The sequence below is a fragment of the Martes martes genome (genome assembly GCF_963455335.1).
Source record: "Martes martes genome assembly, chromosome: 2".
NCBI classification, from domain to species: Eukaryota; Metazoa; Chordata; class Mammalia; order Carnivora; family Mustelidae; genus Martes; species Martes martes.
In genome coordinates this window covers 59775210-59834668 of record NC_137889.1, presented here as the reverse complement: position 1 = coordinate 59834668, position 59459 = coordinate 59775210, and the positions used below count along the sequence as shown (strand labels likewise).

At 45.9% G+C, this 59459-nt stretch overlaps 1 protein-coding gene across 1 annotated transcript; it reads right to left on the bottom strand.

The window, feature by feature from the left end:
- Positions 1-19099: 19099 nt before the first annotated feature.
- On the bottom strand, positions 19100-43617 carry TRIM35 (tripartite motif containing 35). The gene is made up of 6 exons (XM_080796651.1): positions 43110-43617; positions 30673-30768; positions 26876-27106; positions 23862-23884; positions 22933-23051; positions 19100-21616 (listed from the first exon to the last, which is right to left on the bottom strand). Exons 1-6 carry the CDS (start codon positions 43542-43544, stop codon positions 21039-21041), a joined length of 1482 nt encoding a protein of 493 aa, XP_080652777.1. The 5' UTR covers positions 43545-43617; the 3' UTR covers positions 19100-21038.
- Between the last annotated feature and the right edge of the window lie 15842 nt (positions 43618-59459).

The window sequence follows — 59459 nt, the reverse complement described above, 5'->3', positions numbered from 1 at the left end:
GCATGTGGGTTGAGGGGGTGTGAGGAGAAGGGTCTTCTGAGGATGCCTCAGTCATGATAATAAGTTGGGTCTTCTCTGGGCCTTGCAGGTGTTCAGAGCTGACTTTTTCCCTTGGAGCATTCTGGAGGGTTCCTCAAAGAGCCCCCACCCCCACTTCTGTCCTTTCTTGTTTGCATTGTTCTAGCAGCCCCCAGGCAGGGAGGTACACACATGCTTCTCTGTGTTAGGGCCCCCGTCCACTCAAGGCCGCCCCCTTGGGTAGAATCTAAGATAACTCCAGCAAGCTCGTCACACAGGCCACAACAGGAGCTCAGACTTTCTCGCCTGCCCTTTGTTCTGACAATCCTATGGGTTCAGGCTGTCCCTGATGCAGCGGCCTTTCTCCTCTGCCCTCAGAGGCACCCACCAGGTGCTGACCGTCCCAGTCTGACTCTGCAACCATTACTGAGACACCAGCCCACCGTTAGAAATATTCTAGGTGGTCCCCGAGAAGTTCCTTTCCTTGGCCTTGGGATAAGAGAAAGGCATATCTGTCATTGTCCGTGGTGGTGGAAGCATGTGGGGAAGGAGAGCTGGAGGGGTTGGAAGGCAGGATGGAAGCCACAGCATCCCAACAACACTCCTCAAAGAAATCCTCTAACACTGTGCCATCCTTTGGTTTCCCAACTTCTCCTACAGGTTGAAAGAGGGTGGCGAGCGGAGGATGGCAAAACAACTTTCATTTGGGTCCACCCCTTCACCTGAGAATGCCAGAGTGTTTGGCCCTATTTTCTTGGGATCCCAGCCTGAAACAATACCAGTGACATTGCTATGTACTGATTCCCTACATGGGTCGGATATACTGCCAGGTTCTTGACGAAGGTTATCACATTTAATTTTCAGAATAAATCTATAGGGCAGGAATGGCTATTATTATTTTACAGATAAAGAAATGGAATCTTGGGGTGCCTGGGTGGCTCAGTGGGTTAAAGCCTCTCCTTCAGCTCAGGTCATGATCCCAGGGTCCTGGGATCGAGCCCCGCATCGGGCTCTCTGCTCAGCGGGGAGCCTGCTTCTTCCTCTCTCTCTGTCTGCCTCTCTGCCTACTTGTGATCTCTGTCTGTCAAATAAATAAAATCTTAAAAAAAAAAAAAAGAAAAGAAAAGAAATGGAATCTCAAGGAGGGTAACGAACTTAGCCAAGATCACATTGCTACATACAGGAGCCAGATGAGGAGCCAATGTTTTCTGGTTACAACACTCTGTGCTGCACCGAATGTTTTGTGTAGGTTGATATTATGGAAATGAAATCCACAAATCCAAAAGGCTTCAAGTAGCTTACAATCCAGATAGTGCAGGTAAGGACCCCATTCTTCTTCCAGGCCACCCTCTCCTGCTCATCCTTCCTGCCCCCTTAAGACCCCCACCCCTACCTCCCCCATCCTCCCTACTCCTCTCTATCCTCCAGCAGAATGTTGACACTAAATGTTCACAATGTGTTTTCCTTCCCTGTCTCTGCATTAGACTGTGAGCTTCTTGAGGGCAAGGACTGACGAACATGTTATCCTCGGTGGGTCTCACTGCCTGCCAGGGTCTCAAAAGCTACAGGATTAAGGAAGGCATGGATAAATGGTGAACAAATGACAAGGGCTGTCCTCAGAATCCTGATCTTTGCCCAAGAACTTGGCCCCAGCACTTGATGTAAGGGGTTTGTAGGTTTCTCTGGGAGGGAGAAAGGAAGTGGAGATTCAAGCTCCCAGCCTGTAAGATGACAGGGATGAGCTGGGTCACATCTAAGGCTCCTTCCCAGGGTTATTGCTGTGGCTTTTTTTTTTTTAATATTTTGTTTATTTATTTGAATGAGCGGGGGAAGGAGGAGCAGAGGGAGAGCAACAAGCAGACTCCATGCTGAGTACAGAGCCCTATGCGGGGCTCCGTCCCAAGACCCTGAGATCATGACCTGAGTTGAAATCAAGAATCGGTCACTGAACCCACTGAGCCACCCAGGCGCCTCTCATTCTTAAGGAGTCCAGAGAGAAGAAAGAAGGAAGACGGTACACGGGGTCTGCTCCCTTCTTTCTTTTGACTGGGTGGTACATTCCAACAAAACACAGGTACAGGTATTGGGGATCAATCTAGCAGGCTGAGAGCCCAGGATATACCAGGAACATCCCAGGAAGAGGGAAGCAGAGAAGGAGGAAGCTTTTGGGGACAGAGGCAGTAGATAGATTCATTCTAAGGCAACAGAAGCAAACTTTCACTATGTTAATGGGTTACGTGTTTCAAGTTCTGAACAACCATCCTCCAGATGGACTGTTGGATCTGTCAGAATTTAAGACCTGCCTTCATGGATTGTAAGGAAGACTACAGAGGAGTACACAGGGGAGTCCGACAGATGAAAGGGAATAGGACCCATTTCAGAGGTCTTGCACAGAAGGACTCATCACCATCGTGTCACTTCTCCATTTTCCGAAGAGAGCTAATCTAGAAATGGAGAGATCAGAAGCCACAGATAACACCATGTTTAATGTTCAAAAAACATCACAAGCCACGTCTGGGTATTTTCCTCACTGAATCTCAGCTCACCATCTTGGGCCTTCTTTAGCCCATGGGCATGCACTGTCCACCTGCGGAGAGGCTTACTTGTAAGGGACACAGTGAATGCTGTCCCTGGAGGAAGGAGGACTCAAGTCACAGAAAGCATGACATCATCCTGGCTGCTGAGAGTCTGAGGACTCCAGTGATGCCCTCAGCTCCCCAGGGATGACTCCAAGGCCCATGAGGGGCTGTAATTCTTTAAGTAATGAGGATCACAGCTGTGGAAGTCAAGCCATTATTATCATTCTGTCCTCATACAGAGAATAACCTCACGGGGCTAGCGGCTGGGGGAAGAGAAAAGGGGAAACCTGCTCTTGAGTGTACCTTGTCCCTCCTTTAAAACCTTCAATAGCTCCCAAACACTACGGGACAAAGTCCAAACCTCTTCACGTGTCCCCAAGGCTTTCTATGCACACCACTCTCACCTCCTGCCTCTCACCCTTGACACACGTGTGCACGTGCACACACACACACACACACACACACCCTACACACTGACCTCCTTTCAAGCTGCAACAAAGTACAACTGGCTCCCCAAAGGTGCCACACAATTTCCAGCCACTCGCCTTTGAATACACTGTCCTTCCTCGTGGCTGGGGTGACTTCTCACCATCTCTCTGTCTGGTTAGCTCCTATCTGTCTTTTAAATCCCAGCACACTCGTCGTCCCTTCTGGGAGGCTTTCTCTGACTCAGGGAACAGTTGTTCTCACCTCTGTGCTTCCCAAAGCACCTGATAGAGACAACAATTTAGAATAGCTAACAGGAGAGCTGAATAGGAATCTAGATTTTTTAAAGGGGTACCCACGGGGAGAGTGGAATTCTTCAATGATAGAAAGCACATGGTACAATTTCAGAAACGGAAGTATGAACGTAGACGAGACATTGTGAGTGCAGGTGATGTGGTACTGTCGTCCTCATTTTACATCATTGTACAGGCCACCCTGCTGCTCTGCACTTTTTTATTCTAAGGCTCAGAATTTTGTTTTCTAATTTTAAAAATAATACATGTTCATTATAGCATTTTTTTAAAAAATGGATTTACAAAATTAAAATCATTTATAATTCTTTTTTTTTAAGATTTTATTCATTTATTTGTCAGAGAGAGAGAGCATAAGCAGAGGGAGCAACAGGCAGAGGGAGAATCAGGTTCCCCAATGAGCAGGGAGCCCAATGTGGGGCTTGATCCCAGAATCCTGGGATCATGACCAGAGCCAGAGGCAGACACTTAACCTACTGAGCCACCCAGGCATCCCTAGTCATGTATAATTCTTGCTCCCAGTTACCTTAGTAGAGCAGAGAGCAGTGCACCACCCTAGAGACTGGTAAGCTGCCACACTTGTTCTTGCTGGGCCAGTTGCACAAAACGCCGAGCAACAACACTTTAGAGCCGAAGCAAAATTCCCAGTTGTGACAGATGAGGGTTCTGGTTCCCTCCTAACCATCTCACCCCAGGTTTTTGGTTCTCTGCACTGGGAAAGAATACATATGGCAAATAAAATTATTTCTTTTTTCCTCCCATTTTGGCCTGGGTTTTAGACAGAGAACTATACTAAAGCCCATCTTTACTTATTCATATATTCTGAATGCAAGCCCGTTGTTGGATTATATGTTTTACAAATATCTTCTCTTACTCTGTGGCTTGAATGATTACTTTCTTAATGACTTCTTTTGATGAACAGAATTTCTTAATGTAGTCAATTTCATCAACCTCTTAATTATAGTTAAATATTTCTGTGTGCCTTATTTCCCTACACCAAGGCCTTAAAAATATTTACTTATTAGATCTTTCACATTTGAAAGCATTACTTGCTTTTTGCATTTGACTCTACAATCTACCCAATGTATTTCCATAAATCATGTGGAATTTTGACTGGGGTTTTGTTGCTTCTTTAGAACAATTGGCAGAGAACTGACATCCTAGCAATATTGATTGAATATTACAATCCATGAACATGGTATATTTGTTGTTTATTTAAATCTTCTTCAATTTTTTCAAAATGCTTTTTTTCTAATCATAAGGATTTATTTATTTTTTCAAGTCTCAAAATGTTTTATCATTTTCTGTGTGGAGTCTTCAGCGTACTTTGTTTTATTTATTTCAAAATATTATTTCTAAATACTTAATTTTTCAATATGACTGGAAAAATCTTTGAAAATGTCATTTGCTAAATTTCATATTCTAGTTTCTTGTTAGACTCAATTATTTATTAATAATTTATGTGTAAATTGTTTTGATTTACCTACACAAATAACTGTACCATCTACAAATACTAAATTGTATTTTTTTCTTTTCAATCCTCATGCCTTTTATTTCTTTACCCTGCCTTGTCCCACTGCCTAGGGCCTCCAAAAATTGCTGAATAGAAGTGCCTGGGAGGCGCCTGGGTGGCTCAGTCAGTTAAGCATCAGCCTTCAGCTCAGGTCATGATCCTGGAGTCCAGGATTGGGCCCCAAATAGGGCTCCCTGCTCAGGAGAGAATCTGCTTCTCCCTCTCCCTCTGCCACTCTCCTGCTCGTGCTCTCTCACTCTCCCTCTCTCTCTCTCAACTAAATAAATAAAATCTTTACCCAAAAAAGTGGTGATTGTGGACATCTTTGTCTCATTCTTGACTTCAAGAAAAAAGCTTTTAACATTTCTTCATTAAGTATGTGTTTCCTCTAAGTTTTTGCATATACCCATTACTAGAGTGAGAATTTTTTTTCTATTTTTTTTCTGCTTTTTTCTGTTCCCAGTTTTCAAAGAATTTTTAAATAACTAAGCTCTTGAATTTTATCAGATGATTATTCCACATCTACTGAGATGATCATACACTTTTTTTTCCCTTGTTAATGTGATGAAATGATTGATTCTGAAACTATAACAGTAAGGAATGAAATAAATTACTGAAATAAACATAACTCAGTTGTGTATACTATATATATATATATACATATATATATATATGTACACACATACACACTGTTTTTAGATGAGATTTGGTTCTCTATTTGTTTAGAAATTTTGTTTGGTCCTCCTCTCTCTCTCTCTGCCTACTTGTGATCTCTCTCTGTGAAATAAATAAATGAAATCTTAAAAAAAAAAAAAAAAGACGGGGTGTGTTAAGCCTCTGCCTTTGGCTCAGGTCATGATCTCAGGGTCCTGGGATCGAGTCCCACATCGGGCTCTCTGCTCGGTGGGGAGCCTGCCTCCTCCTCTCTCTCTCTCTCTCTGCCTACTTGTGATCTCTCTCTGTCAAATAAACAAATAAAATCTTTTAAAAAAAAGAAATTTTGTTTGGGATCTTTGGTTATAAATGAATTTGGTCTATAATGTCCCTTTCAGGTGTTGATCTCTAACGCTAATTGCATAAAATGAGCAGGGAGTGTTAGTTATGTTTTCTAATAGAACTGAAGATAGCAGGACATCTGCCTATTTCAGTGGGTGGAGAGTGTGACTCTTGATCTTGGGATTGTAAGCTCAAGCCCCACTGGATGTAGAGATTATTTAAATAAATAAAATAAATCTTAAAAAAAAAAAGAGCTGAAGAGAGCTACTAAAACCACAAATAACATGAGCACTTACCAAATTCCTAGACAAAAAAAAAAAAAAAAGCAAAGAAAATATACTGTACACAGCAAAATAGGGGAAGAAAATAAAACAAGTGTAAAACACATAAGACAGAGTGACAATAAAAATAAATTTTAGATTTTTCTATTAAAAACAACATCTAGAAAAATAAGTCTCATCTTACTATTTTACCACAGATATATCTTTAAAAAATGACACAGAAAGTTAAAACTGAAAGAATGAACCAATGTATACTAGACAAATGTACACAAAAATAAAATGAGAGCATCAATATTATGTCAGATAAAATAGAATTCAATGGGACACATGAATAGAGTGCACTAGTTACCTATTGTGAAAAATATTACTTCAAAACTTAAAATGACAAACATTTGTTATCTGACACAGTTTCCAAGAGTCAGTAACCCAGGAGTGGCTTAGTGGGATGGTTCTAGCTCTAGGTCTCTTGAGGGGCTGCAGGTAAGGTGTGAGCCAGGGCTGCGGGCATCTGAAGGTTTGACCTGGTCTGGGGATCTACTTGTATGAATGTCCTGGAGACACAACAGAGCAAGTGACCCAACAGGGGGAGAGTGACAGTCACAGTGCCTTTATATGATTTATCTTTTAAAGTTGCACACCATTATTTCTGCTTCAGAATTGAGTTACTGAGTCTGGGATACACCTAAGGATGGGAGAATTAGGTCCTTTCTTTCAAAGGAGGAGCATCAGAGAATTTATGAAACATTTTTAAAATCACTACGTGGAGCACAGAATATTTTTACAAATGGTTATACACAAAACTACAAAGAAAGCATCAACAATGACAAACAGAAATTTTACAGGCCCCATTTTCTTTAACTCAAAGAAAAAAAACAGCTTAGGGGCCCCTGGGTGGCTCAGTGGGTTAAGCCTCTGCCTTCGGCTCAGGTCATGATCCCAGGGTCCTGGGATCCAGCCCAGTGTCGGGCTCTCTGCTCAGCAGGGAGTCTGCTTCTCTCTCTCTCTGCCTGCTTCTCTGCCTGCTTATGATCTCTGTCTGTCAAATAAATAAATAAAATTTATAAAATCTTAAAAAAAAAAAGAATAAAAACAGCTTAAATGGGGCGCCTGGGTGGCTCAGTGGGTTAAGCCTCTGCCTTCGGCTCAGGTCATGACATCAGGGTCCTGGGATCGAGCCCCACATCAGGCTCTCTGCTCAGCGGGGAGCCTGCTTCCCCCTCTCTCTCTGTCTGCTGCTCTGCCTACTTAGGATCTCTCTCTCTCTCTCTCTCTCTGTCAAATAAATAAATAAATAAATAAAGATTTTAAAAAATAAATAAATAAAACAGCTTAAATGAACTTTATAGTTAGAGAGATGACCTAAAATAAAGTACTTCCAAATTACAAAAAGAAACATAAACATGCATATAGATACAGATACATAGTAAAATCTTAAAATTACAAAATTTTTAAAATTATAAAATACAAAATCAAAAAAATTATAAAAATTCAGAAGCAATAAAAACAGAAATCATAATATAAATTTGGTGACAGAGTTAAATCTAAGCTTATTTGCCATGCCAACTGTTACAAATGGCCTAACCTTGCTTAATAAAGAGAAGCAACTCACAAATTCGATAGTCACGCGAAAGGATAGTTACTGTAGCATCATTTGTAATAGCAAGTATTAGAAATAACCTCGTTTTGTTTTTTTTTCAAAAACGATGTGGGAAAGTAAATTATAAGTTCCATACAATGGGACAGTTCTTAAAAAGAATGAAGTAACTCTTAATGTGCTATATAAGATAAAATCTTCAAAATATGTTTTTAAAAAGCAAGATAAAGATATTTACAGTCTGTGACTATTTTGTGGTTTAAAACAAAAGGATTGCTTTTGTTACATTAGTATGCCTCTGGAAAGATCCATAATAAACCTAGTAATAGTGCTTGTCTATGGGAAGAGAGCGTAGATGGTTGGGGGCAGAGAAAACAGAGAAACTTAAATTGCACCCTCTTCCTTTTGAATTTTGCATTTGTACCCAAGTGAATACTACTAATTTTTAAATTTTTGATAGAGAAATTTTAATGTGGTTTTATTTAAAACTTTAATTGAACTAAAATAATAAAAATTTAAGAACAGATTAATTGAATTGGCTAAGAATTATGTAAGATATTTTAAAAGCAGTTAAAGAACTACCCCAATAATGGCTTTGGTTCTTTAAACTTTCCAGGAACATAATACAGAAACTATTCCACAGCACAGGTAAAACAGAAAAGTTGTCCAGATGCACTACAAAAGTACCTGGACATTGAAACAAAAGCCTGACAAAATAGCATAATAAGAGAAGACTATACACCCAGTAGGTCTCTATGAAAAAAGGTTCAAGAAAATACTGTCAAGTTGAAATGAGAGATCTTGCAAATGGATTAGAAAAAGACAAACATCCTGATATAAAAATAGGCAAAGAATGGGACGCCTGAGTGGCTCAGTTGGTTAAGCCACTGCCTTCGGCTCAGGTCATGATCCCAGGGTCCTAGGATGGAGTCCCGCATGGGGCTCCTTGCTCAGCGGGGAGCCTGCTTCTCTCGCTGCCTCTGCCTGCCTCTCTGCCTGCTTGTGTGTACTCTCTCTCTGATAAATAAATAAATTAAATATTAAAAAAAAATAAAAATAAAAATTGGCAAAGAAGATAGATAATTCAGAAGAGAAATATAAAAGACCACTGAATATGTGAAAACATGGTCAACATCACTAATAAGGAAATGAATTAAAAGATTCATGAGCTATCATTTTGTACTAGATAATCAAAGATGTAGGACACTGGAAACATCCCAGTTTGTTAAGGGTGTAAAGAACTAGACACTCCTATAGACTGCTTACATTTCTGGAGAGCAATCTGAGAACGTGTATTTTAATATTAGACACCGGAATTTCACTTCTGCGAATTTATCCTAAGGAATTCATTGGACAACTGTGCTACAATACAGTATATATACAATAGTGTTCACTGCAGCATTATTTCCAATAGCGGCCTGGACACTTTCAAAATAAATTATGATATATCCATACAATACAGTTCCTTGCAGCCAGTAAAAAAAAAAAAAATGATAGCACAGATTTATATACCGATGTACTTATGGAATGTCCATTTAGCTGAAAAGTTTTGCAGCTATTAAATACTATGCGTTTGAAGGTTTTTCTTAACAAAGGAAAAGTCTCACAGCAAGTGAATTTAAAAAGTTACAAAGAAAATGTAGCATGAGTTAATTTCTACAAAATCTCACACTTTTGAGTTTAAAAGTACAGAAAGAAACTACATCGAAATGTTTAAGAGATGGTGGAATTTGGGGTGATTCTTTCTACAATTTTCTGAATACACATGTTACTTCTATACCTTAAAAATGTATCTATGCCTTTCTCTACAAAACTGGAACTTCCTGTTCTTACTGTGTATTTCCAACTCCATTCCTCACTCCCCTATTCTGACAAAGAGCAGCCCAAAATAGCAGGCTTACTGATTTTGTGGGCTCCATCGTCTACCAAGAGTTAATTCACTTTTTAATTAACTCCCTGGCCGGGGGAGGGGGGGGGTGGGGGAGGAGGGGGAGGTGCTCTACTGACTTTGGATTGGTTGATGGTGACATCATGCCGGCAGCAGGAGCCAATAGCAGCTTCCCTGCTTAGGAAGTTTCCCTAAGCCCCGGATGCCGTAGTGAGAAGAGCTGAGAGTTCCACCCGCCCTGCTGAACGGGGCCTCCTGCGCGGTCCCCGGTGTGGGCGCGCGCCACGCGGGGTCTCCCAGTCCGCGGGGCAGCCCTTCTCAGTGAAGTGAAGCCCTGCCTTCACTTTTGTTTTTTTGCTTTTTTTTTTCCTGGACACGTCTGCCGCCTGTTTATCCCTGCGTCCTGCGGAAAACAATCCAGGATTCACCACGAGCCTCTGCGGTTGCTTCTGTTTGTCCCCACGTTGTCCCCCATCTTCTCTCTGGGGACCCAGTCCAGCGTTTGTGCTCCCGCTCTCTTGCCTGTTCAGGGTGCCCCTTCCTAGCCTCACAGCCCTGCAAATAAAACCCTGCGTCGGGGGCGCCCGCTGCCACCGAATTGTCGCCTCTACCTAATAGAATCTTATTTTCTTAATGTCCCCCTTTCCGATTTTAGGTGTAATGCTTTCTCTTCTTAGAAAACAAAGGAGGAAGAGGAATGAGGGAGAAGGAAGAAAGCAAAAGTCACATGTAAACACATCATCCAAAGATACCATTGTTCACAATACCAGGTATTCGTGTCAGAAATACGACAGATTGACAAGTTTGGACTTGCACTGATTATAATTTGCTTTTTTTTTTTTTTTAACTTTGTCTTTTATCATGTAGCATAACCTCATGTCTAAATATTGTTGGAGGGGAGAGATAGGGGGATACATTTTTTGGTGGCTTTTTTAGTGGCTTCATGGTGTTCCCGCATTTGAAATAACTTATTTTTACGCCCCTTCTGTATATTTAATTTACTTCCACTATTCCATATTTTAAATAATTCTGTGAACAAGGAATCTTTGTACATAATTTCTTATGTAAATATCTGAATATTTCCTCGGGATACAATCTTAGGGATATGACCACTTTAAAGATTTCTTTTGCCCTGAAATATTTTGATTAACCTTTCTTGTTATTCCAAATTAAATAAAAATCACTTGGTCTCATTCCAGAACCAAATCATAGGTATTCTTATTTATGACTGCTTATTACTCAAGTTTTCTAGTTCTGTTTTAAAATTCAAGAGGTGGTTTTATATTTTGCTGATTTTGTGAAGTGGCTTCTTATATCTACCATATTCCCGAGGTGGCATAAAAAAGGTGTTGGTTTTTATAAGCTAACATCATTTGGATTCACTTTACCACATCTCTCAGTACTTCAGCTTTTCATTGATTTTTTTGGGTCTGTAGGCAATTATGACCAGCAGCAAACTTACAGTGTATGCCCAACGACTTGTCATAAAGGTCGATGCTTTTGTCGGTGTGAAATAGCTCTTCAAAGCTCACTTTGTCCTTTTCCTCTGAATCTCTACGTGCAATTTTTGGTACCAGTCTTGTTTTCTTTTCATTGGGGTGTGTGGTTAGAAACCAGTGGTTCATTTTCTCATTTCATCTAAGATGTGTTTTTAATAAGCATTTGATTGCGGGTTTTCAAAATCTTATTTGTTGACTATGCTGTTGAATTTTATGGCTTCTCGTTCCCTTTTTTTTCTTTTGTGCTGCGTGCACTATCTTTTTTTCTTTCCTCTTTGTTCATGTTTTGGAAGGAATATGCACTGTTTTAAAAGTCTCCTAGTGTTTCAGCAAACGTCCAATACATACTTATTTCAATATCAAAAGCTCAGAATGAAACAATGCATTATTTTAATTGTTCTTTCCAGTTCTTTTTCCTCATGTGAGGAATTTAAGAAACTACTTCTCTTAGCTCCAAATTTCCTGGTATTGGTTAGTATAACCTGGAGTTATATAATCAGATTATTGTTGTTAAGTAATATTATATATTATCTCTTCCAGGAATAATTTTTGACATTTGCAGCCTACTCCAACTTTAGCACAATTAAATAACCAAGCAAGCAGGGTTTGTGGATCGTATATTTTCTGTATCCTTATGTTTTTGAAAATGTCATTTTTTACCTTCATGCAACGTGTGTGGGTTTAAAATTCTCAGACAATTCAGAATTTGCTCAAGATTCTATACACATGTCTCCATTGTCTTGGGAATATGAGCTGATTTTAATTCCTTTGTACATAACTGGGTGTGTGCTGTGTTGTTTTCCTTTGGTGTCATGGATATTAGAAGAGTTGATTTTATATCTTTCAAGTCAAAGTATTTGCCATGAATTTATCCAGAATGTGATACACACTTTCAGTCTCCAGTTATGCCAGTCATTTTGTTATTATTGGTTCTGATTTTTTTCCTGTAATTCTTACGTGGGATTTCTATTTTCTATCCTCCCTATCTTTATTTAAAAAAAAAAAAAGTCCCTTACCTCTATCTTCTGGCAGGGTTTCCAAGTCCATCTTAGTTACAACTCCAGTCTTCGCTGTCTGTTCTCTGGGCTGCAAGTCTGCAGTTAGCTTTTCAGTTTTCCTGCAAATCTGCCCCCTCCCCGCCCCGCCCTCTCCCACTCCAGGGTCGCTTACTCCCCTCCTGTTCTCTCTGCTCCTGTTACCCAGACAAGACTCCTTGTGGAGATGCCACAGGTTTCTCTTGGATGTTGCAGATGGCCTTTGAAAGGAGTATGTGCTCCCACTGAGTCAGGATGACTCTTTTCCTTTGTTCTGTGGTATTTTCTCATGCCCCCTGTTGCTTTGAATCAATAAACTCATCCTCAGGAAGATTGTATCTAACTAGACATGTGGATTCCCTCGACCCCACCCAAGGTTCACTCAGGCAAAAAATGTGTGCACAACTGAGAGCCATCCTGTGGCCCAGCTCCCAGCATCTGCCAGCTTTGGCAGACACTGAAGTGGGGTGGCTCTGTTGTGAGGAGGTGGGATCTTCTGGGCCTGCAGCTCTCCAGAGACTATGGGAAAGTGGACTAATACAAACAGGGACACAGCGACAATCAACTATAAAGCTGCGTGCACCCTGGTAGGGCTCCCTCTGCAGTCCCCCTCCCAGTTTTGTAGGGACACCTCCCTGGCCACACGATGCTGCAACCCCTCCCCCTCCTTTCCTCCTGCTAGTTTTCCGGGCTGTACAGTCACTGAATGGGTATATAGCAGGATGAAGGACAGAAGAAAACAGTATCTCTGGCCACTTCAAAGAACAGCTTGGGAACGGTAGAGGGTTAGGATGTGTAAGGAAAGTCCCTTGGTTAAAATAATGTCCTGATTCTCAACCTCAACAGTGAAAGTCATGATTTCCAGGCGAGGGGAATGGCTGGATCTCACCATCTCAAGTCTTGTCTCCCAAACTGACTTTCCCCTTGGGTACTGATTCATTCCTTTATGCATTTATTTGCTCAACAAATATTAATTTCAGTAAGCTCCCTGGTCACCACTGTGCTGTCCCCCGTGGACCCACAGCGTGGTATTCCTCCTTTAATTCCCACAGCTGAGACCAGGTTCACAGAGAGCAAAAGCTAAGAAAGCAAGGAGGGGAAAAAAATAAAAAATAAAGCAAGAGGGACTCAGGAACATGACCTTGTAGCTCCTACATCAGCACCTCATCTGAACCCCAAAGCCTAACACCAGAACCTTCATAGTGTCTGGTCCTCACGCTATGGATGGGGAGAAATAAAGGGAGAGACAAAATGGCTTTTGAGGTCTCTTGGGTGAGTATTTCAAGAGGCAGTCAGGGGGGGTGCTAAAAACACCACTGCCCTGGCTTGGGAATTAGGGGGCATTCCTCCTGACTTCTGCCAACAGGTTGTTGATGAGGTGAGTTTTCATCTTCCCTTCTGTCCTCACTGATACTGGGATGCTCTGCCAGGCACCATGATTAAACTGGAGTTGGAGAATTACTTTCCATCGTCACGTTACCAGACTCTCTGGGTCTTTGAACACTTGGTCACTCCCTTCTAGATCTTTTGTTTGTCTCACCACCTTCCCCTGGTTCCGCTTCTGGGTGCACTCGTCGTGTGTCTACCCCGGACACCTGGGCCCACCTCAGAAAGTGTCAGTGCTCCCCGGGATTCTGCCCCCGGCCTCCCCTTTCATTGTAGACAGCCCACGTGTGAGAGCTCAGACTCCAGCGGTCCCCACCCCACGCCTGGGCCGGAACTCCGGACTCGGTCTCTCCCGCGTAGAGCCTGAGCTAGAGCGCCCTCTGATGGCCGCCTCTATACTTCCACCCCGTGTCCCGTCCCACCACGCTGAACCCACTGGTCCCCTCGTCCCGCCCCCATGACTACACTCCATCCAGCAAGCCAGAAACTGGCGGCCGCCACCCCGACCTGCGTGACCTGCTGCACTCCTCCCCGCCGCTGCCTGGCCATCCTGCCTCCTCCAGCATTTCTAAGGCCCATTCCTGCCTTTCCCCACTGCCCCCCACCCTCCATTCACAAACTTAACTGCCTCAGTTATGCCACATTCACTGCCACAAACCCTAGCTATATGGGGATCTGGGAACGGGAGCCAGACCCGGGACTGAGGTCCGGCTCTGCTCCTGACGAGTCACAGGATCTGCGACCCCCGAGCACGTCTCACGTGGCAGCCAGGATTCCAATGAGAAGGCACATCCCAGACGTTCTGTAAGTAACAAGGGCGCTCCCACAGACTAGGTACAGTTACTCAAGGACCCCTTCAGGCAACAGCTGAGATAAATGGGGAGCCCAAGAGCAGGGACGTTTGTTGAACCCACGGTACAGACCGTGCCTGTGGGGCTCTGTGCACACACCACTGCCCTGGATCTTCAGGGCCCCACCTGGTTCCTCTCCAACGTGCAGGGTGGATCCCAGGCTCCCCTTCCTGGACGAGGGCTGGAACGGAGCTTGACTTCCCATTTCTGTGTGCCTTTATGTTCCTCCTGGGTCCACATTGTTCCCAGATGGTCTGTTCTCTCAAATACATTATGCAAATCCCAGCTAGCCCAGTATCCATAGTAACCAGAATCTCCCATCTTCCTCAGGCTGTTCCCTAGCAAAACGATCCCACCCAAACGACACCCACGGACAAGGACAAAGAGCGTCCAGAGCAGGGAAGCTTCCCTCTGCCCTGGGGCATCGGGCGTTAGCCATCCGATTCCTCAAACCGTCCTGTCCAGTCCTCCAGCTGTCGCTGGAGAAAGGGAAGGGCGGCACAGGCCAGTGTGCTGCATTTTTGGAGTCCCTGAAGGCAGATGCCACAATCCCCACCAGGGACAGTCATCCTGTGCCGGATCCAACCAGCTCTGCCCCCACTAAGATCACACTCACAGTGGATGTGAGTCCGTACTGGACATTGTCAAGCACACGAGCCATCTCTGGGACGGGATGGTAGTTTTGTTGTGTGGGACTGATTACTATTACTGTAGCAACAATTTTTCAAGACCTGCCCCTCTCTGGAATAACCTTGATTATGCTTCCAACATTATGACTCTAGTCCTCTTTCTCTCGACTGGAAACGTAGGCAGAGTTCCTGGTCCCTAAATACTTCACCTGCAGCGGCAGTTTCTACCACGTGCAGGACACTAGGCTTCTGCTGACACAGATTGTGAATCACAGGACGTTAGAATCGGAAAAGGCCTTGAAAACAATTATGCAAGTGTCCCAGTTTCCCTTCCTGCAGAACACCAGTTGAATGGTATTCTCTGAAGTCTCACAGTGATTTAGTGGCGGAACCAGGTGAAACAACAGTAAACGCTCAACCTCGGAGCACATGCCAGACCTATCCGAAGCCTTTTACACATTTTCTCCTGTAGTCCCATAACCACCTTATGAGGTGGCTTATGATCTCCATTTGTCTTAAGGCATCTTTTTTTTTTTTTTTAAGATTTTATCTTTTTAAGTGATTGCTATACCCAATGAGGGGCTCGAACTCACAACTCCGGGATCAAGAGTCGTACACTCATACTGATTGGGCCAGCCCGGCACCCTTAAGGTATTTTATAATCTCCATTTTTCACATGATGACGCTAAGGCACAGAGAAGTCAAGTAACTGTCCCAAGGTCACATGGCATATAGGTCACACTTTGAATCAGGTTGTCCAACCCCACATCCCAACCTGGTGACCACTAGGCTATTTAGGTCCCTAGAGACCTCTGTGAGAATTGAAATTTTGAAAACGTATGTCGAGGTCTCAGGTTTATTTTCTAATGTCAGGAGCACCTACATTCCATAGTGTTACCCCGTTTTAAAATCTAGCGTGAAATACATAAACAGGAGTGAAAGGCTAAATCCACCAGTTAGGGTGACTGCATGAAAACAGCCAAGGCATACCTCCCCCTTGACGACAGGAAATTACTTTAATAACATCCTTTGAGTATTCTCCTCTTGGTTGGGTTGCTTAGGGATACCGATCTGGAGTATATGCTCTTAAGTGACAGTGTAGTGGGGGAACCAGAATGTACTCATGAACAGAACATGTGCTATGCATTAAATTTCTCTGGGAGGATTTTTTTTTTACTGGTAATATGGATTGTCCACAGGAGGAGAGCTGAGTATGTGGGCGAAAGTGGGAGACTGTTCTAAGTACCTTGTACTTTGAAATTTACAGCCATTAAATGGATTATATACTCAAAACGATACACACAAATTATAGAAAAGATCCTGCTGGTCTTCTGGTCTTTTTGTGGGTGTTGCAGGTCTGTATGTCTAACTCTGAACCCTATTTTTCTTGGTCACTACAATATAACCATTTTCCCACAGTCCTGAAATTCTTCATAAGCCTATAGCCTGTATGTACAGATCCTCGTTAAGAAATCTCACGAAAGGGGCGCCTGGGTGGCTCAGTGGGTTAAAGCCTCTGCCTTCGGCTCAGGTCATGATCTCAGGGTCCTGGGATCGAGCCCCGCATCGGGCTGTCTGCTCCGCAGGGAGCCTGCTTCTTCCTCTCTCTCTGTCTGCCTCTCTGCCTAGTTGTGATTTCTCTCTGTCAAATAAATAAAATATTAAAAAAAAAAAAAAAAGAAAGAAAGAAATCTCATGAAATTTGAGCACTCCCAAGATCCAGAAGTTGTATTTCTCAATTTCTTTGGGGATTCATTAATGCGCATCATTATGTCAACATTCAGAATCTCCCACTTCCTGAAGAACTGGCCAACGTGTATTAGGGCTGTCCTATGTTTAGGATAGAACACATGGCATTTGTACACTCCAAAATTACCCAATTTACCTCCACGACAGTCTGAAGTAGATACCCTAATCCTCATTTTAGATGAGAGTGCCTTGTTCAAAATGTTCGGAGAGCTAAGAAATCACACAGTTGGTACTTGGATCCAGGAGCCTAGATTCCGGGTGCCAGGCCAAAAGATGCTGCTAGCTGTGTGGAGCTGTCCCAGACAGCTTCCCTGAGCTCCAGTGTCCACATCCAAAGATCCCTGGTTCCCCCGACATGTGGCGGCAGCCAGGGAAGCCCTGGGCAGGTCTCAGAAGGTAGCAAGGAGCTCAGGATGACTGAAGGTAAATGAAGGAGGGCAACAGGCCCTACGGGCCAAGGAAACAATGGGAAGCAGCTCCCAGGGACATACAAGTCCACGGGGGCCTGGGGAGTCTGGGCAGTCTGGGAGGAAAGGGGCGGCAGAGGGGGCAAGAGCTGCCACAGAGGGCTCTCAGACATCACCCCGAGGAGCTGGGAAAAGCCCAGAATGACAGTCACTCTGTGCCAAGTACCCCGGCACCACCACTCCATGAACCACGGGAGTTGTAACAGACTTCCACTATTTGATCCACACACACGGATGATGAAACTCTGTTGAGAGAAATTTCATCCTCCACTAGCGGAAGGAAGGAAGGAAGGAAGGAAGGAGAGGGCCAATGTGACTAAATATAACATTGCGACCTAAAAATAATCGGTGGCTGACATGGCAGGGACAGGAAGCCAGGGAGAGCAACGAGGGGACCTTAGGTTAGCTCCTTCGGTGTTGGCGAGCACACTTCCAGCGGCTGCCATCCCCAAGTGCTCACTGTGGGACAGCCCTGAGGGGGGAATGATGCCCATTTTTACAGATGAGGACATGAGCTCAGGAAAGTAAGGTGTGTGCCTGAGGAGACACAGCATGTACGCGGTAGGGCCAATGTAACCAGAACTGGCAGTTTAACAGATGCCAGGACATTCCAGCTAAAATGGCCAGCTGAAACACAAATCAACCAACCAGCCAACCCAGCCAGCTGTGTGAAGCCAGGCAGTGGGGCTGAAGATGTTGCAAGAAGCCTGGGCTGACAGGAGCTACATGTGTGTAGTGGTCGGGAACTCCAGGTAACAAAGGTAACTAACCGCGCCCTGGAGAAAGGGCCCGGGGCAGGTGGGTGAGAGGCGAGACTGAAGGATGGCACTTCTGGCATCAACACATGGGATGGACCGAAGGTGAGAGAAGCCAGAGAAGGGGAGGCTGCCTAGTGGACTGCTGTCTTCAGCCTGTTTGTAGTAAAAGGAGGAGACTGACAAGGGGATAAGCGAGAGTAGAAGGTAAGGGAGGGAGAGGGCTCAATAGAAGAGGATGCTTGTGCACTAGGGCTCTCTGTCAACAGGTGAATTGCCTCATTCCTCAGCCAAAACCCCAAAACTGAGGTACCTGGGTTTAAGGGAAGAAGATTTCTAGGATGTACAGTAACAAGAGAAAAAATAAGACTAGACATCATCAAAGTTAACAACTTTTGCGTTTCAAAGGCCATCACCAAGAAAGTGAAAAGACAACTCACAGAATGGGAGAAAACAAAAATCTGTAGATGATGTATTTGAAAAGGGACTTGCATTTTAAATGTATAAAGAACTTTTATGCTCAATGATACAAAGACAAGTAACCCAGTCAAAAATGGGCAAAGGATCTAAAAGCAGTTCTCCTAAGAAGATACAAAAATGGCAAACAAGCACATGAAAAGATGCGCCATATCATCAGTCATCAGGGAAATGCAAATCAAAACCACAAGGAGGTATCACTTCACCATCATTAGGATGGCTGAAAGACAGTAAGGAGTGTTGACAAGGATATGAAACAACGGAACCCTCGTGCACCTCTGATGAGAATACAAGATGGCACAGCTCCCTTGAAAAACAGCCCAGCAGCTCCTCAAAGGTTAAACAGATTTCATGCATGCACCACCAAACCCACTCCTAGGTAGATAGATACCAAAGAGAATTGCAAACATACATCCACACAAAACATTTGTCCACACATTATTTGTAATGGCCAAAAATGGAAACAATATTAAATGCCCATGAGCTGAAGAATGGATAACTAAAACGTCGTATGTCCACACAATGGCATGGTACCTGATCATAAAAGGGAATAAGGTCATATACATGCTGCAACCTGGATGAACCTTTGTCATGAATGAACTTTTGCTCACGAGAACATAGAAAGGAAAATGTCCAGAGAAAAAGTGGGTTTTAGCTCAAATATCCTTTTTATTTTTTTAAAAAAAGAGAGGTCCAGGCTATCCAAATTATCCTATTCAAAAACCCCTTTCCAATATCTAAGTTGGAAATAAAAAAACATTTTTAAAAGTTTATTGTAACTAACAAAATAATTTCAGATCAGGATTATCCTAGAGATTGTATTTGATGGGCTAGATAAATATTTAGAGAACGCACACTGGTCTCAGACGTATCAGCCGCCGAAGCGCCTTGAGCGCCCTGAGCCCGAGTGCCTTCAGACAGGACCTGCGCACACCAGTCTGCCAATATTCCAACCTGGTACCCCTCACCCGGTGGCATCTCCTACTGTGTCCCTCCCTGTGGCCCCTGCCAATTGCACGTATCAAACCACCTCACAGTTCTGAATCGTCCTTTCTGTTTAAAATGTCCTTTTCTGTGAACCTGGGGCACAGTCAGGAGAAAAAGAACATGAGCCCTCCAGATGGGAACATGCCCCCATGAGAACACCACCACCCCTACAGGCCGGTATTTCCTTTCACTGTGCTGTTTCCTGAGAGGGGACGGCTGACAATTAAAAAACCTCTTCAGGCAGATGCGAGGAAGAAGAGTTGGAGGTGGAGGTCTGTAGGCATGGTAAGACGGGGGTAGAAGAAATCAGGATGAAAACACACAGGGCAACAGAGCAAGGAGCAGGCTGAGGCCAGCAAGGCTAAGCGAGGGACCCCCCACCACTCTCCAGAACCACTTCCTCCCTTTCCTACGTCCTCACCGAAAAGGACCCCTCTTTCCTTCCATTCTCATTACTTTATAAGAATGAACCCAAGCTGTTTCTTTCATAGCATCCATAGGACGTAGTATTCCAGTCCTCCCATCTCATCTATAGTTGAGGAAACGGAGGCCCATAGCAGGAACGGGTCTAAACTGCGGTTTTTAAAATCAAGTTTGAAATAGTCCAAATAGTCACTATTTGGAAATAGTCCAAGAAGGGTAAACAGATAAATCAGCGCTGACCTGCAGGCAGCCTTGCCTCTGCCCTGGGGATGCGAGGGGACTCTGTGGTAAGGTCTGAACATACTGGTATAAAGTGACAGACAAGTTTGGGGCCCCGGGCCTGCTCCAAAGCCACAGCAGCAGTGCTACATGAACCAGATTTTCTTATCTGTATTGTAGAAACTCTGACCACGGGGAAACTGCTCCTTCTGGCCCTAGCCAACTTCTGGAGAGCAACCAACCACTTGGAGCACACCTTTCATATGCAAACCGACCACTAAACCCCAACCACTTCCTTTACCTGGCTCTCACAGGGCTCTAACCCACAGGGCCACTGCTTCCTCTCCAGATATTCCCCAGTCCCCCAGTCCCATCACCCCCAACAACTGGGGGCGGCCCCTATGCCCCAGAGTCTGCCAAAATTATTCCAACTAGCAGATCGCAAACTTGTCTACTCAGAGCCCCTGCCAAGCCTGTTCTTGTCACTAAAACCGTAACAAAGTCTCCTCTCTTGTGCTCCCTCAACTCTCTCTGCCTCCTCAGTGGCTCTGGTGCTTCCTGGGAACTGTAAATAACAAACTCTCTCCCACGGTAGGCTCTTCTGGTTTGCTGGCCTCACCATACCCAGATACTAAGACCCACATGTTAAAACAGGCCCATCCATAGAAGTCAGTGTTATCCCCAGACATCCCGGAATTTGGGTTTAGAAAATCCACATCCGGAAGATGCCAGGACTCTGGGGAGTGAGGTGTCCCCTGGATGACTTCAGAAATGAAGGAGGCGGTTTGGGGCCTGGAGCTACAGGAGGAGGACAAGACTGATCCGCAGGAAGATCCTGGCAAGGAGGCCGACGGTTCAGAGGTACGGAGGTGAGCGCAGCTTGAGAGGGAGGGACAGAAAGAAAACAGGACCACAACGCAAGTCCCTGGCAGCAGCGGCCAGGCTCCTGGTCGGCCTCAGCCATCCAGCTCCTCCTTGATGGTGATGCGCAGGGGACAGATGCGCAAAGGCTCAACGGGGCCATCCCCTCGCATGCCCCCCAGGTAGAAGTAGGGCCGCACCTCCCCGAAGCGGGCGTGGAAGGTGTAGAGGTGGCAGTGGCTCTCAGCGTCGTAGAAGGACAGCTCGCCCTCCTCACACTCCAGCTCCACACGCAGGCGGCGAGGGATGGCCGGGACCAGGGGCGACGTGGCCGGGTCCGAGGTCACGCAGTGGTCCCCATCCACCCCCTGAGTGCGGCACACGTACCAGAAGCCCGAGCGGGTGTCGTGGTAGCAGCTGTGTGAGTGGCCCTCAGCGCCGGCGTCCTGGCGCAGCCGCACCACACCCACCCGCCAGCTTGGCAACCCCCCCAGGTCCACCTCCCAGGTGTGGGAGCCCTGGGAGAAGATGCGGGAGCCCAGCAGGCAGGGCGCCGAGGAGAAGCGCTCCGGGTTCTCCACCTGCACTCGGTAGCCGTGGTTGGTGACGCTGGTGAGGTCATCGGACACAGACAGCCAGCCGGCTGCGGTGTTGGGATCAAAGCTGAAAGGCACTGAGAGCAGAGGCAGGAAGTGAGGAAAAATCAGCAAACCTCATGGGCCGCCCTTCTGCCATGCCAGCAGTGCCTCCATTCCCCCCAAAGCGACCCACTGTGTCACACCTGGCCCCAGCGCCCAGAGGGAGCTGTGTGGGGCCGAGAGGCCGTGTTTTGGGTTGAGCTGTGCCCCACCAAAAAAGAGGCTGAGGTCCAAACTGTCAGTACCTCGGAAGGCACGCTTATGTGGGAATGGGGTCACAGCAGACATGATTATGAGATCAGACAGGAGTTGAGTGGGATGGTAACCCAGTATGACTGTTGTCCTTAGCCAAAAAAGAGAAGACACAGACATGTGAGGGGAGAAGGCCAGATGACGACAGGGACCAAGATCATGGGGCTACAGCCACCAGCCAAGGACAGCCAGTAAACACCAGAAGCTAGCAAGTGGCAAAGAAGGCTTTCTTTCCCTATAGGATTCAGAGGGAGCATGGCCCTGCTGACATCTTCATTTTGGACTTCTAGCCTCTGGAAGTGTGAGCAAGTAAACTGATCATCTGTAGGCCTCCAGCGTGCAGTCCTTTGTTACGGCAGCCACAGGAAACCCACAGAAGCAGGGACCCCAGTGCTCACACAACTCCCGCGATGACTGAGAGAAGCATGTAACATTCCTCTGGGTCACTGACAGCTCTCCCTCTAAAATCCTGAGGTCTCCGTCAGCTTGGGTTGCTACACAAAAATACTACAGACTGAGTGGCTCAAACAACAGACACGTCTTTCCCAGTTTTGGAGACCAAAGTCTGAGACTGGGGTGCAGCATGGTTGGGTTCTGGTGAGGCCCTCTTCGTGGCTCACAGATGGCCACCTTCCTGCTGTGTCCTCACAAAGGGCAGGGAGGGAGAGAAAGCCAGCTCGCTGGTGCCTCTCCTCATCAAGGCACTGACCCCATCCTGGGGCTCCCACTCGTGACCTCACAGGTCCCCATCACCTCCCAAAGGCCCCCATCTCCGAAGGCCATCACATCAGAGGTTAGGGCTTCAACATATGAATTAGAAGGGGACACAAACACTCAGCGCTTTCGTCATCCATACGATACAGTTCTGGAGAGAGAGGGCAGCCAGCTCCTCTTTCTGCAGAGGTGGCTGAGTGTCAGGACCCAAAGAGGAAGGGGTCTGCCAGGAGGGCTTGAGGGGCGGGGCAGGGAGAGGTGGGGCACCAAGGGGACATGGGTGAAAGGGGCTAGAGAAGCTCCGATGGGGTGGGAAGCTGGAAGAAACAAGGCTCGTAGGAAGTACCGCCCCTGTCCGGAACCCCTGCCCACGCTCCCCACTCACCGGATTCTACAGATGTGACCATCTTCCGCCAGATGCGGTACTGCAGGGAGTCCAGATACTTGCAGATGTCGATGAGCATGCCAGGCTGCACAGGCTCCGGCTCCATGGTGCAGAAGAGGCTGGGAAAGGAGGGTTGGGCCGGATGGGCAGGGCCAGAGCCATGCATCCTGGGCCTAACCGGGTCAGCCGGAAACAGGCAACAGGGCTCATTCCTGGCCACTCTACCAAAGACAGACCTAGGCTGGGCTCTGACAGGAGAGGAGCCAGAGGCCAACTGGGCTGCTCACGGCTCCTCAGGATTGAGAACACAGGCCCAACCTGCCCCCGCTGGGATAAATATAAACATGATAGGAGGTTCTCAGACACGGGTCCCATCCTTGTGGGCAGAATCTGCTCATGGGATGTCTGAGGCAGAAGGGACCTTAAGGGTCCTCTAGTCCCAATGTCTAGAGGTATTACTGGCCTTTGCTTGAACACCTCCAGTGACAGGAAACTCACTACTCTCCTAAACATTCTCTTCCATCTTTGTGCAGCTCTGACTGGGATAGAGTTCATCACCGTGAACCCAACAGACATCAACAGAAACTGGTGTGTGCTGAGGCTCTCAGAGGTAGGGGCTAATCAAGAGATAAGCCTAGATGTTGGGAGGACCCACTGAGAAATACAAGCAGTGTGTAGGATGACGCATTTTCTCCCCGCATAGTGGGTGGTCATTTTCCACACTCAGGAGAACAACACTTCACCAGTGCCAATCCAAGTGGAAGGCCTTGAAAGAGGGCTCTCTCCCCCTGGCCAGTCCCCACCACTCCCACTGTATTACACCCAGCTGGCTTTATTACCTGCCTGGCCCTGGAGCCACTGGAGCTGGCTGGCACCCCCGGGATTTCTGCCTGCTCTTCCCCTCCCCTCCACCAGCCTTGGCAACTTACCGGCGTTTTCGGCTTTTGTGTTTCTAACAGAGAAAAAAAGACAGAGACATAAATACAGGGAAAACAAAACAAAACAAAACAAAACCACATATACACATAAGTTTCTGACCTCAAAATGAGCCCTATATCCCATGTTCATGGATCAGAAGATTAAATTGTTAAGATGGCAAAACTCCCCAAAGAGATCTACAGAGTCAATAAAATTCCTACCAAAATTCTAGCTGGCTTCTTTGCAGACACTGACAAGCTGATCCTGAAATCCATACAGAAATTCTAGGGACCCAGAATAGCCAAAACTGTCTTGGACAAGAACAAAGTTGGTGGTTCACATTTCCTGATTCCAAAACGTATTAAAAGCAATAGTAGTCAAGACAGTGTGGTATTAACATAAGGAAAGACACTGGAAGTCGAGAAGTAAACCCTCATATTTACTGTCAACTGGTTTTCTATAGGGTGCCCAGGCCATTCAATGAAGAATGGTCTTCAGCAAATGGTGCTGGGACAACTCAATATCCACAAGCAAAAGAATGAACCTGGGATTTCCACCTTCCACCATATACAAAAATTTTTTAAATTAACTCAAAACCTTAAATGTGGAGCTAAGCCTATAAAACTCACGACCTTGGATTAGGCTATGGTTTCTTAGACATGACACCAAAAGCACAAACAGGAAATAAAACGCAGCTAATCTGGACTCCATCACAGTGAAAAGCTTCTGTACTTCAAAGGAAGCTACCAAAAAAGTGAACAAATAATCCACAGAATGGGGAGTATTTATAAATCATGTATCTGGTAAAGGTCTAGTATGCAGAATATATAAAGACTCTTATAATTCAACAACAAAAAGACAAGCAACCCAATTTAAAAAATGGCCACAGGGCTGGAATGCACAGTTCCCCAAAGATATACAGATGGCCAACAAGTCCCCAAAAAGATGCTCAACAGCATTAGCCATCAAAGAAATGCAAATTAAAACCACAATGAGATACCATTTCATACCCTGCAATGGCTAGTAAGAAAAAAAAAAAAGAAAGAAAGAAAAAAGGAAAAAAGGCCACTGTTGGCAAGGATGGGGAGAAATTAGTTCTCATCCACTGCTCAGGGGACTATAAACACCAGTGGAGTCGCCTGGAAAGCCGTGTGGCAATTCCTCAAACAGTAACACTTACTAGTTACCATGGGATTCGGTGAATCTCTTCCTAGGCACATACCCAAGAGAAAGGAAAACCTGTGTCCACACAAAAACTTTTACATGCATGTTTACGGCAGTGTGATTTGTAACAGCTCAGAAAAACGACCCAAACTTCCATCAATTGATGAATGTACCCATAAAATGTAGTATATCCATACAAGGGAATATTACTCAGCCATGCCCGATACACGCTGCAACAGGATGGAGTTTCAAAACATGCTGAGTGAAAGGAGCCAGTCACAAAAGGGTTGTGATCGGATTCCACTGATGGAAATCGTTTACGGAAGTGTCCAGACAAGGCAAATCCTTAGAGGCAGAAAGGAAATCAGCATTTGCTGAGGGCTAACGGTGGCGGGTTGGGGGTGGGGGGCCGGGCACAGGAAGACAACAGCTTAAGGGTATGAGGTTTGTGTTTCTGGAGATGAAACGTGCTATAGTTGATCATGGTAATGGCTGCACAACTCTGTGAACAGAGCTAAAAGCACTGGACTGTACAGTTTAAGTGAGTGAATTTTACAGTGGGAGAATTGTATCTCAATAAAGCTGTTATATTATTTTTAAAAAGTCATAAAAGTATCCTGAAAGCACAGTGGTCCTGGCTGCTCCCAATTTCCTAAACAGAAACAGCAGAGAATCAGCTTTTAGAACCCACCAAATGATTTTATCATCAAGGGCATTTTGGAGACAGGAGACACCAGGGTTCAAAGCTTTGTGTGAGGCAGAAAACCCACAGGAGTTACCAGCCAGGATGTGACAGCTGGCCCGCATGCAGGCTGTTATCTGTCCCTTCTCAATCTACTCTACAAAGTTTCCCCTTTCCAGAGAGTTCAGCTGTTCTCTAAGTGGAGGAGATAGCTCACTATCCTGACTGATTTCCAAACTATCTTTCCAGTTACAGACATATCTCCGTAAGACTCATGGGGGGGGGCAGGCAGGAGGGGATCACGGGTGTGAGAAACATAAAAAGAAAAAAAGAAAATGAACTAAACACATAAATTTAAAAAGAGAGAACAGAGTCATCCTTTTCTTAAGAAAGCAACAGAGAACACAAAAACATATTTAAATTAAGAATTAAAATAATTGCATAATTTTAGAATATTCTAGTTTGTTTTCTTTGTAAAATCCTATAACCCCCATCTAATCATGAACAAATCAGGCAAACCCAGAGTGAGAGAAGAGTCTATGGGCTACCTGACTAGCAGTCCTCAGGCTTGCCAAGGTCACGAAAAACAAGAGTAAGACACTGTCACAGACCAGTGGACACTGGGGCACGGGACAACTAAGTGCGATGTGGGTCCCTGGACTGGATCCTGGAGCAGAAGGAGGATATTAATGCAAAAACTGGTGGGATCTAAGTAAGTCTCGAGTTTAGCTCATTATAATGCACTAAGGTCAGGTTTCTACAGACGAACATGCCACGAGGTGATATAAGGTGTTAACAATGGGAGAAACCAGAGGTCTCGAGGGCACCCAGCATTACCTCTGCAACTTTTCCACCTTGTTTACAAGGTACTCTGCTGTACTGAGGTGCAGAGAACGAAGAAACAGAGAGAACGCAAGCAAGAGTACAAGAGGCAGGGAGAGGGACAAGGAAAGGAGAGAGGCAGAAAGAAGCGAGAAAGCCCCCAACTCTGTCCACTCTGCTGAAAGTTCCCTCGGCCTCCTGACAAGCAGGGTACCTCCTCCGGGGGCTCCTCCAGCCCAGCACCCCAACACTGCAGGAAGACGGAGGGTGGAGAGGCGGGGGCCGGTGGTCTCCGGCTCCCTATGGGCTCCCAAACACCTGCCCGCTGTCCCTGAAGCCAGACGGCGGGCCCCTCACCATGAGAAAAGAAACATCATCCTCCTTCATCTCCACCTGCAGCCTCTCGATCTCCTGGGCCAGAGCTTCCGTGTCTTCTGCCAGCCGCTTCATCTTCTCCTCCACCAGACGCTGCTTCTGCCTCGCCTCCTCGGCCATGGCGTCCAGGATGGCTTGCTCCTCCACGCGCAGGAACTCTCGGAGTTTGTCGAACTCCTGCCGGATTCGACCTTCCAGCCAGGCAGCCTCCACCTACAGCACAGAGCAGGACGGGCCCATGGAGGCTCAGGTTCGGAGGGAACCTCTCAGGCAGCACGTGGCCTCGGGACTCTCAGGATTTGAGCAAAGGAGCTCTCTTTTCAACAGAAACCAGGGGTGGAACCCCAACAGGTAAGATACAGATGCAGTTTTATTAGCATAAATCTGTAAGCTTAAAGTCACATAGCGTAATGAGATTGTCTCGATAAATTAAGAAAATCAAGTCAAATCTGCTTATCGATGACACCTGTCATCTAGATCTTCAAGACACAATATTCTGTACCTTGGTTCTATGCACCATAGCAAGGGAAATCCTGAATCACAGAAATGAACCGTTGCAAATAACAACGACTTTTAACAATTATCTGCCTTCCCATCTCGGGACTTCAAATCTGTATGATTCAGAGACTTACCAAAAGAAGAGCAGAAGTGTTTATTTTAAAGCTGAATCATTCCCAATATATATACCCCTAATCATAACTACAAAAACCTTTAAAAAAAAGTTGTTAACAGGGGTGACTGGGTGGCTCAGTTAGTTAAGCATCTGCCTTCGGCTCAGGTCATCATGCCAGGGTCCTGGGATCGAGCCCCATATGGGGCTCCCTGCTCAATAGGGAGTCTGCCTCTCCCTCTCCCCACTCATGCTTTCTCATTCATTCCCTCTCTTTCTATCAAATAATTTTTTGTTAAGAAATTTTTTTTTAAAGTTAAAACAAAACCATAAATGGACTCAAAGAAAAAGCAGAGAAATAGTACTCATCTTGGAATGAAAAAGACCTTTTCTAATAAAAAAACTGAGAAACTCTGGGGCGCCTGGGTGGTTCAGTCAGCTAAGCTTTTGGCTCAGGTCATGTTTCCAGGGTCCTAGGATCGAGCCCTGCATCCAGCTCCCTGCTCAGTGGGAAGCCTACTTCTCCCTCTCCTACTCCCCCTGCTTGTGTTCCCTTTCTCAGTCAAATAAATAAATAAAATCTTTTGAAAAAAGAAACAAAACTGAGAAGCGTCAAAGAAAAATGAGATCACTGAATAGACATTAACAGAAGTAGTTTTGAATGGTAAGAGACTACTAATAAAGTTAAATAAATAAATACAATTGCAAGAGGACCACTGGAAAAACAACTCAAAATCTATGCTATAGCAATCACAAATCTCATCTTCGGACTGAAAGTTTAATATATGTTCACGGCTCTCACAGTGTGATGACAAAATAGTCACTGAAAAAATGAAACTGAACCAAAAAAAGTAAAAATGATTCACTGGAAAAGAAATGACAAACTGGGAAAAATATATGTAACATGTAATGGACTGTTATTCTTCTTAACATACAAAGCACTCTTAGAATCCACCAGGGGAAAAAACAGATATTTTTTAAAAAAAAGCATTCACAGAAGAACACAAATGGCTTTGTACTTGTAAAACAGTGTACAAACTAACAAAGAGATTCAAATGAGAAGAGATGGCACTGTTGAAATACCAGGCTCAAGAGACTGACTGTGCATGGGAGGGAGTGAAATCCAGGATGATTTTTGTCGCACAGGAAGATAAAGACCAGCAGGCAGGAAAACCCCACCTGTGCAAAGTCAAGGTCAGCCACCCTCCCCGCTGACAATCTGGAACCTCGCAACAAAGGGGCAAATCTCAAAGCCTTCACTTCCCTCATCAACCTGCACAGACTGGGTTTAGGGGAAAAGCAGGGATCATCTGGAAACCCTGGAATCTTCACATGGGGCCACATCAGAGTGCCACAGTGCCTGGGCTGGGCAGACAGGGGCCATTACCTGGCCATACGGACATACCCCAGGCACCACTACTGCAGTCCCATACAAGGCCAGCCAGGGGAACAGGGCTGACCACAAAAGGAACTCAAGCGACAGAGGTGAAGCTCCATGATTCCATGGTGCCTGCAGGTAAAGCAACTTGCCATGGGGAGGCCAGTCACTCCGTGTCTGGACTGGGAGCTCAACGGTGCAAAGGCTCTGACAACGGAACATAAGGTTTCAGTGAAAAAGTGAGAAACGCCGCTCACAGCAGTTCGATGGTCCATAAGACATGAAAAATGGTGAAAGGCTTTTCTCTGTTGGGCACTTCACATGCATTATCCCAACTGAATGTTTATAAAGTTCCTAGTAAGACAGAACTGTCCTCTTTTTACAGATGGAGGGATTAGCTTAAAGGGGGTGGGATGTGCCTGGAGACTGGGGTCTGGCTTTGAAAGCAGTTCTGCTTTGCAGTTACTGCCCTGGTCACCAACATTTCACAATCCTTCCTTCTGCTCTTCCACCAGCTCTGCGGCTCAGGGAACAGTCACTGGCCAGAGATTAGGGAGGCGCCTTCCGAGCCTGGTCCCCTCCCACAGGCACACGGGCACAGGCGGGGAGTGCCAGGCAGCCCAGGCCGGGGGGTGGGGGTGGGGGCTCTTAGCTGAGCAGTACTTAGTAGAAGCACTCACCCAGGGAGTGACAGAGCAAAGCCAGCACAACCTGACAGAAACCCAGCTGCCAATCCACACAGCACTCAGAGGGAGAGAGGATGATATGATATAAATAAGGAGGGTGGGGAAAGAGAGGAGACAATTCCTTCATTCAATTTACAAACATTTATTGATCACCTACTATGAGCCACGAATTCTCTCACATATTAGTGTAGCCTTCATTATATTCTATTGGAAGCAAATAAAAAAATAAGTAACTAAAAGTTAACTGCAGGTAAAGAAGTATTCTGTAGAAATCAAAAACGGGGAGTCATGAGTACAAGTAAAGCGGAGAATTACTTGGGGAGGTTGATCAGGGAACACTTCTCCCAAGGGCTGTCTGAACAGAGATCTTAATGCCAAGCTGCTCCTTATGGGAGGATCTGAGAAGATGTAGTTTCCTGGAGGGACAGAAAGAAGGCCAATGTGGCTGGAGCCAAGCATGGGAGGAGATAAAGCTGAGGGCCAGGCAGGGGTTGGACGAGGGCCCTGGAGGCCACAGTGAGGAGTCTGGATTGCAAGGGTGATGAAGCCTCTTGACAGTTTTAGGCAGAGGAGTGATGCAATCCATGTATTTGTCAGAAAGATCAGTCCACTCTGTGGAGATGGACTGCAGAACAAGAGTGAAAGCCTGGGGCCCAAGTAGGAGGCCAGGTGAGGAACAATGGAGACACATCCAAGACTGTGGGTGGCAGGGGAAACAGAGCGTCCAGTGGATGTGATGTATTTTCAGTTAGAGAGGCCAGGACTGCTGAGGGAGAGGACCCGGGGAGGAAGAGGGGAAGAGGAGTAACTAAAGAGCCCCAGGTAGTAGTTGGCATGAGCAACTGGGTAGATGGTCAAGTGCAGCACGTGCTGAAGTTCCCCCTTCCCATAGCTGACGGCATGGCCATGCCCAGCCACATAGGCCACGGCAGTGCCACCACAATCAGCTACCTAGGACAGGACTATGCTAGATCCTCAGGGTTAGAGAAGGCTGATTCTGTGTCAACAGCCACAGCCAGGGCCCGCCCACCCTAGCCTTGTCCTCCCACCAATTCCCCCACTGTCCCAGGTATCCCTCAACTCCTGGCCCAGCCAGAGCACTCACCTGATTGTGCTTGGCAATGGCCTCGTAGGAGCGCCTCATAGCCCAGAAGGCCTTGGCTTTCTCCCGCAGCGCGTGCTCCATGTTCCTGCACTTGGCCTGCCATGAGGAATGAGAAGGAGCAACATTAGGGCTGGAGGTCAGGAAGGGGGAGGACATACTCCAGTTACAACTGGAGTCCCACTTCAGTGTGGGTACAACTCAACCACATTTACTCAACCCGCCCGTCCACAGGCTGCAGGGCATAACCCTAACCCTGACTCTGGTTTTTAGCTTGAAGGCTCTCAAACCCTTCTAACCGGCCCCTTTGTTTTATACCTGGTACAGATGGGGAGACATGGCGGAGGAGATAAATGACCCATTCCCTCTCAAGCTAGCCAAGGTACAGCTCAGAAGGGCATCCCGCTCCGGGCTACAGCTAGTCCAGGCTGTCCATGACCGCCTGAGCCGTTATCACTATACAGACCACGTGCTCACAGGCTCTGTTCATGACTTTCTAAACTGGACAGGTCTGATTCCAGGTCGATCTGGTCACTTCTACAGGGCCTTATCTAAACTATCTGTCTCCCCACTTCCCATACTGCAATATTCCAAAAGTGCATGGGACACGAAAAATACTTAAATCACTGCTTTAATCAAATCCTTTTGGTTTAGTAGTTTCGTTTTTTTAAACTTAACTGTTAGTGCTCTGATCTCCTTGGACTCCTTGAAGAACCACTACCAGTTTGAGATTGGATTCCTCCCTTTTGTATTCAAGGTCTATCCATTTCTCTCCATCTTTATCCTTTTCTCTCATAATTCTGAGAAAGCTTACCAAGTTTTTCTTTGGAAAAACAGTAACAATTCTAGTGGCATTAATTACAAGTGACTAGCATTTATTGAGCATTTACTATCTGCCAGGGAATGTGCTAATTACTTTACAAATTATGTCACTTAATCATCACATTATCCCTAGGTCGTAATATGATTAGCCTCATTTTATAAATTAAAAAAAAAAAAAAGAAACACGCCACCCCAAAAGCACACAAAAGGAAGTGACTCGCCCATGAGCACACAGCTAGTATGTGGCAGGATAAGGACATGAACCTAGACAGTGGTGGTAGGCAGCCTCCAGGATGGTCCCTGGTGATCCTTCGCTCCTGTTAAGACAGGAATGTCTACTGCTTTAAGATTCCAAATTTGGGGGACATTTGTTATACAGCAATAGGTAACAGAGTTTGTCCTCAAAAGCCTCATCCCCACCTGGACCTGATTCAGATGACAAGAATCAGGAGCTGATGTTGTCACAGGGTAAGAAGTTTGGGGATCTTGGGAGGGAGGGAGTGTATTCTGCATGCTAGGGGAACAGGAACCATTGGGGAACAGAGGGCAGATTGAAGGAGGCAGCCTCTAGAATGGCCCCAGTGGTCCCTACCTCTGGGGATTCATGCCCCAGTGGAATCTGCTCCCCATGGGCTGGATCTGATGACCTGCTTCAAACCGGCACAATGTGGCAAAAGCAGCAAAGGGCTATCGCCTGAGACAAGGTGACTAAAGGCCTGTGCACATCCTTTCTCACCCCCCCACTGCTTGCTCAGCTGGATGGAAGCCACCTGCCACGTTGTGATCCAGCCTGTGGAGTGGCCCACAGGGCTAGGAACTGAGGATGGCCTCCAACCAGCAGCCACTCGACTGAGTGAGCTCCAATGGTGACCTTGGCCTACTTGAACCTTCAGATGAGACCAGAGCATCGGGAGAGATCTGAGGCAGACATGCCCAACTATGTCTTGCCCAGATTCTCGACCCACAGAAACCATGAAGTAATAGCTGTTTGTTTCAAACCACTATTTTTGGAGGTAATTTGTTTTGCAGCAATAACCAGGCTGTCTGTCCTGCTCCGCAGGCCATTCTTTCAACTGCCGTACTCCAGAAAACAATGATCTCTATCTTCTGCAGGTTTCTTCTTTTCTACTCATTTTGGCCACTTTTATGATCTTCTTGAGTATACATAGAAGATCTTTTTGTTTTCTGTAGTATGACATCTCTAAAGTGCCTCCTCAAAGCAAAATAAAATCGGTATGAATATCCCACAAGGCCAGTGAAATATCCTTATGTTTTGTGGGAAAAGATGTTCTGTTACAAAGTCATATAATAAAGTTCGAAACAATTCTGATTTGCCAAATAAGCATGGATGAAAGGAGTGTAGCAACTGCCCACACACATTACCCAGGGGGTGTGCTGGCCCCAAAACAATGCAGCCCAGCCCTCTGCCTTCAACCCTGACAGCTAGGGATCTACAGGCGGATGAAGACAGTGGTGGTGCGGGGGGCAGGGGTAGGGGGACAGTCCCTGTCCTCTCCCGAATTCTTGAAGCACCTGGACAGTTCTGGTGTAATGCAGCAAAGACCAACCCCCAAATGACCCTTCTCTGAGGCGAGTTGATGAGATCCACCACTGATTCCATTAGTAACAAGCAGTTACTACTGCACATGCGCTACACCATCTGGCACTAAATTAAGCACTAAGGAGAGATGTTACTGAATTCTTACATTCCTGTGAGGCAAGCACTACTCGCTTCTTACACAGAGGAGAAAAGAGGACCCAGAGTTGTTGAGTAACTTGCCACAATTATACAGTTAGATTTCAGCAGAGCCAGGATTTGTACCCAACAATAAAGGCCATGTTCTTAGCCACACCACACATCCTATCTCATGAGGAGAGCTGGTACTACGTTTGTCTGCCTACCTAAATGTTTCTGAAAGTGTCATTTTATTCCCAAATGTGTTGTCAGTTTTCTTGAGTTCTAGATAAGTTTATAATTCTGTCAATACTTTGCCCAATTCCTTTAATAACCTAGCATGTTAATGAATTTCTTCCCATAAATGTCAAACTAAACAACACATTTTAAAGACTAATGGCTACTACCAAACTGGAAACTAACCAAATATACATTGAAAAATGGATAAATTATGGTATATTCATATAATGGAAACCTACTTAGCAATACAAAAGGAACGAGTGACACATATAACATGGACAAGTTTGTATATATATGAATTTATATACTTACATATATAAATATATGCATACATTTACCTGTATATATTAACATGTTTATATGTATTGCATATACATATTGACATAAGATTTACATGTATGTAAATATATATAAATATATATATATAAATTTTGCGAGAAAGAATTCAGATACAAAAGAGCATACATGGTATCGGTCCATTTACATGAAGTTCAAGAACAGTAGCACTAATATATGGCAACAGAAATCAGAAGGTGGGTTGCCTCCTGGACTGGCTGGGAAGGGAGCTCTCCAAGGTGACAGGAATGTTCTGTATATCCTTTGGGGAGGCAAGTACAGTATTTGTGTAACACTTAGAACTCTTCAAATGCAATAGTTAAGATCCCTGCCTCTTATTGTATATATTATACCTCAAAGATCTTAAAGCCTATAAAATGAAAACTTTAGAAGTTTTAGCCTTTTCTTGTCACTTACCTAGAGCATTCCTTCCTCAATGAAATCCCTTCAATTTCTCTCAGGTTCAATGAGTTGTTTTTTACCTTTCAATCTCTTATTTTTGGCAATTTATTTGCTTTGGCATAAAACATAAATGTGCCTTAAATATACATAAGTGTGCCTTAAGTTATAAACAGAACACCTCTTAATCACACCCAGGATGTGTCCCTTCTCAATCTTATCCCCTTCTTCCTGTCAGAAGAAACAAAGGTCCTAATTTGTATAGCATTTCCCTGCCTTTCTTCAGAGTTCTATCACCCATGTACACATCCCTAATCTGAACAATATATTTTAATTTTGTGTGGTTTTTAATTTTGTATTAATGGAGCCGTTCTATATGCATTCTTTTGTGTCTTGTTTCCTTTACTTTGACATTAAGGTTTGTAGGATTCAAACACATATTGCATCTGAGTTTATTGTTCATTGTTGCACTGTATGCCACTGTATGAACACACCACAATCATTTACCCATTCTGGTGTTCATGGACAGCTGGGCCATTTACAATCTTCAAGTAACACAAATAGCATGAACCTTCTTAGATACATCTCCTGGCCCACACGTACACTTGTCTCTGCAAAATATTCCTGGGGACAGGAATGGGCCACAAACATGTGTATCTTCAACTTTAATAGATCATGCCAAACTGTTTTCTAAAGCAACTGTACCAATTTATACCACACACGTGATATTAATGAAAAATGTTTATTAACCATTTGGGTCTTTATTTCTTAAATAGCTGTTCAAACCTTTTGACTACTTTTCAATGGAGTTGCCTGTCATTTTCCTACTGGCTTGTAGCATTTTATTATAAATGTGCAATATATGTCTTCCATGAGTTAGATGTGTAATAAGTACACTCTATTGTATCATTTATATTTCTCAATTTCAATATGGTCAAATTTATCAGTTTTTTTCCTTTAGAATTAGGGCTCTTTGGTTTGTTTTAAAAATACCTCCTCCCTTCCCAAACTGCTTAAAAAAACAAGCCAAACAAACAAACAAAAACAAAAAAACCCCTCCATATCCTGAGGTCACAAAGATTATCTCCTGTATTATTTAAGCTTTCCAGCTTTCTTTCTCATTTAGGTCCAACGTGGATAACCTGTGGTTTATCCCGTGAATGGTGTGACCCAGGAACTCGCCGCCTCAGAACCATTATTTAGAGTACTAAGCCTTCTCCACTGATGTACAGGCCACCTCTCCATATGTCAAACATAGATGTTTCCAGTTCTCTAGTCTCTTCCCCTGACCCACTGTCTTCTGCCAACATCACACAGTCTTAACTTTGATAGCTGTTAAGATAAACTAAGAGCTAAATGTCTCCTAAGAATGTTTTGGCAATCATTGGCTTAGTTTTCTTTTTTTTTTTTTTTTAAATTTTATTTATTTATTAGAGAGAGAGAGAGCACGCACACAAGCAGGAGGACTGGCAGGCAGAGGGAGAAGGCAGCCAGGTGAGGGACTTGATCCCAGGACCCTGGGATTATGACCTGAGCTGAAGGCAGACTTAACCAAGTGAGCCACCCAGGTGCCCAGCTCTCTGAGTTTTCATATAAATATTGGAATCAGCTTGCCAAATTCCACAAAATGTCATGTGGTGATTAGCACAATGCTGACTCTATAGATCAGTCTGGAGATAACCGACATCAAATACTGATTCTCTTAATCTTTGAACATGGTATATTTTGCCACTTAGTCTTTGATATCTCTCAATGAAATTATGTATTTTTCTCTGTCAGATGTCTGCACTGCTACATTTATTGTTAGATACTAACAATATATATTGTTTTATACTATAGCGTTTTTTTATGTTTGCTGATATGCGGAAATACAATTGATTTTAAAGTTGATTTTGCAACCAGCATTCTTCTAAACTCATTTATATACATAATTTATCTGTAGCATCTTTTTATATTCTCTGCAACAGAAATTCCTGTGCAGATATATGCAATTATATCATTTGTACATCATGCCAGTGTAGTTTCCCTCCTTCCTAACCTTGTAGGTTTTACTTGCGATTCCTATCAAAGTGGCACAGAACTGGGTTGTTTCTTATCTAGCTGACTTTTGTCACTTAACTGGAAGAGTTAACATAATTACCGGATACATTTGCACTTAAACCTACCACCTTGTTCTGTGCTATTTGCCCCACTTGTTCAGTAGTTCCTTCTCTTCCCCTTTTTTGGGATTGACGATGTGTGTTTTATTCCACTTTTTCCCTTTCCATGCATTTAGTGGTTAACCTAGGAAATATTGTATTTAAACAGTATGAATTCAAATGAATCTAAACAGTACACTTTTCATGTTTGCTTTAGATATTTTGACTTTAACCCTAAGCATACGTGTATCCATTCAAACGGATCATTCAAGGACTGCACGTAGCCCAGAGAGTGCGCTGAACAGGCAGAAGCTGCCCGCTGACTGGAGGGGGCTCTGCTGTGAAGCCTGGTCTGGAGGAATACAGGTCATCCCCACCCTGGATGGAGCTAACTGGCTCAGGACAGATGCAGAGCATCACCCAGACCCCAAGCCCAAAACAGCAAATGAGCTGTGATTTTAGTTTCAAATTATAACACTCAGGATTACTTATTTATAAACATGCAAAACAGGAAGTTTTTTATTTACACTAAAGGATTCAGAATGTGATTCTATAGTCTACATTGTTTATTTTTAAAAATTACAATTTGCTTATTAAGCAACACATTTCAAGGGTGTACTTATTACCCTAAGGATTTTACAAAACTGTTTTGCCCAAAATATCCATTAACACAGGTGCTGTGTGGTGTAACAGAAAATGGGAAAGGCACAGGTAAGGGAAGGAATAAATACTATTTCCCATGATCATCACCACACACCTGCAGCCAGGGCTGTCCAGCCCAAGCCAGGTTTTCTGACTTCCAAGGCCCTATATATGCTGTTGCTTGTAATTCCTGTCTGACCACACAACTATCTCAACAAGGCTTAGAAAACGCAGCTCAGGCTCCCTTCAAATCCTCCAGAGAGCCATTCTGATCTCCCCAGTAGAGTTCAGGTGCACCCCGCGGGCTCTCCTAGCTCCCAGGTACACCTCTATCACCCCACTCATTACCGCTAGATAATCAATCACCTCACTTTCCCGGGAAGGCTGCAGGCTCCAAAAAAGGGCAGGTCCTCTGGCCCAGCACAATGGTGCTCAATAAACCTTTGCAGAAGCAAAGGATGCCTGCCCTGCAAGGGTAGCAACTGTCCTATCCATGCATATCCCCAGGTTCAGCACAAAGTGGACACTCAGCTACCAACCTGCCCAGTCAATGAGTCCACTGAACCCTTTTGTTCTTTCCACTACGCCACACTGCCTCCTGGACTGAAAGTTAGGAGACTTGATTTATACCCTTGTCTTTGTCGCTAACCACTGGTGAGGACTTTGGCAAAAGCTTGCTCTCTCGTTGGCAATCAGGCTCCAGTCCTTAAAAATGAAGGCATGGAAGCGTCTACAGACTCTCCAACTTCACCGTGAAAATGAAGAAACGCAGTTTTCTGTCCATGCTTACCTAGCCCATCACCGGGGTTTCTAGTCCTCTGCTCTTGTCATTTTCCCCCACGTATTTCAAACACTTATTTTCAGGCAGACAGACATATCAGCGAAGAGCTCTGCCACTGGGCCCTCAAGTTCAAATCCCTGCTCCTCTGTTTAGCAGCAGATGATTCTGAGCGAATTCCTTCTCTTCTCTGCACCATCTCCTCCTGTGGCCAAGAAGAATGAGACTACCTCGCTCGCAGGACTGTTCTGAGGCTCCCACTAGTGAATCCATGTAAAGTGCTCCAACAGAGTGCCAGGCATATGTTGGTTCTCACCACTCTAAGGCGCCAGTCAGGGGTGGGTAATTTAACTCTCCCACTGTCAATTCCTCAGGTTTCTTAGATGGATAGCATAAATGCCTCCAAGACAACTTGATCTCGCTCAGATCCCTTTCTTATCTAACCCCAACCCAGTCTCCTGATCTTCCTTTCCCCATGGTGTTTGTGTCCTCCTCATAAAGCAGGGATCCACAACAGTGCCTACTGCAAGGGTCCCATGACTCGGGACCCCCATTGAGCAGTGTTCAGTAAGCCCCCAGCCCTGGGTACTTGCCTTATCAGGCAGGCAGTAAATGTCCACGCAACTTGGACATGGTAGCACCTGGCCCATAAAGGGGGATCCAGATGGGAGGGCACCATTAGGAAAAGGATTGAAAGAATTGTAAGGGGAGGAGACTTAAGGCCAACATGGAACATTCCTAGGTAAGATTTGGCCAGACTGATTCTAAGAAGAACCCCAGAAGGGGAATGGATTGGGGCTGGTGTAGGAGGAGCCTGGAGGGCAGACAATGGCTCTCATGTCAGTCCCACAGGATGGGTAAGAAAGTGATCTGGACAAGGCAGGGACCTGGCAGGAGATTGGGGCAGGCTTGCTTTGATGATGCAAGGCTAAGCAAACGCCGGACAGGGAGTCAGGAAATCTGAGTTCTAATCCTAGACGTACCTTCCCCATTCCCTGCCAATGCCAGGAACTGCTGCATTTCTCCAAGTTTCTGATTTCTCACTAGTAAAACAGAATCCTCTCCTCACAGTGCCCCGTGGCTCTGGGCCTGTGTTTAGGGATCTGCTAGTTTTCCACAAGAGTTTTCAATTAGGGTTTTCATTCAATAACCGCCCCCCCCCCCAAAAAAAACTACAGTAAACCTTTTTCAAGTCGCCTTATAAACGTTGCTGACACATGCTTTCAGTTCCTACAACTTCGGTGCCAGCATCTGTATTTGTTAACAACCTCCTTGATGCCAAACTACATTACTTTCACTGTCCTGGCCTCATAAGGATAGAATGAGCAGAAGCACACTGAACGTGAAGGATGTGCCAGGTCTGAATGAAGTCTGGCTGTATCACAGGAAAAGATTCAGATCTGCCAAGAGGGAAATTTATTTTTTTTGATTTTTTTTTTTTAATTTACTTATTTGACAGACAGATCACAAGTAGGCAGAGAGGCAGGCAGAGAGAGAGGAGGAAGCAGGCTCCCCACTGAGCAGAGAGCCCGATGTGGGGCTCGATCCCAGGACGCTGGGATCATGACGCGAGCCGAAGGCAGAGGCTTAAACCACTGAGCCACCCAGGCGCCCCCGCCAAGAGGGAAATTTAGACCAGCACATCAAGTAACCACTTAGAAGAGGGTAAAGGAGTAGCACAAGTATTGTCAGACAAGCGTCACAGCCACCCAGAGCAGTGCTTTCGTTTCAGCCAAATAAGGCCCGGTGATGAATATTTCAACTAGAATTCAACAGATTTTCTTTGTGCTTTATCTGTAAACCGTTGTTGTTGTTGTCGTTTTACTGCCTCCATGTGCAATAAGCAAGAGGAATTCACACTAGCTTAGCATTTGTATGTATGGCATATATTTTAAATCACAATATTGGAATAGCCTTTCCTTGTTCAAGTTTGATAAACGTGGGCCAAAGGCTGTCCCTTCAAGCTCCAACACGTACCTCAGCATTCTGGTGTCAACATTTTCAGCCTGTCTGGTATCTCAGCGGTTCCTTCCCTCACGCCCCACTGTCCTTAGGACAAAATCTCAGATCTCTCACATGCCCCGGATGGCCCTTGGGACCTGTCCTGGATGCCCTCATTCCTGGCCCAGACGTCTCTGGCTTCCTGCGTACCATGCCCTCCGCCCCACCAGCGCTGCTTGGGGCCCCCGCACTCAGTGAACCTTCGGAGCCTTCAGGTCTCTGTAAAATCGCTCCCCACCGGACAAGAGCAGGTGCCTTGCTACAGCCACCTGTCACCTGCTGTACTGTCCCTCCCAGGAATGTCCTTGTGATTAGTATTCAATCATGACTCTCTGACTCCAAGAAGCCAGGGGCTAGGACTCCTCAGTTCTCTACTGAACACACCATGCGCCTGGCACAGTGCAGGCACCCACACGCAGGACAGTGGTCCTCGTCCACTTGAGCCTCTTAAATATCCACATATGACCCGCTGCCCCACAGCTCCCAGAACAGACAGCCAGCTCAGAAAGTTGTACCCAGGGACCAGAGAAGTTTCTCTCAAAGTCCATAACCAGAGTAGGGGCTGAACAAGGCCCCAGGTGAACTCCATGTAATATGCTCTGGGACTTTGCACAAGTTACTTAACCTGAGACTCAGTGTCGCTGTCTGTAAAACGGGGAGAATAGTACGTATCTATGGCAAGCTGAATAAAGATGTCCACATCCTAGAACTTAGAAGCTGTGAATGTATTATTTATATGACAAAGAGGACTTTACAGATGTTATTAAATTATGGATTTTAAGATGGATGATTATCCTGAACTGTCTCAGTGGGCTCAATGTAATCAAAGGGTCCTTGTAAGAAAGAGGAAGTTAGTAGAGTCAGTTAGAGAAGACAACGGGATAACAGAAGCAGAAGTTGGAATGATGTTCTTTAAAGGTGGAGGAAGGGGCCTCTAGAAGCTGGGCAAGGCAGGGAAATAAACTCTCTCCTAATCTCCAACACCTGGATTTTAGGACTTCTGACCTCCGAAACTGTGAGAAAATGCATCTGTGCTGTGTTAAATTGCCACGTTTGTGGCACTGTACCACCACAGTGATAGGAAACTAATACACAGCCTCACAGGGGTTTTGTCAGGATTAAATGTGTGGATGTGTAAACACTCAAGAGCGCATGGCACACAGTAAGAGCTCTGAAAGTACTGGCTGACGTGGTTACTCCTTTCGTCCAACTCCTCACGTGGTTGCCAGAGTGATCCTTCTAAGCACACATCGCACCATGAAGTCCCCATCTTCAAGCTTTCAGAGCTCCCCAAGGCATGCAATAGCAGCCCCGTCAGCCTCTTCTCCCAGCTCCCGCCTCCCAGACTGCTCCGCGCCCAGACAGCCAGCACAGCTTGTCTACTGACCGTCTGACTTGCCTGGATACGCTGTGAGCTCCACAGGGCGAGGGCTCTGTCTTACTCTGCGGCTTCAGCTCCCCTCACAGGTCCCAGAACACAACACAACACAAAAGTCCTTGATACACAGCTGTCTAACGCACTGATGTGACACTGAGCATGACACTGAGCACACCTGGGCTGCGTTCTCCTTAGATCTTTCCAGACTGGACTCCCTACCTCCTCGTACAGCGCCCTGGGTGCCCATCAATCTGACTGCATCATCCCTCTGCTTAAAACCCTTCTACTGCTCCGTATAGTCCTTAGGATAAGGGCCAAGCCTCAGGCCTCATGGGTTCTTCTGCATTTCCATCCTTATTTTAACTACTACTACTAGCCAGGCCTCCCAGCTTCTGGACCCTTATGTATGCTGCTGCCTCTGGCTGAAACACCCTCCCTTACTCTCTTTGCCTAGCTAACACGTCCTCATCCCTCAGGTCTCTGCCTGAAGCTCCTTGAAGGTATGAATTGTTGTTTATCAAATGCCTTGCAGTATCCCTGGGACCCAGCAGTACAAGGCACCTGCTGAAGGAATAGGAAGTTGTCATTAGACCCTATATGCTTCCTGGCACCTGACTCACTCACCTTGAATCCTGGATTAGCCCAGACCTGGGGGTTCCGCCTTAGTGCTCCTGGCCCTGACCCCTACCCATCTTCCTGATCTGTACTTGTGACAGCTCCATGCTGACTGGTCATGACCTGATCCATGGTGCCCCCCGTACCTCGACCCCAGCCCCCAGAATGCCAGCACTTACTTCAGCTGTCCCAAATCAGGACCTGGCACTTCCGCCAGTAGAAATGGGGAAAAGCATTGTTGTTAACAATGTTAAATAAGGTAACTGGAGTTATAGGCTTATCCCTTTGGCAAGCTACTATAGTATTCATTCATGCATACTGATGACATTCCCCTTCACCTGAACTCTGTCTAAATGTGTATGAAAATCTAACCAACGCTCGATATTTCTTAAGAAAGACCTTAAAACAAAACAAAAACAGTGTCTGGAGACCAAGCATTAGAGGCTCTTACAGTGCCTCCTTTTCAATACACTCAGCTTCCTACCAGCTAACCAGCAGGTCTGACCCATGTGTCAGTAAGGCAAGTAAATAAACTGGCGTTTCACACCCTCTGCAATCTTTTAAATGAAACAATAAATAAAAATAACAGAAAATGCCAGAATACAACAGACGTTTTCACAGAGCTTTTGTTTCAAGTGATACACACACAGGACCGTACCAGATCACAATGGAAAAAATATGGGCTAAGGTCAAAACGTGGGCATGGGCTAAGGTCAAAAACTGGGAAAACACCTAAATTGGCTAATCCTTATTTTCTGATCATTTTTCCTTCTTATACCCAAGTAGTCTCCATGTTACTTCTATACCAAAATATTTCCAATGTTACTTTATAGCTATAGGAACGCTAGGCACTGGGGTGCTGAGAGGGACCCAGAATAAATCAGCCAGCCAAAGCCAACAGCCTCTCCGCTCCTACACAACACACAGGGCCAGCTCCGGGAAGTATGTGACCCCTTTTGGAAGACCTTGAGTCTCCACATGTCTGGCCAGGTCTTGGGACTCCCACACCTCTAACTTCAATGAGCCAAGCTTTAAGACTCTTGGGCGGTACCCACACCTGTCCTCACCCGCGCCCGGGCCACACCCTGCCGGCATAGAGGGTGCAGGGCCTCAGCCCTTCAGAAGTGGGTCGGGGGGCATCTTGGGAGCATCGTGTAACCCCAGTTCCCACACTTCCTGTTTACAAACTCCCTCTTCACCCATCCCAGGCCCCTGGGTCGACCCGTCTGTAGGTGAGCCTAGTCGGAGCGCCGGGGGGGTCCTGGCCGCAGGACGAGGGCCTGGCCCGGGCGCAGAGCTCCGGCAGGCTGCAGCGGCGGGGGACGGGGGTGGGGGGTGGTCAGAGGTGCTGAGTTGCCTTCCGGACCCGGCCGCCACGTGCGCGCTCGGCCACCTCCCGCACACTGCCGCTCTTACCCGAAAGTCGTGGGCAGTGTCCTTCACCGGCTGCACGCGGTGCCCCTGGTGCCGGGGGTCGGCCTGGCACGAGCAGCACAGCAGCTCCTTGTCGTCCAGGCAGAAGAGGCTGAACTGGCCACGGTGCGGGCGGCAGAGTCGTGGGGAGCGGTGGCCCGCCCAGCGCGCGCCCTCGGCCTCCTCGCGCAGGAGCTTCTCCACCAGGTTGTTGAGGGTGTGGTTGGTGCGCAGGTCGGCGAGGGCCGCGCGGTCCTTGCACACCGGGCAGGTGGGCGCCACCTGCACCTCCCAGCAGCGGGTCACGCACACGCGGCAGAAGTTGTGCCCGCAGCGCAGAGTCACGGCGTCGCGGAAGGGGTCGTAGCAGACGGCACAGAGCAGCTCCTCCTTGAAGGAGCGGGAAGGCCCGGGGGACGCGGCGGGACCCAGCTCCATACCCGCAGTCGCGGGATCCAAACCTGCAACTTTGGCCCCACCCCTCTCATCAGCCAGGAGGTTTCGGGACCCCGCGGAGAGCGGTGCCCGGCCCCTTCCGTTCTGAGCGCTGAGGGACAGCAGCGCCGTCCAATCGCGAGGGGCGCGCTCTGGAGGCTCCGCCTCAGTTCCGATCGACAGAGGAAACCCCGGAAGAGCGGGGCGGACCCCGGCGCTCTGCGGTCCCCGCTGGCCCCCGCCGGTCCCAGCCGGTCCCCGCTAGTCCTCTCCGCTCCTTGCCGGTCGTCTGCGGTCTGGCCGGGTTTAGGGAGAAGGAAACGCCCCAGTTATGCGGCAGGGCTTCCGTGTCATCGGACACCTATTTCCGATTTGAAATACGAAATGAAGTAGAGGCGTCTCTTCCTCAGCCACTCCCTGGGAGTTTCAGGTCCGCGAGGTCGGAGAAGAGCGAGCTCTCCCGGTCCTGGTTCCGAAGCAGAGGCTGTCTTCTCTGTTTCCCGCCCTTGCACTCTTGTTCACTTAGGTTGGCCAGTCTTAATCCTGTGCCCGGGAGTAAAAAGAAAACAAGTGAGAGAAGGGGGTCCGGGAAGACCTCTCGAGAGACCTGTCCCTGGGTTGCAGAAGTGGGCAGGTCACAGTCTTTCGGAATCTGTTCCTCGCGAGTGAAATGGTGATCGTGTCACTTGTCTACGTGAGACGTGAGGACTGAACTGGACGAATCCTGGAAAGCGCTCACTACACGAGGCGGCCGCCTTTAAAGCAGAGTAAGGATCGCTGCGACCTGAGCGGTGGAAGTCGAGCCCCGGCTGAATGCCTGCCTGCTGTAGCAAGCCTGGCTCTCCCGGCCCCCCATTCTTGCCTCAGTGTGATCACTTTACAGCCTCCGGACGCAGGATTCCTTTCCCCTGACACACGTCCTTTTCCCGGTTTCTGTTAGAAGACCGTTCTCCCTCCATGTGTCGTTTTTCTGTATTTGATCAGAGGCACTGACTGCCTTTTTTTTTTTTTTTTTAATATCTTCAAGGATGTTTCTGTGGTGAATAGCCTTGGACAACGAATAATGTCTCTCTCCAGCAAAGATCTGGCAGACTTAGTCTCCATTATGAGAGATTCCGTTTCCCCGAGCTTCTGAGTCCTCTAATGTAAGGCAGCCTACCATGGTCCTCATCACAGAGGCTTCTGGGAATCGGGGCTCAGAAAAGGGGCCCAACTGTTAGTTCTCCCACTATTGTTACCAACATTAGTAACGAGCTGCCCTTTGTCTCTGATCCGGGACTCTCACCTACCAGCATTCTTAAACCTGTTACAGGGTAACTTGTTAATTTGCAAAAAGGCCAAAATCTCAGTGCTCTTATAGTTCTTGACAGTTGTCTTCCAAACTTTTACTCAGAGTAGCCTGTTTCCCATAGTGCCAAGGGGATGAATACCACCAATTACTGCCTTCTGCAGTGTTTCTTAAGCGCTGTTCATGGCCCTCCTGCCTTATCTGGGGAGCTTTCTAAAAGCAGACTCCTGGGCCCAGTTTGAGCTGCTTGCCTCTCTGAGAGGAAGGCCCAGATACCTGCATTTCACATGCTCGCCAGGTGATTCCCAGGCACACTAAAGCTTGAGGCCCACTGTTCTATATCAGATCTGGAGTTACAGTTACTGATCCAAAAACTAACCTTAGAGGCAGTCTCTGAAAAGGCCACAAGATGGGGCTAATAACCCTACACTGCAGGCACCTTCCTGAAAATCTTGTTTTCTAGTTTTCCTTACCTAGTGTTCCCTTACCTGTGTGCCCCAGTGCTCTGTCAATCTGTTTGCTGTCCGTTATTTCATTCTGTTCTTATAGGGTTTTCCCTGTTTGTTTTGTCATTGTTGTTTTTCTCAGATAAGAAAATAGATCTTATTTCCTTTAAGCAGAATACAAAAGTCAGCATTCAACCGATAAGGTACTCCAGGCTTTCTGGAAATCCGGAAAGGACTTGGTGTTATGCCAAGCCCCACCACTAGCCAGAGGCATGACCCAGGGCTCTTTTCTGACTTCCTTTTCCTCAACCATAAAAGGAAAGATCCAACTAAATGCTCCAAGTTCTCAGCAGCCCAGACGCTCTGAACTTTTTTATGCTTTGCATAATTTCAGTGAAGAGAGTGACTAATACTTACCCAGACACCAGAAAAGAGAAAGCCGTCGCCAACTTCTATATCTTCTTTCAATAGGAAGAACTTTTCCAGAGGACGTTGAAGTTCAGGCTCTCTGTTATACCTACTAATCTAACGCAAAAGTCCGCGGACAGTTCTGGCTGTTTCTGATTTGCCCCATCCCAGACCCCGGGCATTCTTGCTGGGCACTGCCACTTTCCAAACCCCTGCTATACCTATGAATATGTATGTAAGGAATGACAACTGTTTTTCAAATGTTATGTTAGAGAAAAAAATTCCTAGGTGCAGAAGATGGGTGAGCTATTTTTTTTTCTTTTCTTAGATCAGCATCCTAGAAAGTGACTTGTGTAAATAAAAGGCAGAAATTAGATTAACTGTATTAGATTTGAAAAGAAAAGCAAGACCCAACTGTATGCTGCCTAAAAGGAGCCCATTGTAAATGTAAATAAGTGAAAAGGATAGGAAAAGATATACCATGCTAACAGGTGTCAAAGCTGGGTTGGCTCTGCTAATATCTGAAAAGCAGATTTCATATCAAAGACTATTATAGGGATAATATTCTATAGGATGGCCATAGAGTGCAACCATTGCGGAGCTGGCGATCACAAGAGCAACTTCCAGAAATAGGCAACCAGAGATGCAAACATGATGGAGCTTATTCAACAGAAATACTAGGGAAGTCTTCAAGGAAATCACTATAGTCTGGTGCTTGATGTGGGACATAGAGGTGGCCGGAGCCTTCTCTGAAGTCTGAACCATGGGGAAAAAAGAGGGTGGGGCTCTGATTTGGTTTGAATAATGCAGGGAGATAATAGTGTTAATGTAAGTGGTTAGGGATACACCTAGTAAATGGCCTGCCCGTGGGTCAGATTTGGTTGAAGACTTCTTTTATTTGATCCATGTGTTTTTCCCCAGTCTGTATCATTTATCATTTATGATGTTCTATTTTTTTAAGATTTTACTTATTTATTTATTAGAGAGAGAGAAAGCATGAGAGGAGAGAGGTCAGCGGGAGAAGCAGAGTCCCTGCTGAGCAGATAGCCCTATGTGGGACTCAATCCCGGGACTCCAGGATCATGACCTGAGCCAAAGGCAGTCGCTTAACCAAATGAGCCACCCAGGTGCCCCCTATCATTTATGATGTTCTAAACTTCAGCTTTTATTTTGAATTTTTTTGGTTTTGTTTCAAGTTTTTATTTAATTTCCAGTTAGTCAAGGTATAGTGTAATTAGTTTCAGGGGTAGAGTTTAGTGATTCATCACTTACATAGAACACCCAGTGCTCATCACAAGTGCCCTCCTTAATGCCCATCACCCATTTAGCCCACCCCCCCCCAACTCCCCTCCAGCAACCCTCTGTTCTCTATAGTTAAGAGTCTTCTGTGGTATGCCTGCCTCTTTTTTGCCCACCTGTGTTCACCTGTTTGGTTTCTTAAATTCCACATATGAGTGAAATCATATGGTATTTGTCTTTCTCTGATTGACTTATTTCACTTAGGATGATACATTCTAGCTCCATCCACATCATTGCAAATGGCAAGCTTTCATTCCTTTTTATGGTTGAGATATATGTATATATCTCTCCCACAACTTCTTTATCCATTCATCAGTCAATGGACATTTTATAAGCCCCAACTTTTAAAATGCAACTCAAAAGTGATAAGGCAGTAAGAGAATGGATTATCTCATATCATTAAAAGTCTAGAGGCAACAAGATGGGATCGGGTGGGAGACAAACCATAAGAGACTCTTAATCTCACAAAACAAAATGAGGGTTGGGGGGGGGGTAGGGAGAGGGTGGTGGGGTTATGGACATTATGGACATTGGGAAAGGTATGTGCTATGGTGAGTGCTGTGAAGTGTGTAAGCCTAGCGGTTCACAGACCTGTACCCCTGGGGCTAATAATACATTATATGTTCATAAAAACATTAAAAAAGAAAAAAGTCTAGAGGCAAGAAGGCTATATCCAGCACAAAGACACTGAGACCCCAGATTCTTTCCAACTTGCAAGTCTGCCTATGGCTTCCTTTTGGCTGGAAAATTACAGCAACAGCTCTAGGCATCTTACCTGACATCAGCCAAAGTCCATAATTGGAATAGAGCCATTTCCCTCTACTATGTCTTATCTTCAGAGCCAAGAAACCTTATCTAAAACCCTCCAGAAGATTTCTCCTCACACCTTAGTCAGAACTGGGTCACACTCCCACCTCTAAATTTGTCACTGGCAAGAGGAATAAGACCACTATGATTGACTTGAACCAGTCGGAATTTACCTGAGTCATGGAAGTAGAGGGATGGTCACTGAGATATGTTTGGGACTTGACTATTTATTATGAAAGAGGGGAATTGCCATTAGGTAGGCAACTATAGGTTTAGGACAGTTGTCAACATTTGCAAATTAGATTTTACATAAAAAGTCAAAATTTCTACCTTTGCCTTTTTTTCATTAAAAAATTTTAATTGTGCTAAAATAAACATAAAATTTACCATCCTGAGCATTTCTAAGTGTACAGTTCAGTAATGTTAAGTATATTCCCATTGTTGTGCAACCAATACCCAGAACTTTTCCATCTTGCAAAACTGAAACTCTGTTTATTAAACAAATCTTTTTCCCTCCTCCCAGCTCCTGGCAACCACCAGCCTACTTTTGTCTCTATGAATTCGATTGTTCTGGGTACCTCATGTCAGTAGATAATATAATATTTGTCTTTTCATACTAGGTTATTTCACTTAGTATATAATGTTCTCAGAGTTCATCCATGTTGTAGCCTGTGTTAGAGTTTCATTCTTTATTTTTTTTTTTTAAGATTTCATTTATTTTTGAGAGAGAGAGGGAGTGAGGATGAGTTGGGGGTAGGGGTAGAGGGAGAAGCAGACTCCCCACCAAGCAGGAAACCCAATGCAAGCCCAATCCCAGGACCCTGGGACCACCACCTGAGGTGAAGGTAGGCACCCAACTGACTGAGCCACCCAGGTGCCCTCCTTCCTTCTTTAAAACTGAGTAATATTCCATCGTATGGGCAGAACACATTTTTATCCGCTTACCCATTGATGGACACTTGGGTTGCTCCCACATTTGCTCTTGTGAATAATGCTGCTACAAACACAGGTGAATAAACATCTCTTCGAGACTCTGCTTTTAATTCATTTGGATATATGCCCAGAAGTGGAATCTGTGGATCATAATAGTAGCTCTACTTTATTTTTTTGAAGAACTGCCATACTGTTTTACACAGTAGCTGCACCATTTTACATCCCCACCAATAATGCAGACAGGTTCGAATTTCTTCACATCCTGGCCTCCACTTGTTCTTCTCTTCTCTTTTCTTTTCTCATTGTAGGCAGCCTATTGGGCATGACGTGATATCTCCTTGTGGTTTTTATTTGCGTGTCCCTAATCATTAGTGGTGTTGAATATCTTTCTATATAAGTGTTGGCTATTTGGATATCATCTTTGGAGAAATGTTGATTCAAGTCCTTTGCTGATTTTTAAATTAGGTAATTCTTTTTTTGTTGTTGTTGACTTGTAGTTCTTTTTATCTCCTGGGTATTAACCCCTTATCAGATATATAACTTTCAAGTATTTCCTCCCCTTCTGTAGTTTGCCTTTTCACTTTGTCAATTTCAATGCATAGAAATTATTTACTTTGATGTCATCCAATTGATCAGTTGCTACTTTTTGTTGCCTTTTGATGACATATCCAAGATACCATGGCCAAATCCAGTGTCATGAAGCTTTTCCCCTATTTTTTTCCCCTAAGGTTTTATGGTTTTAGGTCTTACGGGTAGGTCTTCAATCCATTTTAAAGTAATTTTTTTTTTAAAGATTTGAGAGAGAGAGTGCACAGTGAGGGGAGGGGTAGAGGAAGAGAGAGAGGGGGGAAGCACCCTCTAAGCAGGAAGCCAGATGCTCCCAGGACCCTGGGATCATGACCTGAGCTGAAACCAAAAGTTGGACACTGAACCGATTGTGTCACCAAGGAGCCCCTCCATTTTGAATGAATTTTTACATATGGTGTAAGGGTGGGGTCCAATTTCACTCTTTTGTGTGTGGATATCCGGTTTTCCTGACACCATTTGTTGAAGAGACTGTCCTTTCTTACATTGAATGGCCTTGGCACCTTTGTTGAAGGTCATTCAACCACATACACAAGAGTTTATTTGGGAGCTCTCTGTTCTATTCCATTGGTCTATATGTCTTTCTGTCAGTACCACATTTTTTTCATTACTGTAGCTTTGTAATAAGTTTTGAAATCTAGAAGTGTGAGACCTCCAACTCTGTTCTCTGTAAAGATTATTTGACCATCAGGGTCCCTTAAGATTCCATATGCATTTTAGGATGGATTTTTTTATTGCGTTAAATATCGTTGGGATTTTTATAGAGATTGCACTAAACCTGTAGACCACTCTGGATAGTATTGACATCTTAACAACAAAGCTGAGTATTCCAATCCATGAACACAGGCTATCTTTCCATTTATTTACGTCCTGTGATTCATTCAGCCATGTTTTATAGTGTTCAGCAGCCCAGGTCTTTTGCCTCCATCATGAAGTTCATTCCCAAGTATTTTATTCTTCTGGATACTATTGCAAATGGAGTTATTTTCTTAATTTCCTTTTTGGATGGTTCAGTGTCTGTGTTTGCTTTTAGAAAAAGAAAGCTCTTGCTGCATTGCTATAGGAAGCTTCCTCTTCCGCACAGCAGTAGACTTTTGAGCTGAATAGCAGGTGCTTCCTGTAGAAGGGACGTTGGTTCTCCAGTTTGTCCCAGACCCCATCCAGCTAGCTTCCCTCACTTCCCCTGCCTTGCCTCTGTGGACCTCCAGGCTTTCAGCCCCTTGCTTGGATGAGCCCAGTAAGGGTTACACACCACTGCTCTTACTGTGAAGGAGGTAGGATGGTAAGATACTCCAATTCAGACAGGCAACTTAGTACTTGACAAAATGAAATCTAAGTGGATTTTCCATGTTCCTGATATTTCTCTCTAAGCCCCAAATTATTTTATTGCAAATATTTTGAATAGACTTTAAAATATATATATATATATATATATATATATATAGTGTGTGATTTTTTTCCCCTCTTAAAATATAGAATGCAGAACATAATGTGAACTTTCTTTCCTGACTTAGACAATAATTACTGTGCTGCACTGGATCATAAAGGGGTGCCCTCAGGAGTTCGTGCACTGTGTAAGGTTGTCTGTCTCAGCCCCATAAGTGGCCACAGATGCCCATGTTTTAGAGGTTCTTCCATTTGCTAGGCACTTGGTGTTTCTTTCTTTTTTAGAGGTGCTTCTTGCTGCTAACAACCATTCTGCCTATAGCAGCCTGCTTGAAATGCCTCTTGATACTTCTAGTGTGGGCTAGGCACAGAGAGCCAGCCACATTTGTTAGAATTGCAGATGTCAGTAATGGCAAGACAAGGTTCATAGGGCCATGCCATTGCTACAGAGCTTATCCATAGGGTGTGGGGACCCGGCATGGAGCTGACTCAAAGTGGGCAGGGCAGCAGGTGGGCTCCATTTCCACACAGGCACTCTGCGTGGGCACCCTGCCACCCACTGCCCTGCAGCCATCTTGGGGAGCCACCCAAGGCCAGACAGCAGTGCCCAGAGCTGTGGAAGTTGCCAGGCCTCTGTGGCACTGAGACTCTGCCTATTGTTTTTAAAAGGGAAGTGAAAACATTCTACTGACTTCTCCATCTGCCCTCCCTCTTGAGTCCCCAGATTAATTTCTCAATGGATTTAATATGGTTTTATTTTTCCCAAAGAGATTCACTTGGGATTATGTCCAGGAATCCATTTTTTTCCTCCATGGAAAGGTTTTATTTATTTTAACTTTTTCACATTTTCAAACACAAAATGAGAGAGAACAGTTTTATTAACACCCACCTACCCATCATTCAGCTTACATCAGTAATCAAATTTTCTATTTTTGTCTCACTTTTCCCCTCCACATTTGGGGGGTTGGGTGTGGTGGAGTATTTTAGGTAAATAATATAAAATAAATAAATTAGGTAAATCCTCTCCCACCTTTTTTGAAGTAGGCTCCAAACCCAGCATGGAGCCCAACACAGAGCTCAATCTCACGACCTTGAAATCATGGCCTGAACTGAAATCAAGAGTTGTACACTCAGCTGACTGAGCCACCCAGGTGTCCCACTGATGGAATATTTTAAAGTAACCATTATATTTATTTCAGGAACACATTTTTAAAAGTTGCAACAGGATAAAATACCTCCCATTTATTGCCAGCTATGAGCCATGGCACTGGCAGGGAAATCTACATGTATTATTTCTAGTCCCTCTGGCAACCCTATGGTAAGTTATTCCCATTTTACAGATGAGGAAATTGAGGTTCTGCCTTAATTTATAGACAAAAGAACATAGACTGACTGATAGTGTATTAGTTAGGATACACTTGAAGCTATGATGACAGAGAAGCCCCAAATGCAGCAACCTGAAAAATTTAAGTAAATTTCTCATGTAAATGTTCAAGTTGGCCCAGGCCATATCTAGGTCTAGCATTGTGGCTTGATGGTGCTAGGGACCCAGACTTCATTTCTCAACACCATAGACCAGGATGGCGGCTCCAGTTTCCCTCATTTGGTGCAGGTGGAAAAGGAAATGTTGGAGGCTTGCCCGTTGCCTTGACGGGCATGATCCTAAAGCTCACTCACCAACCACTGCCCAGAACTTGATCACTGGCCATACCTGCAAAGGAAACTGGGATGTGCAGTCTTTATTTGGGGCAGCCTAGGACCAACTAAAAATCAGGGAGTCTATTATAAGGGAAGAAAGGACAACCAGCTGTGCCTTCATGAATGGAATAGAGCCCTTTTGAAGTCAAGGACATGGTTTTGAAGTTTGGGGGTTCTTTTGTTGTTTGAGGGGAGGTTGGCTTCAACTGTGGTCCATTTAGCAAACCCAGTGGTACCTGGTTTATTTAGAAGTAGATGTCCTTTGGTGATGAAGGATTTCAGTTATTTAATCCTTGTGCCCATGACTTTTTTCTTTGTTCTTTTTTTTTTTTTTTTTTGCTCAGAACACTTATAACCATATTATTCTTTTAAAATGAAATGTATTCTGATTTTTTTTTTTATTTTTAAAGTAGGTTCCATGCCCAGCACAGAGCCCAATGTGGGGCTTGAACTCACAACCCTGAGATCATGACCTGAGCTGAGATCAAGAGTCAGATGCTTAGCCAACTGAGCCATGCAGGTGCCCAAAAGTGGAATATATTCTAATAACAAACTTACATTATGTGATTTCATTCCATTATCTCATAATAGACTCCAATGACATATCATTACATAACAATAATGGGTTTATATTCAGCCCTGCTCTTTCCCACCTGGATGGCTGTGGACAAATTATTTATCTTTTCCAAGCCTCCTTTCCCTTTCTACAAAATAGGAATACTATTATTTACCTCAATGAATTGTTGTGAAGACCCATTAAGTGATGGGTGAAAGTTCCACTCACTCAGTGAACACCTGACAGATTGTATCTGTATAACAGATAATCTATATAATCTCTCACCACTAAACCCACCCTATTTAATTCCTATTCTTTCTTTCTTTTTTTCTTTTTTAAGTAGGCTCCACAGCCAACATGGGGCTTGAACTCATGATCCTGAGATCAAGAGTCGTGTGTCCTACCAACCGAGCCAGCCAGGTGCCCCTAATTCCTGTTATTTCTAAAACTAAAATCATAGCATGTTATATAGCACAATACCATAATAATCGCCATAGTGTGGATATTTTCATACCTATCAATTAATTGGGTCATCATGATACCCTGTGAAATAGGTAGGGAAGGTCATACTTATTCCTCTACTCTCCTAAATTAGGAAATGCAAACTCAGAGAGATGGATTGGCTTGCCCAAGGTCACGTCTTCCCTCTTGAATGGCTCCTTCCCATGTGCATCTAAACCCACTCCACTGGCTACCATCTTAAACAAAGCTTAGAACACACAACGAGCCATCGACAGATTTTTTTAAAGACCATTCACATAGAATCCTAGGCTCCTGGAAGCATTTCTGATAGGTTTTTTAAAAGGCAGGTAACAGGGGCGCCTGGGTGGCTCAGTAGGTTAAAGCCTCTGCTTTCGGCTCAGGTCATGATCCCAAGGTCCTGGGATCGAGCCCCGCATTGGGCTCTCTGCTCAGCAGGGAGCCTGCTTCCTTCTCTGCCTGCCTCTCTGCCTACTTGTGATCTCTGTCTGTCAAATAAATAAATAAACAAAAATCTTAAAAAAAAAATAAAAAAAATAAAAGGCAGGTAACAGGCTGACATGTGTCACGTGAATTTTTCAGGACCGATACTGGGCAGAACATAGAGAGACCTACAGGCAGAGAGTATCCATCGCAGGGAGTCTTCCCAGTTCTCTTTCATAAACAAAACCTATTATCCTACGATGCTAGGTGCTAGGTTTCAGAGCTTTAAAGAAACATCTCTGAAGGATTCAACATCCTCTGAAAATTTTGAAAATCTGGATAACTTGCTCCAATTAGGGCCTGGTGATATTGTAGTTTATGGATTTGGCCACAGGGAGGCAGCATACACAAACTCACCTTTCCTTAAACCTGTTGGATTCGTTTTGCTCTTTAGTTCCCACTGCCTCTGGCCCAACACAGACCCTCAACAGCTAATATAAGTATCTAACCTTCAACTGCTCAACATTCATCTCCTCATTCCCGTGCACAAGAACACGGAAGGGGCCCCCATTTTCTGAAGCCCTCTGACGATATCCTTGTGGGGCTGTCAGTTGGTCTGTTAGTCTTCCCCCATACTTGGCCTGCAAACTCCAGTTTACCTGTCACTCTTGCCTGATCACCCCAAGCCCTACCCACAGTCTCCCCTGACACCTGACTGCTCTGCAGGTTGCCAGCATTACCTGGTGCTGGGGACATCATGAACAGGTGAATGGGGTAAACCAGGGGGCACTCCTGCGGGTGTGGCTATGAGCACCCACCCAATGGGCTGTCAGCTGCCGTGGTTGGGCAGGTGGGCCCCAGGCTCAGAGATTCTGTCAGGAGACCCGCAGTGCCATCCAGGTATCTGTGTTTTAAAAGCTACAGGTCATCCGTCCTCTGGTCACAACTTGAGAAACATAGAATTTCTGGCTTTGTGGACAAGTTAAGGAATCTTAAGTCTTGGTTTTCTTTTCAGATAATGGGGGAAATTAAATGAAATGCTGTCAACTGAATGTTTTCTTAGCAGTAGTGGTTGGCATTTAGACATACTCACCAAATGCTGTATTTCCTGTTGTTCTCCACGGAGTTTGGGGTTAGTGAGTGCAGTGGTACGGGGGTGGGGGGGGCATCATGTATGCTGGGCGGTCACGTATGGCAGCACAACTCCAGGGGGCACCATCCTCAGAGACGACCCTGTGAATAGCATGTTCTAGAACAGTGAGAGGTCCCAACCCTTCACAGGACCCAGAATGAAGAAATCTGGGGCAGGGGCTCTAGAGAGGAATTTTGAGGATGTGCAGGGACATTGAGGACATACCAGCTTTCTGACCTTATGCTAAGTCCTGTTCACCTCCTCCTACTTAGGGGGAAAGTCTGGAATCTTTCTAGCAAAAGGGGAAAAAAGGGTTTCTAGGTGCCCTTGAGTCACTGCCTTGAATTTCAGGCCCCACTCACCTGAGTAAAGAGGTGAACCAGCCTCTTTGTTTGGCCAGCAAAGTGAGCTGACATGGAGATGGGGCTGGGTAGAGGCTGCTGGGCTTTGGTGACAATTCTTGTGTCACCCTCTGGGCCTGCCCTATCATAGCACAAGCACCTGGATGGGTTCTACCAGAGCCCCTGGTGATATTCACCTGATCTCTAGTGTCCCATCAAGGGCTTGGGGCTACTTTAGGACAGAAAGAGACCTGGAGGGACCCAGATGCTGAGATTCTGGGAGCCAGATAACTGGCTGCCACTCTGAGCCCTACCTTGAGGCTAGAGAGGAAACACCAACCTCTAAGCCTAGCCTCCAGAAGTCTGCAATCGGAGTGGGAGGAGGAGGGAGGGGTGGGAGGAGTTGGGCGAGGTCAGCCGCTCCCAGGGACCGCCGGGGCAGGAGACCCCTTTGGGGCTCCGGAGATGGGTCCCCAGGTGGGCATGTGCCGCTCAGGGAATTGGTGGCGGCGTCTATTTCAGGGTTTATGGTAAGAGGCTGGAGCGGGCACACACTCAGCGCCACAGACAACACACCCCACCCTTTAAGGAAGTGAGGAGGAGAGCAGCAGGGGTGTGGTTAACTAGGAGGAGGAGAGGGGAAAACACAAACCTGTCAGCCCTGTTACTCAGCAGAGGCCTCGGGAGCGGCCGCGCACCCCTTACCTGCCGCAGCCCCCCGGACCCACCTGTACCTGCGGGCCGCGCAGCCCGCGCCTCACCTGGCTGAGCCAAGGAGCCGTCGGAGTCGGCGCTTCTCTCCGTGTGAGTCCCCTCCTGCCATCCGGGCGGAGCGCCCAGCCACAAGTTGGAGGCAGTCCGGGGTGGTAGGGGTGGGAAGGGGGTGATTCCAAGACTGCCGGTACCTGGACAGGAGCGGGAGTTCCTGGAAAAGGGACTCCGGTGTAGGAGCCGCGGGGGCGCTGCACGGCCGGCTGGCTCGCCTTCTCCCCGGGGCAGAGCAGTCTATTTTGGGAGTTAATTTGAGACTGAGGGGTGTTTCTCCCTCTTTGTCCTCTGAACGTATTCTGGGAGGGGAGGCTGGGGGATGATGAGAACGCATAAAATCGCCACCTGCCTCCAAAGGTCAGATCAGAGAGCGACAGACCAGGGCTTTCAGAATGCAACTTCGGGCGCTGCCTCGGAGCCGCTCCCTGCCCTCCCCCCTTCCCCTCTCCCCGTGCCCTTCAGCACCCCCACCCTGGTCATGTTCCCAGCACACCCCACTGCTCTGGCAAGGACTGCCTGCACCCCAGAGGGCATTTTCTAAATCAAGCCCGGACTGGAAGCAAGCAGGGCTCTGCGAGGGCCATAGAGGCAGAACTCCAGGGTGTCTGTGTCTGTGTGTCTGTTTGGGGGTTAAAGTTAACACTGGCTGCTCACTGGTTCTTTGTGAAACTACCTTCTCAGTTGCAGGAAAGGGTTAAGTTCTGTGCTGCCTTCTCTTGCTGTCAGGCTGTGCGTGGGCAAAGCCTTGGGTGGGTGAACAGGGAACATATGGGTGATGTTCTGAGCCCACCGAGCCCCACCACCTGCCCTAACCCTCAACCATCTGACACTGGCATCTCCCTACACCCCAAACTTGGGGCTCAGTCCAATTAGGTTCCCTTAAAGGAGCCAGGGGGAGAAGGGGAGCAGAGTTTGTCCCCAGATGGGGCATGTGCCAGGAAGATTTGGAAGCCAAGGAGAAGTTTCTGCTGACCTGTAGCTCGACTTGAGCCCCCAGGGACAGTTGGTATGGCATGACCTGGTAAGGGGCACGAGGAGACCTCTCCATGCCTTGACAGCTCTCTCCTCAACGGAGTCCAGGCCAGGACATGCCTTTGAGGACCTGAGCCCCAGCCTCTCACAACTCTGAGGGAGGGAGAGGAGGCCCAGATGAAAAAGTGAGTAAAGATGGGAGGAAGGAAGTAGTCACATTCAAGAGATGCGGCTCTGCCTGGATAGTCTCCATTCATCCATTCATTCATTCAATAAGCATCTGCTGCTTCCTACCTGAGGCTGCGTGCTGGTTCCCCGTGTGGGGACACAAGGATGTTTGTGCCCCACCCCCGCTCTCTGGAGCGGGATAGTGGACATCGGATGCTGAGGGCTGCAGTGGGAAGGGGCAGGGATCAGGGTGTCAGGTAAGACTTCCTGGCAGAAGTGACTCCAACAGGAGACCCTAAGGATCAACAGAAAGCTGCCAGAGAGTGGGAGAGAGGGACGGAGGCAGGCACAGAACACAGCAAGTGCTGAGACCTGAGGCCAGAAGTAGCATGACACATTGAAGAAACTGAAAGTAGCTCAGCATGGTTGGAGCATGGAGAGTGCAGGGGCGAGGTGAAGCTTGGGAGGTAAGTAGAGACAGCTCCAGAAGGGCCTGCTCAGGCTGCCATGGCAACTCCCGTTGGAGCAACACTTGGGACCTAGAGCCAGGCAGGAGACTTCCCAGCATGCCTCTGAGTCTAGGGTGGGGTTGCCAGATTTAGCGAATAAAAACACAGGACACTCCGATTTGAATTTCAGATAAGCCATGACTATTTTTCAAGTATAAGTATAGCCCTGCAGTATTTGGGACATACTTATACTAAGACATTATGTACTGTTTATGTGAAATTCAAATTTAACACGTATCCGGTATTTTATCTGGCAACACTCTTCTAGAAGGAAGGCGAAGATGCTCCTGGGCTGGGAAATGAAGGATGGGCAGTGCCCACGTGCCAGGAGAACAGTCTTCAGGGCATATTTATCTTGTAACCAATCCTCCTGGATGCTGGTTTGGGACTCCTTCACTGACTGACCATGTTATTTCTTTTAAAAAAAAAAATTCCTTGGTTTTCATGTTTATCTACAAGCTGAGGATTGTGATACCTCAGAAAGAGATTGGGCTTTGGAGGCTAATGGACCTGGATTCAAATCCCCGCTTGGCCCCTTGCCCACCGTGAGGCTCCTGGGAGCCCCAGAATCTCTTTTCTGAACGAGTACAGGAATAACAGGTTGTTGGAAGGATCTATAATAATGCACATAGATTCTCTAGTGAGCGCTCAAGAAAAAGTGGCAGATATTAATTTTTGTGACCCCTTTGCCAGGGTGACCAAAGTAGCATCCACAAAGTGCTTGGGGCTCATTGATTTCTGTTTATATTTAGCGAGGACTCAGAGATCCCCCAGGGAAATAATGTGGTAGGTGTCCGGCTTCTAGTGAGAGAGTGTGCCAGCTCCTGAGCAAAGAGGGAGAGCCTGAATTGTTTTTCTCAGCTCTACCCTTCCCTTTGCAGATGACCTGCTTCCAGGGGAGGAGATCCCCAGCTCTCCTCTTGGAGGAAGGTGGGTGGGAGAGAGGTGGTGGCTCAGGGCAGAATTAACGGAAGGAAAATGTGAATGAACTACAAGAGAGAACCCACATAAAACAGCTAGCACGGTATCTGGCATAAACAAGCGCACTGCAAAATTTGACTGCCGTCATTCCCGTTTTTACAAGTACCTCAGACTCGTAAAAACACATAGACATGTAGACACGTAGACACATAGACTCATTGCAGGGGTAGATGAAGTAGGGGTGCCTTGGGAACCATGTTTTGACTTTAATGAGAGCATTGGTGAGAGCAGTTTAGGGACCTCCTAAAAGGGAACTGGAGGGAGTTAAGAATTAGTTAAGAGAAAGAGGAAATGGAAATTGTGTTCCCTTGTGCGGACCATGGAGTTAAAAATGGTCCCTTTCCAATGGCTGAATCTCCTCCTCCCCAGTGGTGAGTGTTTTGTTCCCAGCTCTTTAGACCAGCATTTGCCAAACAGTGTTCAGAGAAACTCTATGCCACGAGAGAGTTATGGGTGTTCCCTTGGAGAAATGTTCAGATGAGCTGGCTCTCGGAGAGTTGTCACGTGTCTTTGCACAGTCAAGGTCCTGCAGAAAAAACTTATGTATCCCTGGGTCTTCTAGCATTCTGTGAATTTGACCCTAGAACCCTGGAAGGGTGGGGGGGAGCTGTTGGGGAACCTATTATTGTCTCAAAGGAAATAGCATTTCCTATCTAGTGACTGTTGATGTGGGCACAGTTCTGGGACCAAGCAGGTCTTTCAGAGGACATTGTTCATCCCCTAACTCTAACCAGGAGA

What these genes read in the sequence shown, in the direction of transcription:
- TRIM35 (XM_080796651.1), bottom strand. Translation starts at nt 43,544, where the DNA reads ATGGAGCTGGGTCCCGCCGCGTCCCCCGGGCCTTCCCGCTCCTTCAAG. An exon ending in ACACTGCCCACGACTTTCGG is followed by an intron (nt 30,769 to 43,109) that starts GTAAGAGCGGCA and finishes TCCTCATGGCAG; the next exon opens with GCCAAGTGCAGGAACATGGA. An exon ending in GGTCACATCTGTAGAATCCG is followed by an intron (nt 21,617 to 22,932) that starts GTGAGTGGGGAG and finishes CTCTGCTCTCAG; the next exon opens with TGCCTTTCAGCTTTGATCCC.